Source organism: Oncorhynchus mykiss, chromosome 6 (assembly GCF_013265735.2).
Source record: "Oncorhynchus mykiss isolate Arlee chromosome 6, USDA_OmykA_1.1, whole genome shotgun sequence".
NCBI classification, from domain to species: domain Eukaryota; kingdom Metazoa; phylum Chordata; class Actinopteri; order Salmoniformes; family Salmonidae; genus Oncorhynchus; species Oncorhynchus mykiss.
The window spans coordinates 39081197-39153285 of record NC_048570.1 but is presented as its reverse complement, the minus strand read 5'-3'; the positions used below and the strand labels follow the sequence as shown (position 1 = coordinate 39153285).

At 43.8% G+C, this 72089-nt stretch overlaps 1 protein-coding gene across 1 annotated transcript; it reads left to right on the top strand.

Moving 5' to 3' along the window:
* The first annotated feature begins 46664 nt into the window (after nucleotides 1–46664).
* Nucleotides 46665–63055, top strand: ercc6l2 (excision repair cross-complementation group 6-like 2). Its single transcript, XM_021606433.2, has 20 exons — nucleotides 46665–46972; nucleotides 48130–48454; nucleotides 48550–48658; nucleotides 48786–48902; nucleotides 49060–49253; nucleotides 49392–49553; nucleotides 49757–49964; nucleotides 50246–50386; nucleotides 50618–50734; nucleotides 50827–50946; nucleotides 51100–51171; nucleotides 53316–53461; nucleotides 53689–53784; nucleotides 54695–54794; nucleotides 55598–55750; nucleotides 55872–55949; nucleotides 58299–59385; nucleotides 59604–59758; nucleotides 59915–60087; nucleotides 61744–63055. Exons 1-20 carry the CDS (start codon nucleotides 46939–46941, stop codon nucleotides 62900–62902), a joined length of 4746 nt encoding a protein of 1581 aa, XP_021462108.2. The 5' UTR covers nucleotides 46665–46938; the 3' UTR covers nucleotides 62903–63055.
* Nucleotides 63056–72089: the final 9034 nt, after the last annotated feature.

Sequence of the window (72089 nt, the reverse complement as noted above, 5' to 3'; positions counted from 1 at the left end):
TGTATAAAAGACACCTGTCCACACACTCAATCAAACAGACTCCAACCTCTCCACAATGGCCAAGACCAGAGAGCTCTGCAAGGACATCAGGGATAAAATTGTAGACATGCACAAGGCTGGGATGGGCTACAATAGGCAAGCAGCTTGGTGAGAAGGCAACAACTGTTGGCGCAATTATTAGAAAATGGAAGAAGTTCAAGATGACGGTCAATCACCCTCAGTCTGGGGCTCCATGCTAGATCTCACCTCGTGGGGCATCAATGATCATGAGGAAGGTGAGGGATCAACCCAGAACTACACGGCAGGACCTGGTCAATGACCTGAAGAGAGCTGGGACCACAGTCTCAAAGAAAACCATTAGTAACACACTACACCGTCATGGATTAAAATCCTGCAGCGCACGCAAGGTCCCCCTGCTCAAGCCAGCGCATGTCCAGGCCCGTCTGAAGTTTGCCAATGACCATCTGGATGATCCAGAGGAGGAATGGGAGAAGGTCATGTGGTCTGATGAGAAAAAAATAGAGCTTTTTGGTCTAAACTCCACTCGCCATATTTGGAGGAGGAAGAAGGATGAGTACAACCCCAAGAACACCATCCCAAACGTGAAGCATGGAGGTGGAAACATCATTCTTTGGTGATGCTTTTCTGCAAAAGGGACAAGACGACTGCAACGTATTGAGGGGAGGATGGATGGGGCCATGTATCGCAAGATCTTGGCCAACAACCTCCTTCCCTCAGTAAGAGCATTGAAGATGGGTCGTGGCTGGGTCTTCCAGCATGACAACGACCCGAAACACACAGCCAGGGCAACTAAGGAGTGGCTCCGTAAGAAGCATCTCAAGGTCCTGGAGTGGCCTAGCCAGTCTCCAGACCTAAACCCAATAGAAAATCTTTGGAGGGAGCTGAAAGTCCGTATTGCCCAGCGACGGCCACGAAACCTGAAGGATCTGGAGAAGGTCTGTATGGAGGAGTGGGCCAAAATCCCTGCTGCAGTGTTTGCAAACCTGGTCAAGAACTACAGGAAACATATGATCTCTGTAATTGCAAACAAAGGTTTCTGTACCAAATATTAAGTTCTGCTTTTCTGATGTATCAAATACTTATGTCATGCAATAAAATGCAAATTAATTACTTAGAAATCATACAATGTGATTTTCTGGATTTTTGTTTTAAGTTCCGTCTCTCACAGTTGAAGTGTACCTATGATAAAAATGACAGACTGCTTTATGCAGATATGACAGATATGCTTTGTACATAGGAAAACCTGCAAAATCGGCAGTGTATCAAATACTTGTTCTCCCCAATGTACATACAGTATAGCGCCCTCAAACTCTTTCATTTCCAATTCATCTAGCGCCTTTAGTTTGTTGAGAATACTATGGCACTTCCATATTTTCTTCAAATTGCTATAACCTTTTAAAGGGATGGGGGAGATGATATCTGAGGGAACATAAGAGCAGCAGTATTTAAATTCTGCGCCTGAACACACATGAGGAATATCGCCCTTAGTTCCGAATCAGTCAGATTTTTTAGTTGACGAGTTATGAATGGGGCAAGATGCAACAACTGTGTTGGCTAGCTATCCTGAGTCTATAGCTGGGAGAGATCAGACAGGCACGCCTCTGAGGGGGGAAAAAAAGAGGAGAGAGAACGCAAACAAAGCACACCTTTTTATTGGGAACAAATGCATTCAAGATTCCAATTAAGTAAGAATGTCCGCTCTTTTTCTCTCCGACCCAAAAAAAGAACAAAGAACATGGATGCCTGAGAGTGAAGGCTCATGGTTATAAAGATCATGTGATGTGTTCCATTTATTCAAAAATACCAGAGACAACTCCTACATTATATGAAGCTAGTCTCACAGCAGCATTGCTGGTGAGGGAAAGACAGGCCTACAGTAGTCTAACTGTAGATAGATGTTTTACACATGGGTGGAATTTAGTGTGCATGAAACACAGGCCTCTCTCTGTCTTATATTATCCCAGCCTAACGTTCCGCTGACCTCCTCTGGTGCTCTCCTGGAGATACCATTTGCTCAGCCATGAAGGTATCTCTTTTTCCCCCAACGGCTGCCTATGGCCGGCCTATGGCTGGGAGGCTGGTGAGTTCAGAGTGCCTGCTGGGATGTTTATGTTCCAACTCAAGGTTGTCGTCAATCACACAAAGCTGTTTGACAGTTCACAGCACTGCCCGGACTCTGTTTACCTCTCCCAATTTCCTCCGCCATCATGTGGCTATGTGCACAATCAGAGAGGCTTAGAGCCCACTGGAGTGCTGGAGTACTCCCTTCCACAACAGCAAGTGGAGAAAATTATTCCAATACACTGTAATGTGATACTAAAGGAATAGTACAAGGGCCCCTACTCAATCATAAAAACGCTAACTAGGTTTTTGGGCAAAAGAGAGAATTCACTTCTTTGGGAAAGGGTGTATGTCAGAGTTTATATGAGTTTATTTTTTATGTTTCACAATGTAGAGTCCTGTTGAGTGTATACCTCTAATCATGCGTTCTTGATGTAAAAAAAAAAAATTGGTTGGTTGAAGAGGGCACCTTAGCATGTGCGTTTGGCATTGAGTGTGCATGCTTAAGCTGGTTATGCTGGTGCTGGGGGGGGGGGGGGGGGGGGGGGGTGAAAGAGAAAATTAGCTGTGGGATATATTTCTACTTGCAGGGACGAGGGTTATGTGATGATGGTGGTGATACTGCTTTATCTGTGGTACGTCATTGTTGTTAGGGTCTCTGGTGACTGTTAGCGAGGGATTTAGTTATGGGTTCCCGAGACGAGAGTATTTTTCTTGTTATTAGTATTTTATGAAAACATCACAAAACACACAGACACAAACAACAGCATACAGGCACACACAAACATCAACGACATCACACCTGCCCAAAACCCACCTGCTCACACCCCCGTCTCCAGCGCCCGCATCACTCTCCACCACTTGGCCTCAAACTGCACCATTTTGTTTCTCTCCGCCGCCCACACACTTTCAACATCTAGATAATAAAGCATTTTTTGCCTTTCGATTGTGTGAACAATGGAGGATTCGTTGCTTGATTTCCTGTTTTTAAGTGTACGTTTTTGTCAAGATGATTGACGAGAAAAGTATTGCCCAAACTACCGGGTATCTCACTGCGCCCTCATATGCCATGTCTTTAACTACGCAGACAGACAGATTAAAAGTACATTTACGTTGTAATATTATTTCTGAGAGCCAACTTTCTAACTTTCCTAACTTTGAGTCTTTATAGCATTCCCAGAAGGCATGGATTATTGAGTCATTGTTAGATTTACACTTAAGACATGGCTCTGCCGTAGTGTTGTAGAATTATTTAATTTTGTCACTTGTATAATAAACATGGTAGTTTAGCTATACACTCATTTATACTGGATTAAGCGTTCATTTTTGTTAACTGTAATTTGGTTTGTTATGTTCCAACATTTCCTCCCACCAAGATTATTCTTATTAGCTCTCCTCAGCAGTCCTAGGTTTCTCCCTCTGTGTTGAAGGTCTGGAGTAGACCATGTTGGAGCTGGGAAATATTTAGACAAGGCTGTGGTCTGTTTCTAGGAGCTGGCCTGCAAAGCTGTCATTTTCGGAGGTGAGTTCAGCGCCCAACCTGAACAGGAAACGTGTGCTTCTCTGAATGTATACACACGGCTCTCAACAAATAAGCAAAACAATCCAATATCAAACCTATGGCTCCGTCAAGAGAGGCCGGGCAACAGATTCATTTTTCTCCAAGTTCACTAAAGTAAAGAGGTGGAGAGCCCATTGGTCTTAACGGGGGGGCATGTCGGAGCTAGGAGAGACCCCATGCAGTTTGAATGGTGTAAGTCTTACTGTGAGGCCCTTTGGAAAAGATGACACATAAAGAATTGAAAGAACACATGAGAAACACAACCGGAATCTCATAAGCTGTCCAGGCCTTTGTTCACTGAGACCTCCTTCTCGGAAGACTCTTAACAATGGCGGGAACTGTTACCTTCATGAATGGAATTTAACCCCATAAACCAGGAGCTTCAGCAATCATGAAAAACCACGTTAAACAAGTTGAATTATGCCTGATTTATACATGAGTTTTCCATTCTTCAGCAGCCATGATAAATATATACCATAGACGTATTAGCCATCATTGCATTTCTACTGTACCTATTTCACAGGTTGATGCTCGTCATAAAACGCAAACCATCCAAACAAAGACATTGTTAGCGGTGTATTCGTGACCGTCCCATGCCATGTGTAACAGTTTACAATTCCTGACTTATGCTTCTATTGTGAGGAAACGGTGTTAAGCCGTGTTCATAATACCAGAACCATCCGGAGGTGTTCCTGATGGCAAAACAGGACCAATTAAAGCATCACGTCTGTTTTTTCGGATGTCCATGGTGTCCCTAAATACACACGATGCAACTCTCAAATCGGAACATCCATCTATAGAGGAATGGGTATATGAGAAGAAGACACCCACTGAATCACGTCTCCCCTGGATGTGGACACACAGGTCTTGGCTCTTCTCCGCTGGTTCATATACCGCATTGTAGTCTACATCCGTGTGAGGAGAGCAGCACTGTTACACAGAAGGACAGAAAGACATCTTGTGAGTTTGGTTCATATCAGTTCTGTTTTTGTTTACATCGGTTGTCGCGGAAACGTGGCGTTTTCGGATCAGATGCCTGGAAACGTCCATTTGCACAGCTGCGAGGGACGCTGGATTGCTTTGTGTGTCTCAGGAGGAGCAACTTGGCAGTTGTGAAGAGTCATTCTCACACGCAGTACCGACACGTGCCAAGACCTCTACTCAATATACTTTGACACAGAGAGAAATAGATCAAGGGCTAAATGAACCATATCCCGATGTCAAAGCTAAACCAATGTGACTGTGGCCTGTGTTGACATAGCCCTCAGCTAAGCTGCCATGTTTTTTATCAGCTCTGTTGACTGAGTCTTCATCAATGCTCCCTCACTGTTATCTTCTGCTTGTTTCCCCCACAACACCATGAAGTCATGCAAGCTAAAGTGGCCAATTAGCCAAAACACAGCTCAATCTAGTACCTCTCCAGAGATACCAAGGGAATGCATGGTTCGGTTGTGCATCAGAACAGCTGGGGAAGGCTTATTGTAAAACTTATACCTTACATATTCCAATCACTGTGTGTGTGTGTGTGTGTGTGTGTGTGTGTGTGTGTGTGTGTGTGTGTGTGTGTGTGTGTGTGTGTGTGTGTGTGTGTGTGCGTTTGTGTGTGGATGCAATTTAATGCATACATGTGTATGTGCACCCAGGCAAACAGTATATAACTCTAAAATGTTTACATTTGGAAGTTTGAAGTTGTGATAATGAATGAGGGTGTTACAGTTGTAATATGAGCATGAGCAGAGAGATGTCCTGATGTGCTCCTCGGCCACCAAGCTACAACACATTCCCAATGCACTCATTACAGGCATTTATAGAGCTCCTCGCTAATTCATGACCATTGGTTGAAATTGGCACATTCTGGTAAAAAAAATACCCTCTCATGACAGATTGTTCCTGTGAATACTAATCGTCTGAAACCTCAACTCAAACACCCAACTCAACAGGGCCCCACTGTTTCTCAGAGAGAAGGGGGAGGGTGAGGTTGAGGTTGAGCGGAAGAGAGGGTGAATGACAGAGGGGAGAGAGAGGGTGAATGACAGAGGGGGAGAGAGAGGGTGAATGACAGAGGGGAGAGAGAGGGTGAATGACAGAGGGGAAGAGAAAGGGTGAATGACAGAGGGGGAGAGAGAGGGTGAATGACAGAGGGGGAGATAGAGGGTGAATGACAGAGGGGGAGAGAGAGGGTGAATGACAGAGGGAGAGAGAGGGTGAATGATAGAGGGAGAGAGAGGGTGAATGACAGAGGGGGAGAGAGAGGGTGAATGACAGAGGGAGAGAGAGAGGGTGAATGACAGAGTGAGAGAGGGTGAATGATAGAGGGAGAGAGAGAGGGTGAATGACAGAGGGAGAGAGAGAGGGGAAATGACAGAGGGAGAGAGAGGGTGAATGACAGAGGGGGAGAGAGAGGGTGAATGACAGAGGGAGAGAGAGGGTGAATGACAGAGGGAGAGAGAGGGTGAATGACAGAGGGGGGGGTGAGAGGGTGAATGACAGAGGGGGAGAGAGAGGGTGAATGACAGAGGGGGAGAGAGAGGGCGAATGACAAAGGGGGAGAGAGAGGGTGAATGACAGAGGGAGAGAGAGAGGGTGAATGACAGAGGGGGAGAGAGAGGGTGAATGACAGAGGGGGAGAGAGAGGGTGAATGACAGAGGGGGAGAGAGAGGGTGAATGACAAAGGGGGAGAGAGAGGGTGAATGACAGAGGGAGAGAGAGGGTGAATGACAGAGGGGGAGAGAGAGGGTGAATGATAGAGGGGCAAGAGGGTGAATGACAGAGGGAGAGAGAGAGGGTGAATGACAGAGGGAGAGAGAGAGGGTGAATGACAGAGGGAGAGAGAGAGGGTGAATGACAGAGGGGAGAGAGAGGGTGAATGATAGAGGGAGAGAGAGAGGGTGAATGGCAGAGGGAGAGAGAGAGGGTGAATGACAGAGGGGGAGAGAGAGGGTGAATGATAGAGTGGGAGAGAGAGGGTGAATGACAGAGGGAGAGAGAGAGGGTGAATGATAGAGGGAGAGAGAGAGGTTGAATGACAGAGGGGGAGAGAGAGGGCGAATGACAGAGGGGGAGAGAGAGGGTGAATGACAGAGGGGGAGAGAGAGGGCGAATGACAAAGGGGGAGAGAGAGGGTGAATGACAGAGGGAGAGAGAGGGTGAATGACAGAGGGAGAGAGAGAGGGTGAATGACAGAGGGGGAGAGAGAGGGTGAATGACAGAAGTGGAGAGAGAGGGTGAATGACAGAGGGAGAGAGAGGGTGAATGACAGAGGGAGAGAGAGAGGGTGAATGACAGAGGGGGAGAGAGAGGGTGAATGACAGAGGGGGAGAGAGAGGGTGAATGACAGATGGAGAGAGAGGGGTGAATGACAGAGGGGGAGAGAGAGGGTGAATGATAGAGGGAGAGAGAGGGTGAATGACAGAGGGGGAGAGAGAGGGTGAATGACAGAGGGAGAGAGAGAGGGTGAATGACAGAGGGGGAGAGAGAGGGTGAATGACAGAGGGGGAGAGAGAGGGCGAATGACAAAGGGGGAGAGAGAGGGTGAATGACAGATGGAGAGAGAGAGGGTGAATGACAGAGGGGGAGAGAGAGGGTGAATAACAGAGGGGGAGAGAGAGGGTGAATGACAGAGGGGGAGAGAGAGGGTAAATGATAGAGGGGGAGAGAGAGGGTGAATGACAGAGGGGGAGAGAGAGGGTGAATGACAGAGTGGGAGAGAGAGGGTGAATGATAGAAGGAGAGAGAGGGTGAATGACAGAGGGAGAGAGAGAGAGGGTGAATGACAGAGGGGGAGAGAGAGGGTGAATGACAGAGGGGGAGAGAGAGGGTGAATGACAGAGGGAGAGAGAGAGGGTGAATGACAGAGGGGGAGAGAGAGGGTGAATGATAGAGGGGGAGAGAGAGGGTGAATGATAGAGGGAGAGAGAGAGGGTGAATGATAGAGGGAGAGAGAGAGGTTGAATGACAGAGGGAGAGAGAGGGTGAATGACAGAGGGAGAGAGAGAGGGTGAATGACAGAGGGAGAGAGAGAGGGTGAATGACAGAGGGAGAGAGAGAGGGTGAATGACAGAGGGAGAGAGAGAGGGTGAATGACAGAGGGGGAGAGAGAGGGTGAATGATAGAGGGAGAGAGAGGGTGAATGACAGAGAGGGAGAGAGAGGGTGAATGACAGAGAGAGAGAGAGGGTGAATGATAGAGGGAGAGAGAGGGTGAATGACAGAGGGGGAGAGAGAGGGTGAATGACAGAGGGGGAGAGAGAGGGTGAATGACAGAGGGAGAGAGAGGGTGAATGACAGAGGAAGAGAGATGGTGAAAGAAAAATAATGAGGAAGAAAGATATGCTTTTTTTCAGGCTGAAAAGTTTAACATAAACACAGCTGGGTGTAATATTAGAGCATTTATTGGCTGCATCTTAATTATTGCTTTGACTCAGAGTCAACTGCCAGGGACTGTTGTGTATACACAAATATGCAGTTGACAGATTATCTGAATCAAGCCAGGCTTTTTAGGGAGGTGTTCACTCAAAAATATGGCAATGGTGACAAACGTAAGGGTTGCATTCAAAGGCGGCACTGTGAGGGTGAGTTGGTGAAGTGTTCTGATTACACATCCAGTTGGTGGTGTATGGAGCAAATCTAGCATATACCAACCTTTATCGGCAGGGCCGTCCCTAACCTTTTGGGGGCCCTAAGCAAGATTTGGTTGTGGGCCCCCCTTCTCATAGCAAAACATCTAAGTTTTAAAGTTAGTTTTCTGCAATTTTACACATTTTAGCCATGGGGTGGATTTAGGGTTAGCAGTGTGGTTATGGTTAGGGTCAGGTTTAACACCAGATTTTATGACTTTGTGGCTGTGTCAGCTAGTGACCACTCGGCAGAGCTGCCTCCAGAACAAGATTCATGACAAAAACCACGAACGAGCCACCTGCAATGGGTGCATGCTGGTGGCAGGGAAGTCAGGCGCAGGAGAGTGAACTCAGAAAACCAATATATACAAAAATAATATAAAAGGGTACAAAACCCGTTGCACATTCAGAACATGACTTGCAAAAACACACAGCAACCACCGACAACGACATGAGGGGAAACAGAGGGTTAAATACACAACATGTAACTGATGGGGTTGAAACCAGGTGTGATGGAAGACAAGACAAAACCAATGGAAAATGAAAAATGGATCAGCGATGGCTAGAAGATTGGTGACGTCGACCGCCGAACACCACCCGAACAAGGAGAGGGACCAACTGCGGCGGAAGTTGTGACACCACCAAGTCAGCCAGGCCCTAGTCTCAAGGACGTATGCTGTGTGAAGTGTCAACCAGAAAACATCTAACACAACAAACTAAATCCTGCTCTGCTCTCTCCAACTGCAAGTTCTTGGTAGAAGATTGAAGACATTTGCCAACTACAATGTTACCCCCATCCCCCATTTTCTGTTTTTGTGAATCAATGCTTTAGGCAATGTGTGTTTTTCCAAATGACTTCATCATTGTGGACAAGCTCAACTCATCATTACCCAATGTATTCCTTCCAGATGCTTTAAGAGATACATTCATCTTTTGGGGATGTATTCACGGACTATTCCAGCTCTAGCTGGGTGCCGTGTACGGGACTGCTGCATTACGTACTGAATGTTATAAAACGTATTGTGATGAGAGGGAATTCAGGCATAGACACAGAGCCACTGAAATGTGGATGACGTAAATAGAGTTGCTGAAATGAAGGATTTTTGCACAAATGAGGTTTTTGCCCACCCCTCAACCTTCATTTTGGACCAAGCTTAACATCTACAGCTAGAAAGGGAAAAGCAGAAACCATGTGTCTGATATTTGGAGTGTGTGTGTGTGTGTGTGTGTGTGTGTGTGTGTAAGTAATTGGGCAAAATCAGATTGTATACCATGGCGATAGTCAAAGCTAGCTAAATGTTCTCCCTGAATTTGATTCTAACTTGAACAGTATTTAGTATTCCCTCTCTCTTTCCCCTAAATATGCTCTCTTTCTTCGCTCTCTCTCTCATATATATTCTCTCTCTTTCTTCTCCCTCTCTTTTTCTCTCTCTCTGAGTGCCAGTTGATGTAAATATGTATGACATGATTACATTAAAATAATGAGTGAATAGAACTTGCCATCCCATAAAAAGAAGTGTCTCTGCTTTGCCAGGCCCCACCGCATCCTATGACTAGATATCAAATCATGACACAAAGGAGATGGATTCACTGCTACAGCCCATCTGAACCTGGGAAGTATAGGTCCACACGAGAAAGTGACGTTCTCAACGAAAATCACGGAATCCGGGTACGGAAGCAATCTTTCCCCATAGAAAGCAGTTCAGCCAAGCAGTAGCCACACACATATTTTTTTTTGTACTACAGTATAACTGGATTAAAGCTCCCGTCCAAAATGTATACAGTACCAGTCAAAAGTGTAGACACACCTACTCATTCAAAGGTTTTTCTTTATTTGGACTATTTATACATTGTAGAATAATAATGAAGACATCAAAACTATGAAATAAAACATATGGAATCATGTAGTAAACAAAAAGAAGTGTTCAACACATCAACATGTATTTTATGTTTGAGATGATTCAAATTAGACACCCTTTGACTTAATGACAGATTTGCACACTCTTGGCATTCTCTCAACCAGCTTGACAGTTTTGAAAGAGTTTCCACATATTCTGAGCACTTGTTGGCGCAAACTCAAACCATCTCAATAGGGTTGAGGTCAGGGGACAGCCCTTGCACAGCCTGGAAGTGTGTTGGGTCAAATCAAATCAACGTTTATTTGTCACGTGCGCTGAATACAACAGGTGTAACCCCTTACAGTGAAATGCTTACTTACAGGCTTTAACCAACTGTGCAATTTAAGTAAAAAAAGATATTAGGTGAACAATAGATAAGTAAAGAAATAAAAACAACAGTAAAAAAGACAGTAGCGAGGCTATATACAGTAGCGAGGCTTTATACAGTAGCGAGGCTTTATACAGTAGCGAGGCTTTATACAGTAGCGAGGCTTTATACAGTAGCGAGGCTATATACAGTAGCGAGGCTATATACAGTAGCGAGGCTTTATACAGTAGCGAGGCTTTATACAGTAGCGAGACTATATACAGTAGTGAGGCTTTATACAGTAGCGAGGCTTTATACAGTAGCGAGACTATATACAGTAGTGAGGCTTTATACAGTAGCGAGACTATATACAGTAGTGAGGCTTTATACAGTAGTGAGGCTTTATACAGTAGCGAGACTATATACAGTAGCGAGGCTTTATACAGTAGCGAGACTATATACAGTAGCGAGACTATATACAGTGGCGAGGCTATAGACATGCACCGGTTAGTCGGGCAGATTGAGGTAGTATGTATGTGTAGTATGGTTAAAGTGACTATGCATATATGGCAAACAGAGAGAAGCAGTAGCGTAAAAGAGGGGTTGGCAGGTGGTGGGTGGCGGGATACAATGCAGATACATTGGCTACCCGGACTAAGGGGGCACCGGTTTGTCGAGGAAATTGAGGTAGTATGTACAGTTGAAGTCGGAAGTTTACATACACTTAGGTTGGAGTCATTAAAACTTATTTTACAACCACTCCACAAAATTCTTGTTAACAAACTATAGTTTTGGCAAATCGGTTAGGACATGTACTTTGTGCATGACACAAGTCATTTTTCCAACAATCGTTTACAGACAGCTTATTTCACTGTATCACAATTCCAGTGGGTCAGAAGTTTACATACACTAAGTTGACTGTGCCTTTAAACAGCTTTGAAAACTCCAGAAAATTATGTCATGGCTTTAGAAGCTTCTGATAGGCTAATTGACATCATTTGAGTCAATTGGAGGTGTACCTGTGGATGTATTTCAAGGCCTACCTTCAAACTCAGTGCCTCTTTGCTTGACATCATGGGAAAATCAAAAGAAATCAGCCAAGACCTCCACAAGTCATCCTTGGGAGCAATTTCCAAAAGCCTGAAGGTACTACGTTCATCTGTACAAACAATAGTACACAAGTATAAACACCATGGGACCACGCAGCCGTCATACAGCTCAGGAAGGAGACGCGTTCTGTCTCCTAGAGATGAACCAACTTTGGTGCGAAAAGCGCAAATTAATCCCAGAACAACAGCAAAGGACCTTGTGGAGATGCTGGAGGAAACAGGTACAAAAGTATCTATATCCACAGTAAAACAAATCCTATATAGATATAACCTGAAATGCCACTCAGCAAGGAAGAAGCCACTGCTGTTTGCAGCTGCACATGGGGACAAAGATTGTACTTTTTGTCCTCTGGTCTGATGAAACAAAAATAGAACTGTTTGGCCATAATGACCATCGTTATGTTTGGAGGAAAAAATGGGAGGCTTGCAAGCTGAAGAACACCATCCCCACCGTGAAGCACGGGGGTGGCAGCATCATGTCGTGGGGGTGCTTTGCTGCAGGAGGGACTGCTTTGATTCAGGAGGGACGGGTGCACTTCACAAAATAGATGGCTTCATGAGGAATGAAAATGATGTGGATATATTGAAGCAACATCTCAAGACAGTCTGGAAGTTAAAGGTTGGTGGCAAATGGGTCTTCCAAATGGACAATGACACAAAGCATACTTCCAAAGTGTTGGCCAAATAGCTTAAGGACAACAAAGTCAAGGTATTGGAGTGGCCATCACAAAGCCCTGACCTCAATCCCATAGAAAATGTGTGACCAGAACTGAAAAAGCGTCTGCGAGCAAGGAGGCCTACAAACCTGACTCAGTTACACCAGCTCTGTCAGGAGGAATGGGTCAAAATTCACCCAACTTATTGTGGGAAGCTTGTGTAAGGCTACCCGAAATGTTTGACCCAAGTTAAGCAATTTAAAGGCAATATTACCAAATACTAATTGAGTGTATGTAAACTTCTGACCCACTGGGAATGTGATGAAATAAATAAATGCTGAAATAAATCATTCTCTCTACTATTAATGTAACATTTCACATTCTTAAAATAAAGTGGTGATTCTAACTGACCTAAGACAGGGAATTTTTACTTGGATTAAATGTCAGGAATTGTGAAAAACAGAGTTTAAATGCATTTGGCTAAGGTGTATGTAAAACTTCTGACTTCAACTGTAGATTTGAGGAGGAAAAACAACTTGAAAACGAGGAGTCTGTACAGTGCTGTATTTGAAAAACAAGACAAACATAATTAGCATCTAGAGAACCACGTCTGGGTGTGCTCTGCCTCATATTTTAGACTCTCTCCATCTCTGATTGGGAACCCAGCAGGCTATTGTTTGTAGACAATTGTCTTGTAGAATGGAGAGGAGAAAGTCAGAGTTGATTGTATGTAAAACATTGGTATTGTCCAAAACAGGTCTACAGTGCACTGGAGAACATCTCATTTAGCTTACACACAAGCAGTTGGAATAATGTAGGAACCAAAAAAGTCTAATATATTATATTCAAATATATTCAAAGTAGCCACCCTTTGCCTTGATGTTTTTTCCTAGCCACCGTGCCTCTACATCTGCACTGCTTGCTGTTTGAGGTTTTATGCTGGGTTTCTGTATCGGCAGATGTAAAAAGCGCTTTATAAATACATTTGATTGATTGATGAAAGCTTTGCACACTCTTTCACGCACCATGATGAAACTGTCTCTCATGAGGACCGCCACAAGAAAGGAAGACCAGGAGTTGCGTCTGCTGCAGAGGATACGTTCATTAGAGATACCAGCCTCAGGAATTGCAGCCCAAATAAATGCTTCACAGAGTTCAAGTAACAGATACATCTCAACATCAACCGTTCAGAGGAGACTGCGTGAATCAGACCTTCATGGTTGAATTGCTGCAAAGAAACCACTACTAAAGGACACCATGTAACGGCTTTCTTTAGGTGAAGGAGAGGCGGACCAAAATGCAGCGTGGTTTCTATTCATGGTTCTTTAATTTATAAAGACACTATACATGAATAAACTAACAAAACAATAAACGTAACGAGAAAACCTAAACAGCCAATCTGGTGACAACAAACACTGAGACAGGAACAATCACCCACCAACACACAGTGAAACCCAGGCTACCTAAATATGGTTTCCAATCAGAGACAATGACTAACACCTGCCTCTGATTGAGAACCATATCAGGCCAGACATAGAAATAGACAAACAAGACATCCAACATAGAATGCCCACTCAGATCACACCCTGACCAACCAAAACATAGAAACATACAACGCAAACTATGGTCAGGGTGTGACACACCAATAATAATAAGAGACTTGCTTGGGCCAAGAAACATGAGCAATGGACATTAGACCGGTGGAAATCTGTCCTTTGGTCTGATGAGTCCAAATTTACGATTTTTTTGTTCCAAATGCAGCGTCTTTGTGAGACGCAGAGTATGTGAATGGATGATCTCCACATGTGTGGTTCCCACCGTGAAGCATGGAGGAAGTGGTGTTGGTGTGTGGGGTGCTTTGCTGGTGACACTGTTTGTGATTTATTTAGAATTCAAGACACACTTAACCAACATGGCTACCACAGAATTCTGCAGCGACACGCCGTCCCATCTGGTTTGCACTTAATTAGACTATCATTTGTTTTTCAACAGGACAATGACCCAACACACCTGTATAAGGGCTATTTAACCAAGAAGGAAAGTGATGGAGTGATGCATCAGATGACCTCCACAATCACCTGACCTCAACACAATTGAGATGGTTTGGGATGAGTTGGACAGCAGAGTGGGGCGGCAGGGTAGCCTAGAGTGTTGGACTAGTAACCGGAAGGTTGCGAGTTCAAACCCCCGAGCTGACAAGGTACAAATCTGTCGTTCTGCCCCTGAACAGGCAGTTAACCCACTGTTCCCAGGCCGTCATTGAAAATAAGAATTTGTTCTTAACTGACTTGCCTGGTTAAATAAAGGTAAAATAAAATAAAATAAAAAAGAGTGAAGGAAAAGCAGCCAACAAGTGCTCAGCATATGTGGGAACGCCTTCAAGACTGTTGGAAAAGCATTCCAGGTGAAGCTGGTTGAGAGAATGCTAAGATTGTTCAAAACTGTCATCATGCAAAGTGTAGCTACTTTGAAGATTCTAAAATAGAAAATATATTTGAATTTGTTTCAACACTTTTTGGGTTCCTACATGATTCCCATATGTGTAATTTCAGAATTTTGATGTCTTCACTATCATTCTACAATGTAGAAAATATTAAAAATAAATGAAAACCCTTGAATGAGTAGGTGTGTCCAAACTTTTGACTGGCACTGTATTTTATGCCATTTGTGATAAACCGTGCTGCTGCACTGTGGCTTTTACAGTAAGAGATGATGAAAGGAAAGATTGTCAGAAGGGTTTAAGGCCTGTGGTTTGGAGACAGTAAAATGTCACACATATACAGGGCATAGTTAAATGCCGCAGAGACATGCACTAACCGTCCGACGGGGAGCCCAAAAGCCAAAAAATTCCTTCAGGGAAATGCTCCTTCTCTGTGTTTTATGGGAAATGCCTTAATTCATGGAGACAATCCAAACCATCATTATATTTAAAAGATTATCATAAACATTCTTGGACTGTGGATAGTTCCGGTAAGGCTCCCTACTTATAGACTGGTGTGTAAACGTGGGATCTGACCGCACACATGCTACTGCCTCCTACCTACCTACCTGTATGTCTCCTCTCTGGCAGAGCTGAGTTGGGCTGGGCTGGGCTGAGCTGGGCTGGGCTGGGCTGAGCGTCTAGATGGGAATGCACCTTGGGTGAAAACCTCACCACTCTATATAAACTCTCTTTAAGATATGTGGTCCATGTAACAGGAATATGAGCCCAGATGCCTGAAATTCAGCTCAGACTCACCATGCAAATGCAATTCCTTTCATCTGAATCTGACTGGAAGATGTGTAAATAGTCAGTTGTGAGCTAAAAACAAATACTGTTTCTGATAGCAAATAGTTTAAGTTAGGGTTGCAAAATTTCAGTATCTTTCCCAAAATGCCCTTGTTTTCCGGAAATCCCGCTTGGATAATTTCTGGAATCAGGATGGAATCAGCAGGAAATCTGGGAATCCTCCAACTGGGAAATTCTGGAAAACCTGTGAATTTTGCCAAAAGGTTATCTACAGCTGAACGGATCTGAACAGCACCTACTAATAGTGCCTAGAACAATGTCGTCCACTCAGCTCCTGACCAGTTACTGTGTGTACTCAACACCTTTCATCTGGTGACAGATCAGATGGGGCCCTGGAGCTATTCAGCAGCCCAGTCCAGTCTGGACACAGAGACACAGCCCCCAACACGGATGACCCCCTTTAAACTCCCATGTCACATGTCACCTCTGCACCCCCCCCCCCCCCCCCCCCCTCCATGCCCACTCTCTGTACTACCCCTCTCACCTCTGGACCTCCTCTCCTCATGACATGACCGACCAGCGCATTCCACTCCCGACCCACCATTTATTAAACACGGGATTGGATTATGATTGAGAAATAAACAGCAGCAACACCTGCAGAGCTACAGTATAGAACGCCTCCTTTGTCTGTCTGAAGGGCAGAGTGGAGTGGATAAGGCAAGATGAATGGTGACTGTGTGTATGTGTGTGTGTGTGTGTGTGTGTGTGTGTGTGTGTGTGTGTGTGTGTGTGTCCGCATGCACATGTGTGTTTGTGTGCCCATGTGTGCCTGTGCGTGTGTGTGTATGCATGTGTGTGTGTGTGTGTGTGTGTGTGTGTGTGTGTGTGTGTGTGTGTGAGAGTAATGAAACTAATTATTTCTATCTGTCAGACAGGACATCCTGCTAAGAGCTTGGGTCTTATGGGGCGGAAGGCGGTGACGGACAGAACACATGCTGTGTTTCCGAGGAATAAATCTTAGCTAAGTAAACACTTTGTGCCTTCATGCATTCACTCAGCAGATGCCATCATCCCGACCTCATTTCAAATCATATGATTGGAAGTTTGGATTTAGATTTAAGATGTGTGGATGTAGCCACGTTTTTTTAGGTGTAGAGGTGTAGCCTCGTAATCACCAGACTGATTACCGCTGCTGAATCCATTTAGCGAAACAGAATATAGGCTTGCAAGACTTCCGGATGGTTGTACGAGGTTAGCAGTAGAGGTAGGACAGACTTTGAGTTGTTCGAAGGTGCCAGGCCTTGACATGTCCCATAATGGGTTAGGACATGGAAACTGCACCACAATACTGTGTGGACCTGTACAGCACATGTAGAGTATACCACTTGTGACTCACAGGCAAATAGATTTGAAACAGCAAAAATGCACTTGTTCGGTGATGCTTTGACTAATCTCAATCAAACAGTAGCCTAAGTTAACATACTAAAAGTAGTCAAATAGCAGTTTGTTGGTCTTAGTTTGCCTGGTGTGGTCTGATTCTCTGGTCTAGAGTGGGAAAGACTCCAGTCCTGCTCTCAGACAGATGACTGATTAACCCCAATCACGTTTTTTAACCCTAATCACTATTTTTTTTAACAAGAAGGCAGGTTCACTGTGTGTAGGGTATACCACTGTGAATTCATGTATAACCTCTGTTCAGAACGGACCAGACTCAGTCTCTTGGCCTTTTGGTCACAGAGAGCGAGACCCAGCCAACATCTACACACTGATACACACAATGATACACACACACACACACTCTCATTCAATGGCCAAAAAATGTCTCTGAGCCCCCAGCGAGTGTTAATTTTAAATGAGCATGAGTCATTTTCAGGGGTCTGCTGAAGGTTTTGCGTGTTTGATGTGTGTGTGTGTGTGTGTGTGTGTGTGTGTGTGTGTGTGTGTGTGTGCATGCGTGCACGTGAGAACATGTGTCTGTGTGTTACAACAGTGAAGAAAAATAGCTGTGCTGGAGAAGAGTCACTAACGGGGAGCTTGCGCAAACACAGGCCCAGGCACAGTTTCCTCCACAGTCCACACACAGAGGCCATTCTGTCTAACGGCTGTCTCTGTTGAGTGCATTATGACAGTAATCTGCAACATACTACAACCATATCCACTCTATACACTATACACAGATCTGCAAACTACATTGCCACCAAATATTCAGTGACAGTCTAATCTGCATTCTTATTAAGATGTGACTGTCTGGAACATTTGGTGCAAAACCTGAACATCTGCTAAAGGATTTGGTGTACTGTGGTATCTGGTATACTGTGGTATTATGGTAGACTGTGGTATCTGGTATACTGTGGTACTATGGTAGACTGTGGTACTATGGTAGACTGTGGTATCTGGTATACTGTGCTACTATGGTAGACTGTGGTATCTGGTATACTGTGGTACTATGGTAGACTGTGGTATCTGGTATACTGTGGTACTATGGTGTACTGTGGTACTATGGTCGACTGTGGTATCTGGTATACTGTGGTACTATGGTATACTGTGGTACTATGGTATACTGTGGTACTATGGTATACTGTGGTTTCTGGTATACTGTGGTACTATGGTATACTGTGGTACTATGGTCGACTGTGGTATCTGGTAGACTGTGGTACTATGGTCAACTGTGGTACTATGGTATACTGTGGTTTCTGGTATACTGTGGTACTATGGTCGACTGTGGTATCTGGTATACTGTGGTACTATGGTACAATGTGGTACTATGGTATACTGTGGTATCTGGTATACTGTGGTACTATGGTATACTGTGGTATCTGGTATACTGTGGTACTATGGTATACTGTGGTACTATGGTATACTGTGGTATCTGGTATACTGTGGTACTATGGTATACTGTGGTACTATGGTATACTATGGCATCCGGTATACTGTGGTACTATGGTATACAACGGTACTCTGGTATATTGTGGAATACTGACTCTGGGACTGAACACCTCCCTCTGCAACTGGATCCTGGACTTTCTGACGGGCCGACCCCAGGGGGTGAGGGTAGGCAACATCACCTCCACCACGTTGACATTGGTAGGGCGGTAGTGGAGCATGTAGACCGCTTGAAGTTCCTCGGTGTCCAAATCAGGAGGTTGAAAAAGTTTGGCATGAGCCCTCAAATCCTAAAAAGGTTCGACAGCTGTACCATTGAGAGTATATTGACCGGCTGCATCACTGCTTGGTATGGCAATACCGCCCCCCTCGATCTCATGGCGCTACAGAGGGTTGTGCGGACGGCCCAATACATTACCGGGGCCGAGCTCCCTGCCATCCAGGACCTCTATATCAGGAAGTGTGAAAAGAAGGCCAGTGAAATCGTCAAATAATCAGACTATTTTCTCTCTTGCCACATGGCAAGAGGTACCAGGTGCAAGTCTGTCATCAACAGGCTCTTGAACAGCTTCTATCCCCAAGCAATACGACTGGTAAATAGCTAACAAAATAGCTACACATCCGAGTTGACCTTGTATCTTTATTGACCTCTCTGTGCACACTCACAGGGCCCTACACACACTGTCACTCCAAGACACAAACACTCACTCTGTCATCTGCTAACTCACACATAACATGCACATACGTTTCTACGGACTCCACACTCCCGCACACCCATTCACATGCAAGCTTCTGCTACTCTGTTGATCTTAAATCCTGTTGCCTAGTCCCCTTAACCACTATACATGTATACATACCTAACTCTATCACTCTAGTATCCCTGCACATGTAAATATGGTATTGTAACTGACTTTTAAAGTATTCCCTCTATCTAGTATAGTTACTTTATTGTGTATTTCATATTTCTCATTCTTATTTCTTGTGTTTTTTTCTAGTTTTTTTTTCTAGTAATACATTGTTATTGATTATTGCGTTGTTGGGTTTTAAATTAGCAAGAAAGGCATTTCACTGTACTTGTGCATGTGACGTTAAAACTGGAAACACATGAGAAGTTGGGATGTGACTTAGACAAAAACTTGATGGTAACTTTGCAATCACTTAACTCTACTTGAGTTGGTCATGGAAGGGCGGCCTGCCATACTGTTTATGAAACATATATTGTCTACAAAACTGCAGGCTTTAGAGACTAAAACGAAGACTGATCAAACGTTGATTGCTGTTACTGGTATGCTACACACACAGGCACGGAAACATGTTTACCGTTCTCTCCCTCTTTCTCCTCTCTCTCTCTCACACACACACACACACACACACACACACACACACACACACACACACACACACACACACACACACACACACACACACACACACTTTTTAGAAGTGTCTCGTGTGTATGTGCGTGCGTGTGATGAAGAAAAGGCTCCATTCTCTCAGGTTGACGGGCCAGTGAAAAGCATTACGTTGCTTGGTGGGAAGCTGATATATTTGCAAAATACACTGTAATCTCTTAACGGCAGGGCAAAACATGCCAGTGTTTGCTTGCTTATTCCACATAAAAGACCAACTCGCTGACCCGCATTCATACTCAAGCAAAGGCAAACATTCCCTTATTGTGCAGGCTCCTCTCTTTCTCCCTCCCACTTCTCCCTCCCCCCCCTCCCTCTCTGGGCCCAGGAAGGGCACACACACACTCACCCCAAAAAAGCCTGGAGGTATTCAGACCACACACAGAGCAGAACTGTCTCTCTCTCTCTCTTTTATTTCTCTCTTTCTTTTTTCACTTTCTGTCCCTCTCTCTCTCTCTCTCTCTCTCTCTCTCTCTCTCTCTCTCTCTCTCTCTCTCTCTCTCTCTCTCTATCTCTCTCTCTTTTCTCTTTCACTCTCTCTCTATATCTCTCTTTCTCTCTCTCCCTACTCTTTTTCTCTCTCTCTATTTCTCTCTTTTTCTCTCTATTTCTCTCTTTTCTCTTTCTCTCTTTTTTCTCTTTCTCTCTCTCTTTTTCCTCTCACTCTATTTCTCGCCCTCTCTCTCAATTTGTTTCTCTCTATATATATATTTCTCTCTCTCTCTCTCCACTTTCTTTCTCTCTTTTTTCTCTCTCCCTCTCCCTCTTTTTTTCCTCTCTCTATTTCTCTCTCTGTTCAGTCTCCCTCTCTCTCCCTCTTTTTTCATCTCGCTCTATTTCTCTCTCTCTCCTGCTTTTCTCTCTATCTTTTTCTTTCTCTTTTTTCCATCTCTCTCTCCCTCTCTATTTCTCTCTTTTTCTCCCCCTATTTCTCTCTCTTTTTATTTCTCTCTTTTTCTCCCCCTATTTCTCTATTTCCCTCTCTCTTTTCTCTCACTCTCAATTTCTATCTTTTTCTCCCCCTATTTCTCTCTCTCTCTATTTCTCTCTCTCCCTCTATCTCTTTCCCTTTTCTCTCTCGCTCTCTATTTCTCCCTTTTCTCCCTCCCTCTCTCTCTGTTTTTCTCCCTCTCACTATTTCTCTCTCTCTCTCTCTCCCACCCCTCTCTCTCTCAATTTTCTCGCCAAGTCCAGCTCTCAAGTCCTGAACGGAGCCGAGGAGAGGCGAGGCGCTGTTTTGCGCTCTCAATCTCTGCCTAACAGTGTGTCTCCTCTCTCTTTCTCTCTGTTTGTTTGAACATGCCGAAGTGAAATCTTCAGGGCCCGTCACTAACTATAATATTTGTGCCCATGTGACCACCCACCCAGGACCATGTTGTTCTTTTTTTTTAATCCACGCCTCCAATGTTCTCATGCCCTGAGAGAAGCCATAGTACAAGATCGTCCTGCTGCAACGGTCGTACATAGAGAGAAGAAGATGTTTTTACATTGGTGGGCCAGGCAGTACATGACTGAGCAAACAGGATGAAAGAGACGAGTCAGGGAGGAAGGCAATGGCTTGTTAAGGTGATTCCCTCTAGTGGCTATATGGGATAAGTCAAGATAATTGAGAGCACTCTATAAGGATTCCAGTTATCCGAGTACGCTGGGAAAGACAACCAGAGAACTACAGTTCACTGGTTCACTATCTATTCCAATCTGAAGAATTGAAGGTTGATATATTCTACAATGACATTGACAAAGTGGGTTATCACCCTATAGTCAAATTGATGATGTATTTTACCAAAAAATGGTCACAGGTTGTGTATATCATTAGGACACTGTTGGATAAGAGCATAAGGACACTGTTGGATAATCCCATGTTGATTGATACATTTTGTCAAATCGTCTGAAAGGAGTGTGATTGAAAGACACTGGTTTGGCTGACATGACAGGAGACAGCTGATGTAATGGATAAGGGTGTCGTGTTGGGCTGACATGACAGGAGACAGCTGATGTAATGGATATGTGGTGTCGTGTTGGGCTGACATGACAGGAGACAGCTGATGTAATGGATAAGGGGTGTCGTGTTGGGCTGACATGACAGGAGACAGCTGATGTAATGGATAAGGGGTGTCGTGTTGGGCTGACATGACAGGAGACATCTGATGTAATGGATAAGGGGTGTCGTGTTGGGCTGACATGACAGGAGACAGCTGATGTAATGGATAAGGGGTGTCGTGTTGGGCTGACATGACAGGAGACAGCTGATGTAATGGATAAGGGGTGTCGTGTTGGGCTGACATGACAGGAGACAGCTGATGTAATGGATAAGGGGTGTCGTGTTGGGCTGACATGACAGGAGACAGCTGATGTAATGGATAAGTGGTGTCGTGTTGGGTTGACATGACAGGAGACAGCTGATGTAATGGATAAGGGGTGTCGTGTTGGGCTGACATGACAGGAGACAGCTGATGTAATGGATAAGTGGTGTCGTGTTGGGCTGACATGACAGGAGACAGCTGATGTAATGGATAAGGGGTGTCGTGTTGGGCTGACATGACAGGAGACAGCTGATGTAATGGATAAGTGGTGTCGTGTTGGGTTGACATGACAGGAGACAGCTGATGTAATGGATAAGTGGTGTCGTGTTGGGTTGACATGACAGGAGACAGCTGATGTAATGGATAAGGGGTGTCGTGTTGGGCTGACATGACAGGAGACAGCTGATGTAATGGATAAGTGGTGTCGTGTTGGGTTGACATGACAGGAGACAGCTGATGTAATGGATAAGGGGTGTCGTGTTGGGCTGACATGACACGAGACAGCTGATGTAATGGATAAGGGGTGTCGTGTTGGGTTGACATGACAGGAGACAGCTGATGTAATGGATAAGGGGTGTCGTGTTGGGCTGATATGACAGGAGACAGCTGATGTAATGGATAAGGGGTGTCGTGTTGGGTTGACATGACAGGAGACAGCTGATGTAATGGATAAGGGGTGTCGTGTTGGGCTGACATGACAGGAGACAGCTGATGTAATGGATAAGGGGTGTCATGTTGGGTTGATCTACCTGTAAGAAGGCGATTTGCAGTCTATAGACCACATGTAGACAGACAGAGAGAGAGAAAGAGGGGAGCAGAGAGGGAGACAGAAGAAGAGAGGGACAGAGAGAAGGAGACAACCACATCAGGGGCCATTTCATGTGCACCTGCTCAGATTGGGGAAGTTCCCTGTTATGGAGGGAGAAAGAGAGAGAGAGAGAGAGAAAGAGAGGGAGGAACTCTGCTTCTCTTGAAAAGTTTTGCGGGTCATTGGGTGATCTGGGGAGTGTGACTTGAGGACATTGAGTGTGTGTTACTTTGAAGTAGTGAGTTCAGATGTGAAGCCATCCCGTCCACACTACATTTAATGAATAGGTACAGTACCATCTATTTGGAAGTCCCGGCGGCGTAAATCATATTTCAGGAAGTGGGAGATTTTTGTCCTGATTATAACTGTAAGAATACTGCTTGCAAATGGAGGATTAAATGCTGAAAATAAACAAATATTAGGTTTCACCACCCTAAATATTAATTCCAACAGGTCTATAGACTACTACAAGTCATGCTCCTGGAATAGTTTACATTCAAAGTGTTCAAAGGGTGCTATTATGCTTCTCTGTGTGTAACTAACACTAATAAACATATCTCCCCATCCATAATTCCTCTTTCTTTGGCTAGACACAGGTTTTCATAAACGGGGCTACAGTATATCTGTCAACACTGGGCCCCAAGACCACAGTCCATCTTTGCACAACGTTTATTTGCTCTGAGCTCGGAGATCCTTGCCCCAGAAAGAATCCCTGAACCTCTCTATTTCTTCCCTTCTCTCTCTCTCTCTCTCTCTCTCTCTCTCTCTCTCTCTCTCTCTCTCTCTCTCTCTCTCTCTCTCTCTCTTCTCATCCCTTTCTTGCTTCCTCTGCTCTTCCTTTTCTCAATTTTTCTCCAACACTAAGTCTCAGGCTGAACTAACTAATTACTTCCTGACCCAGTACACAGTCCCTGGGGTAACCTTTTACCACTGGCCGGACACAGTCATAGGATTAGTGGAACACGTTCCCACCCAAAGCAATGTTCGATTGTGGAGTGGCACCCATATTGGGTGCTCCATTTTGAATGCTCCTTGAATGCAATTGGGTCTCCTGCGCTATTCTCTTTTATTTTTATTTTATGGTTATAAACGACCAGATGACCAGAGTCGCTAACATCACATTGCGTTCACAAACAGCATTCAAACACGTTCCCGCATCGCCACATTTCACTCATGAGAGCTCTTACCCCCAAACACAGACACTCCTCTGTGAGTCACAGTAAAGGTTTCCAGCTCGGAGTGTTGCAGTGGCGGTGCAGTAGACTACAGCTATGAAGAAGTAAAGCAACATGTGCTGAATGGTCCATTGCCCGGGCTTGGATTGGACCAGCTAGCCCCTCTGGACCACGTATGGAGAATATGTGTGTGCTTGCATGCATGGACGCATGGCCTAGCCCACAGCATGACTACTCCCTACCAGAGAACCATCTCATAAAACACACACACACACACACTCACATAAGCTTACATGCACACGCACACCACCAATACACCCATATACACCCCCCCCCCCCCCCCTAGACAAACAGGATTTATGCTGTTGATTGAGAAACATAAATGACAAATATTCTTCTCCAAAACGTCCTCTGTAAGAAGTGAATGATCCCAGGCAGTCGGCATGTTGTTTTCCCTTTTCCCCTGATTGTGCAGCAGAGAGGCAGAGGGGAACATAATTGCATGCTTAAACGCCTGAGAAACGGACGTCCAGTTTTGCTGAGCTGGTGCTTTTGGGTGGCCTCATTGTTGGGACGTGCAGTCATGCAGCTCTTTGCTCCCCTATTGCTGCTCATATTGGGCTTTGGGAGGGATTGGGGGGGGGGGGGGGGGGGGGGACTGCCTAGCAGCCAGATATAATTAATTCCAACACCAAGCACTGTGCCTATCCATGCCTGATGGGTTGAGAGGATGGGGGGGGGGGGGGGGGGGGATTGTCCAGGATAGCAATGAGAAGAGAAGAGCGGAGAAGAGAAGAGAGAGGGAGAGAGGGACATTCTTCTGCATTTGTTTACTGCGGTCTTATACTTTTGTTGTTGGCTATTGAATCAGCTTTCATGAGATCCATGGAGCCTATGATAGAGAGAGACTTGATTAGGGGGGAATACTCACATGCACACACACCCACTTACCAGTGGAGGCTCCTCAGAGGCGAAAAGGGTAGGACCATCTTCCTCAGTGAGTTTCAGAAGAACATATAAAAAGTTATCCTTCTGAGATAAAACTATGCTAAATGTAATCACGTCACCAAACAATTGATTTTAAAACACGCTATTTTGCACCTTGCAGGGTAGCACGACGGTGTAGCCAGAGGACGGCTAGCTTCCGTCCTCCTCTTCGTACATTGACTTCAAAAGAAATCTAGGAGGCTCATGGTTCTGACATCTATCCATAGACTTATACAGTAATTATGACAACTTCCGGAGGACATCCTCCAGTCTTTCAGAGCTCTTGCAGCATGAACTGACATGTTGTCCACCCTATCAAAGGATCAGAGAATGAAACTAGCACTGAAAGCATAAGCTACAGCTAGCTAGCACTGCAGTGCATAAAATGTGGTAAGTAGTTGACTCAAAGAGAGAGAAAAACAACAGTTGAACAGTGTTGAACAAATTAATTTCTTCCAAAATGAAGGAGAAGCAAGAGAGAAATAGAGAGAGTGATATTTTTTTTCACTTTCAGTTTCACTTACTTAGCTAGCGAATGCAGCTAGCTAGTTTAGCCTACTGAAAACACCCTGCTCAAACAGGTCATCACTGCCCTTGATTGTAAGCAATGTTGTGCTGCTATATTTATTGACTTGGCCAAAGCTTTGATACGGTAGACCATTCCATTCTTGTGGGCCAGCTAAGGAGTATTGGTGTCTCTGAGGGGTCTTGGCCTGGTATGCTAACTACCTATCTCAAAGAGGGCTGTTTAAAGTCAGAACATCTGCTGTCTCAGCCACTGCCTGTCACCAAGGGAGCACCCCAGGGCTCAATCCTAGGCCCCACGCTCTTCTCAATTTACATCAAGAACATAGCTCAGGCAGTAGGAAGCTCTCTCATCCATTCAGATACAGTATTCTACACAGCTGGCCCCTCCCTGGATTTTGTGCTAAACGCTCTACAACAAAGCTTTCTTAGTGTCCAACAAGCTTTCTCTGCCCTTAACCTTGTTCTGAACACCTCCAAAACAATGGTCATGTGGTTTGGTAAGAAGAATGCCCCTTTCCCCACAGGTGTGATTACTTCCTCTGATGGTTTAGAGCTTGAGGTAGTCACCTCATACAAGTACTTGGGAGTATGGCTAGATGATACACTGTCCTTCTCTCCGCACATATCAAAGCTGCAGGCAAAGGATAAAAGTAGACTTGGTTTCCTCTATTGTAATCACTCCTCTTTCACCCCAGCTGACAAACTAACCCTGATTCAGAAGACCATCCTACCCATGCTAGATTACGGAGATGTAATTTGTAGATCGACAGGTAAGGGTGCTCTCGAGCGGCTAGATGTTCTTTACCACTCGGCCATCAGATTTGCCACCAATGATCCTTATAGGACACATCACTGCACTCTATACTCCTCTGTAAACTGGTCATCTCTGTATAAACGTCGCAAGACCCACTTGTTGATGCTTATTTATAAAACCCTCTTAGGCCTCACTAACCCCTATCTGAGATACCTACTGCAGCCCTCCATATACAACACCCATTCTACCACAGTCAGATTCGGTTAAAGGTCCCCAATGCACACATATCCCTGTGTCGCTCCTCTTTTCAGTTCACTGCAGCTAGCGACTGGAACAAGCTGCAACAAACACTCAAACTGGACAGTTTTTTCTCGATCTCTTCATTCAAAGACTCAATCATGGACACGCTTACTGACAGTTGTGGCTGCTTCGCGTGATGTATTGTTGTCTCTACCTTCTTGCCCTTTGTGCTGTTGTCTGTGCCCAATAATGTTTGTACCATGTTTTGTGCTGCTACCATGTTGTGTTGCTGCCATGCTGTGTTGTCATGTGTTGCTGCCATGCTATGTTGTTGTCTTAGGTCTCTCTTCATGTAGTGTTGTGGTGTCTCTCTTGTCGTGATGTGTGTTTTGTCCTATATTTTTTACTTTAACTTTATTTTTTATCCAAGCCCCCGTACCCGCAGGAGGCCTTTTGTCTTCTGGTAGGCCATCACTGTAAATAAGAATTTGTTCTTAACTGACTTGCCTAGTTAAATAAAGGCTACATTTAAAAAACAGAGGGATACTGTGTTAGCTAGCTGGTTATGACTATCCAACATAACACTGGAACTCTTCCAAGTCATGGTAAGCTTTTGGTAATACTCATTTATTGCCACATGGGCCCGCCGGTGTAACTGCTTACTGACTGTACACTAACGTTACTGCATGATTGTAGCAGGTTTACTAATGCGTTAGCTATGCTGACTATGATGTTACTTTAGCTAATGTGGTAATAACGATGTAGGCTGTGTGCAGCGGTTTGGCTTGGAAAGGTTTTTTCGCATGGTCACATACAGCTGATGTGTTGTGCATTGTCCACAAGTGAAAGGACAAGGTGAGAGGATAAGAGCGCATTGAAGGAATACAACGTGGCTGCTATGAAAGTGAATTGTGTTTACGTGCAATCAGGGCTGTATTAATTCTGCTGATTCTGTTGAAAAACGTTTCTTAAATGGAAGAAAACGGAACAAAACAGAGATAACCATACTTGTATTTGTCCAATAGAAACTCTTGTTTGCAACTGTTGGACTAATGATTACACTCTATATCAGCAGGCAAGAGTGTGCAAGGCGGTATTGAATCTCACTGTCTGTCCATGTGTTACTGTCTGTCGCCTCAAAATTCCAGATCACTGGCAATCTACCAAGGACAAGTCGTCCCACCAAGAGCTGACCGAAAGATGCTCATAGAAATCTCTAAGAACTCCAGGGTAACATCAAGGGATCTACATGCCTCTCTTGCCTCAATACATTTCGAAGTGCATGAGTCAACTGTCAGAAAGAGAGTGCACAGACTTGACCTACATGGGAGGTCAGGAAGGAAGAAGCTTCTGCTCTAAAAAATGATATATCAAGACACAACTGACGTTTGCCAGACAAAACCTAGGTAAAGACCAAAACTACTGGAACAATGTCCCCTGGACAGATGCGTCAAAGGTGGAGTTGTTTGGCCGTAATGCTAGATGCCATTTTTGGTAAAAACGAAACACTGCCTTGAGCGGCGGGTAGCCTAGTGGTTAGAACGTTGGGCCAATAACCAAAAGATTTCTAGATCGAATCCCCGAGCTGACAAGGTGAAAATCTGTCATTCTGCCCCTGAACAAGGCAGTTAACCCACTGTTCATAGGCCATCATTGTAAATAAGAATATGTTCTTAACTGACTGGCCTAGTTGAAAAACATTTTAAAATACCAACTGTGAAGCATGGAGGTGGTGGCAATATGGTTTGGGGCTGATTTGTGGCCTCAGGGCCACAAAGTCAACCATTCAAAGTCAACCATTGAGTCAACCATTCATTCCATATTCCCCCCAAAAAAGACTACTTTCCATAGGGTATACTTACCTTTTCACATGACTGGATACAACAGTCAGAGCTCTAAGACTTTTGGAGAGTGTTTACTAGAAGATGTTCAGAGAGTTCCTTTCAAGTGTGCACTCCTGGTTGGTTGACTGCCGACGAAAGAGAGAGTAAGGGAGACGGCGAGGGTGAGCGAGTGAGAGAGCGAGGGAGAGAGGGTGAGATAGTGAGAGAGGGGGGGTGAGAGAGAGAGAGGGTGAGAGAGAAGGGTGAGAGAGGGAGAGAGAGAGCGAGTGAGTGAGAGAGAGAGACGCCGAGAGAGAGAGAAAGACTGGATTGGGTTCAAGCATCTTGGAAGAGATTCAAGTATTGTACAACTTAATTTAGAAGCATGGCAGCACCCTTTTTGTCTCCAGCTTCACTGAATGAAAGCTATTTACAGTAGCAATCATTTACACCCAGCATCATTGAATGATACTGAATATAAAGATATTCAAGACAAGATTATAGCTGCCCTCCTGAGTGCCACTAGAGATTCTGGGTTCAAGTCCAGGCTCTGTTGCAGCCGGCCGCAACCGGGAGACCCATGGGTCGGCCCACAATTGGCCCTTCGTTGTCCGGGTTAGGGTAGGGTTTGGCCGGCAGGAATGTCCTTGTCCCATCACGCCTTAGTGACTCCTGTGGCAGGCCGGGCGCAATGCACGCTGACATGGTCGCCAGGTGGCCGGCAGGGATGTCCTTATCCCATCCCCCAAATAGTGACTCCTGTGTCGTGCCGTGCGCAATGCACGCTGACATGGTCGCCAGGTGCACGGTGTTTCCTCCGACACATTGGTGCGGCTGGCTTCCGGGTTGAGTGGGCACTGTGTCAAGAAGCAGTGCGGCTTGGTTGTGTTGTGTTTCGGAGGACGCACGGCTCTGGACCTTCGCCTCTACTGAGTCCGTACAGGAGCTGCAGCGATGAGACAAGACTGTAACTACCAATTGGATACCACGGAATTAGGGAGTTTATCATCAATTACAATATCATAACAGAAAGTTGTCACACAAGTTGTTTCACACAAAGCTACACCAGCTCTTTACTAGATATGCCAACCCAGATCTATGAAATCCTTTTTACACATTATTATGGTTCAGTTGTTAAAAATCTATGGTTGCCTAACGAAATTAGAAGATGAAGTCAGAGAGAGAGAGAGAGAGAGAGAGAGAGAGAGAGAGAGAGAGAGAAGACTGCTATGGTTCAAGCGTCTTGATTCAAATGCATGTGTGACTTGTTTATATTAGACTTGATTGCAAGGTGGAAAGAAGAGCAGCAGGGGGATGGAGGACGGAGAACAGATAGTTACACACGCTGTCCATGAGGTTATGTGAATTCAATGTGTGTAAACCAACATTCAACAAGCAGACACATCCTCACACCATGAATTACTTACACATCTAATGAAGGGGGAAATAGTAGAGAGGAGAGGTGGGAAAAAATGAAATATCATCCTCATTTTCCATTTCTGCAATCAATGGTTATGAAAGTGTCATTTTTGGCAGGGCTGTAATTGGTTTTGGCCTGCATTGGGCCCCAGTGGCTCATGGGAGGAAAACATATGGAGCGTTTCCTAAACCCCTGAGAAGAGGAGGACAAATCCCCCATTCAGGTCTTAGATTCTCCAGCGTCTAATTATGACCTATAACAGACGTCCAGACAACGTCCGCTCCCGCCTCCAACATGATGTCGAATCCAGTCCCGTTGCTGATGTTATTACAACCCTTGGACTTCGAAGAATGTTATTTAGGAACCCTTTCATTTTGAATTTTACTTTCATTTAGTTTGTGACACTGACATAAAGTTGCTTGAATGCTTGGGTTGATGTCACAAATGAGGTGCCATCGATTTGCGTTGTAGTCATTGCAACACCAGTGCTGTTGAACATCAGTGACCACAAAGATTTAGGCAGTTGGAAGGAGCTAGACAACTGGAGCATGGTGACTTGTGGGCCTAAGTGTAAACATCTTTCTTCACCTGAAACATGGTCTGGAATTATGTTCGTAAGAGTTTTCCCTCTTCCCACTTAATAAAAACATATAACAGTTCAAAAGTCATCTCCCGGGTTTGAAAATTGCATTTGAAAATCTCCTTAGAAAGATGAGCAGTCAGATATGTCAAGAAAAATAAGTCATGAGAAAGAGACAAAGTTACTTCATAAACACACCAGAGGCCAGAGAGCGGGTGGGTGAGAGAATATACAAGTAATAACAAGAAATGTCTCTCATTGGGGTCTGATCTGATAACCCAGAATGAATTAACTGTTGTCTATCTGTTTCTAGGCAGAGCAGTCCAGTAAATATTGCAGATTTGTGGAACACTGTCGGTTGGATTGCAACTCTAAGGCATAGCAGGACTTTATGTGTTTGTAATGTCTGTTATTGTAAGCCTGTGATGTTACAATTTCCCTCTGGGAATCAATGGCAATTTGTTTAAAATGGATTGCTATTACATTCCACTCAATTTAGTTCAATTCAATGCATTGAAGTCCAGTCTATATCTTGTTATACAGAGCAACACTGTGTAATAGTGTCTAGTATCCTCTATCCACGACTTCACTTTCTCTAAACGAAGCAGCGCAGTGCAGCGTCCCCCGGATGAGGCCAGGCCCGTCCGCCATGGTACACTGCCATACAAAAATGGAACTTTTTGTTCCTGTTTTCTCAACACAGGGAATTTATAGGGCAGCTGCCGCAGATGTTCCCATAAAGAGGAAAGCCCAAACACTGATGTCAAATGGTTTACATACTGCGCTAGATCTCACACACTTGTTCTCTTGCTGAACCTCGCAAGGCCGTTCCATGGCCTCTTTTACAATAATAGATGACGGCTGTCCGGGACACATGGCTGGAATAGATAGATCTGTTGTTTGAGATACTGTAGGTCTTGATGACAGCCTGTTTGACAGATCACTGTGGTGGGGTTATTGAGTGACTGCTGGGAGAGAATATGCTATATTTTTGGATACCAAGGCAATGTTTTCATGTTTGTCCATTTGTAGTACTGATACTTATTTCCTTTTACTGCAAAACTGCAGTAAACAGTCTATCTGTCTCCCTCTCCATTCCTGCTCAACTCTGGCTGTGCTGCCTGGACACTAGAGAGCCAAGGAGTGCACACACACACACACACACACACACACACACACACACGCAAGCACGCATCACGCATCACGCACACCCACACACACTCCACCGAAGAGACCCTACAAACAAACATTACCCAATAGATAGAAAGCCTGCACACTCAACCCAACTACCCAAAACATTAATCTCTTTCTCTTTCTCTTTCTCATTTCATTTCAATTCAACTCAATTCAACTCAATTCAACTCAATTCAATTCAACTCAATTCAACTCAATTCAATTCAACTCAATTCAATTTTCTTTATTGGCATGACGTAGCAATGTCCATATTGCCTTGAATAAGGGTTTCAAATTTGGGGAAATGACACTCTCTAATTGTTTTATATTTTTTACATTTTGTCAGGAAATGCAGCTCCGTCTCAGGTTCTGCTGTGGTGCAGTGGCTGCACAGCCTTTCCTCTACAGGGAGCCAGGGTTTCCTGTGTCTACCCTTCTCAATGGCAAGGCTGTGCTCACTGAACCTGTATTTTGTCAAGGTTTATCTAAGGTTTTCATCAGTAGCCATGATCAAATAGTTAGACACAGTGTACTGTCGATTTAGGACCAGATAGCACAAAGAAATGTTGCTTTGTCCTTGTTTTTGTGTTTCCCAATAAGCAATGTAGTTTTGTTTTGACTGTGTTGTAATTTGTTTTATTCTGATTGATTGAATGTTCTGCTCCTGAGGCTTCAGTGTGTTAGTAGAACAGTTTTATGAACTCAGCCCCAGGACCAGCTGGATGAGGGGACTCTTGTCTTTGCTCAGCTCTTCGCATTGCAGGGCTTGGTAATGACACGAGACAGGGTCACTGTATTTTAGATGTTTACAAAACTTAATTGCTATTTTTTTTGTTTTTACTATTAGTGGATATTGGTCTAATTCTGCCCTGCATGCATTGTTTGTAGTTTTCCTCTGGACATGTAGTAAACTCTTACAGAACTCTGCATGCAGGGTTTCAATTGGGTGTTTGTCCCATTTGATGAAAACTTGTTTTGCAGGTGAACCCCACACCTCGCTACCATAAAGTGCAATTGGTTCAATGACACATTCAATTAGTTTTAGCTAAATTTTAATAGGTATTCAATTTGAATTTGTTTTTTAATGGCATAGAATGCCCTGCGTGCTTTCTCTCCCAGTTCTTTCACTGCGTCATTAAGGTGTCCAGTTGAGATTATTTATTAAACCTACTTAATTGTAGTGTGTGCAGTATTCTATATACTGTATGTTGTACCAATTGAAAACTTTGGTCTAAATCCCTGAGATCTGGACCTTCTCTGGAAAATCATTATTTTAGTATTCTGGGGATTTTTGGGGACTGCTCTAGCTGTAGGCTCTGCTGTAGGCCATGTGCTGTGGGTGACAGTAGGAATAGGCCATGTGCTGTGGGTGACAGTAGGAATAGGCCATGTGCTGTGGGTGACAGTAGGAATAGGCCATGTGCTGTGGGTGACAGTAGGAATAGGTCATGTGCTGTGGGTGACAGTAGGAATAGGCCATGTGCTGTGGGTGACAGTAGGAATAGGTCATGTGCTGTGGGTGACAGTAGGAATAGGTCATGTGCTGTGGGTGACAGTAGGAATAGGTCATGTGCTGTGGGTGACAGTAGGAATAGGTCATGTGCTGTGGGTGACAGTAGGAATAGGTCATGTGCTGTGGGTGACAGTAGGAATAGGTCATGTGCTGTGGGTGACAGTAGGAATAGGTCATGTGCTGTGGGTGACAGTAGGAATAGGTCATGTGCTGTGGGTGACAGTAGGAATAGGTCATGTGCGAAAAGTAGGCATTTAACCTCTGAATAGTGGAGACTAACGCCAGGGGCAGAGGATTTTTCTAGAATAGTGGCCAATTCGTTGGTGTAAAAATTGAGCAGTACAGAGCTCAGATTGCAACCCTGGCGAAGGCCCCGCCCCTGGTTAAATAATGATGTTATTTTCTTGCCAATTTTGATGCTGCACGTATTGCCAGTATACATTGATTTAATTATGTCATATGTTTTACCCCCTACACCACGTTCAATAACTTTGTAGAACAGTCCTGTATGCCAAATAGAATGACATGCTTTTTGGAAGTCGAGGGTGTAAATATGATTGGTCGTGTGATGTTTTGGTATAAATCCAATTTGGCTTTTACTCAAGACATTGCGCTTATTAAGGAAGTTTAGAACTCTTACATTTGTATAATTCTACAGAAATCCTTCCCCAGGTTACTGTTCACACAAATGCCTCTGTAATTGTTAGGGTCAAATTTGAAGATTGGGGTTATGAGTCCAGATGTCAGGGAAATAACCTACACTCAGGATCTACACTTTGGCATTTAGGATGCCATCAGGTCTGCATGCTTTTTTAAATTTGAGGGCCTGAGGTTTCTTATAGAGCTCCTGGTCAGTAATTGGGGAGTCCAATGGATTTTGATTATCTTTTATAGCTTTTTCTAACCCATTCAACTTCTCATGAATTTGGCATTGTTCTGCGTTTGTGTCAATTTGAACGGTGTTGTAGAGTGTTTTAAAATGGGTTGTCCATATGTCACCATTTTGTATTGCTAATTCCTCTTGTTTAGATGTTTTTGTTTATTTCAAATTTTGCCAGAAGTTGTTTGTGTTTTTGGACTCCTCAATTAGTGTCAGCTGCTTGCTGTTGTACTGTGCTTGTATTATTAGGTCTCTGTTCTTTTGGTTGGATAGTGTTCTAAGTTTTTTCCTTATAGTTTTACCAGCTGCATCAAACCAGTTGTCATCTGTGATCTTTTTTGTTTAGTGTTTTAAAATAAATGTCAATTGTGATTCTTTTGCCATTTGCCTGAATATATAGTTGATGTCTTTTTACTGATAGATTGATGCCTTCTTTACTGTGAGTGAATGTGGTATCCAGAAAGTTATCTAAGAGTGTTTTGGTTACTGGTCTCTCTCTCTCTCTCTCTCTCTCTCTCTCTCTCTCTCTCTCTCTCTCCCTCTTTCCCTCCCTCTCTCTCTCTCTCTCTCTCTCTCTCTCTCTCTCTCTCCTCTCTCTCTCTCTCTCTCTCTCTCTCTCTCTCTCTCTCTCTCTCTCTCTCTCTCTCTCTCTCTCTCTCTCTCTCTCTCTCTCTCTCTCTCTCTCTCTCTCTCTCTCTCTCTCTCTCTCTCTCTCTCTCTCTCTCTCTCTCTCTCTCTCTCTCTCTCTCTCTCTCTCTCTCTCTCTCTCTCTCTCTCTCTCTCTCTCTCTCTCTCTCTCTCTCTCTCTCTCTCTCTCGATGCAGCTCTTCCTACCCTTGTCTGTATGTCCTGGAGAGGCCATGGCATCCGCCAGTCAGGACCTGAGCCACGTCAAAGGGCTGCAACACAACAACATACTCAATGGGTCTGTGTCTGCATGGGTGTGTGCAGATGTCACCGTTTGATGTATTAGGCAAGATTATACTTAACTTGTACCTTACCTTAAATTTAAAAAGCATGCATCCATGGTGCAGCATGTAGCCTAGAACTCCATACTGTATGTCAAGATCATCACCCCCTTTCAATCAATGGATGGACTCAATGGACTCAAAGATGGTGGACTGTTTATTCTCCTCCTTTTACTATCGGTAGTTTACCAAAGTTACAGGATTATTAACAGAAACTCTATGGAAACCTATTGTAACTTTGGTAATTTATACTTTAAAAAATAATAATCATATATAATATACATTTTTAGGTTTAAGAGAAAATAGCCTAATTAATGAAAAAGTCAACAAAGAGTGAAAAAGATTAGTGTGTCACCAAATGCACAATATGATGCATTTTGCATCAACGTGATGATGTGAACTGTGATAAACCAAGAGCTGAGACGCTTTGTCTTTACTTTTAACATAAATTAAACTCTTACCAACTTCTACTGCCCTCCAAGAGTTACTGCCCTCCAGAGACGGAGGCGGATAGGCTAAAGTCGCGTTCACGTGCTAGTCAGAACTGGGAAACTCTGAAATGTATGTTGAAAGTATCTCAGCCCTTGGTTCACATTGAAAAGGGTTTTGCAGATAAAGGAAAGAATGAGGCTTTTACTCAGCTAACAACAAAACATTCCCACATCTTTAGAGAACGTTCCCTTAATAGTCTCATTAGGTCATTAACTAAAGTTTTCATAGGAATGTTCTCATGCAAGGAATTTTTCCAAGAGACCCTTCCCTTACTGTCAAGTAGAACTTACAACGTGGTTACCATCTCAGAACTTTTTAAAATGTTTATTTCACCTTTATTTAACCAGGTAGGCAAGTTGAGAACAAGTTCTCATTTACAATTGCGACCTGGCCAAGATAAAGCAAAGCAGTTCGACACATACAACAACACAGAGTTACACATGGAGTAAAACAAACATGCAGTCAATAATACAGTAGAAAAACAAGTCTATATATGATGTGAGCAAATGAGGTGAGAAGGGAGGTAAAGGCAAAAAAAAGGCCATGGTGGCGAAGTAAATACAATATAGCAAGTAAAACACTGGAATGGTAGATTTGCAGTGGAAGAATGTGCAAAGTAGAAATAAAAATAATGGGGTGCAAAGGAGCAAAATAAATAAATACAGTAGGGGAAGAGGTAGTTGTTTGGGCTAAATTATAGATGGGCTATGTACAGGTGCAGTAATCTGTGAGCTGCTCTGACAGCTGGTGCTTAAAGCTAGTGAGGGAGATAAGCGTTTCCAGTTTCAGAGATTTTTGTAGTACGTTCCAGTCATTGGCAACAGAGAACTGGAAGGAGAGGCGGCCAAAGGAAGAATTGGTTTTGGGGGTGACCAGAGAGATATACCTGCTGGAGCGCGTGCTACAGGTGGGTGCTGCTATGGTGACCAGCGAGCTGAGATAAGGGGGGACTTTACCTAGCAGGGTCTTGTAGATGACCTGGAGCCAGTGGGTTTGGCGACGAGTATGAAGCGAGGGCCAGCCAAAGAGAGCGTACAGGTCGCAGTGGTGGGTAGTATATGGGGCTTTGATGACAAAACGGATAGCACTGTGATAGACTGCATCCAATTTATTGAGTAGGGTATTGGAGGCTATTTTGTAAATGACATCGCCGAAGTCGAGGATCGGTAGGATGGTCAGTTTTACTTACGAGGGTGTTTGGCAGCATGAGTGAAGGATGCTTTGTTGCGAAATAGGAAGCCAATTCTAGATCTAACTTTGGATTGGAGATGTTTGATGTGAGTCTGGAAGGAGAGTTTACAGTCTAACCAGACACCTAGGTATTTGTAGTTGTCCACATATTCTAAGTCAAAACCGTCCAGAGTAGTGATGCTGGATGGGCGGGCAGGTGCAGGCAGCGATCAGTTGAAGAGCATGCATTTAGTTTTACTTGTATTTAAGAGCAGTTGGAGGCCACACAAGGAGAGTTGTATGGCATTGAAGCGCATCTGGAGGGTTGTTAACACAGTGTCCAAAGAAGGGCCAGAAGTATACAGAATGGTGTCGTCTGCGTAGAGGTGGATCAGAGACTCACCAGCAGCAAAAGCGACATCATTGATGTATACAGAGAAGAGAGTCGGCCCAAGAATTGAACCCTGTGGCACCCCTATAGAGAGTGCCAGAGGTCCGGACAACAGGCCCTCCAATTTGACACACTGAACTCTATCAGAGAAGTAGTTGGTGAACCAGGCGAGGCAATCATTTGAGAAACCAAGGCTGTCGAGTCTGCCGATGAGGATGCGATGATTGACAGAGTCGAAAGCCTTGGCCAGGTCAATGAATACGGCTGCACAGTATTGTTTCTCATCGATGACGGTTAAGATATCGTTTAGGACTTACAGTAAGATATGAATTTTCTGGACACATTTCAAGGGAATGTTGCAAGGACATTCATGTGTCCAAAGAAAAAGTCATTACACGTCCCTATCAAGGCCCTGATTGGTGAACCACTTCATAGCTCTTTGTCTGTTGGCAAGGTGAAGAACATTCACACACAGTGCTTTTAACATACATGATAGCGTTTTTTATTCAAATGGAATTTGAACTCATGGTATTAGTATTATGATCTTCCTGCCTTCCTTCCACCATGTCCATGTCAGGTATTGGTCAATCTGACTCTTCTCATCATTGATTTGATTCACTTATTTCAGCAATTGAAGGGCTTTCTGTATAGTTGGCTAATGTTGGTGGGTCATGTTAACCGTTTCTTTTTTATGATACTGCTGAATCACTCAGATCAACAAAATTGTTTTTCTTGAGATGTACTTTTAACAGAGCTGTGATTTTCCTCAAAGTGCATTCCCCCTATTGCTTACACCTATCAAGTTATTTCACCTACATACAGTAAGTGCCTAAGGAGGAGAGGTTAGGGTTTCTTCTTAAAATGAGTTTCTCAATGACACGTTTGTTTAAATGGTATATGTGGTGTAGATTTAAAAAACACGATAGAGATGCTCAGCTATACAGAACTAATAAAAACTGATAATTGATGAGGTAGTGGAAATGTGGTCAAAATTCGTGCTTGAGGGGAAATCCTACCGATTCCCATCTTTCATCAAACTAATTTTAATTAAATCAGATAGGTATGTTGTAACTGTTGCCAAATAATGGCATTAACATATTTTGCTTAGTATTTGAGAGTAGGGTGATTGCCTTAGTGGGTCCCGAACCCAGGTCACCAGCACCAATTAAAAAATGTCCTAACCACTGTCCTGTCCAGAAGAAACCCTACCCCCTCTTCTGTAAGCACTAGTGTAGATCTGAAACAACTTGATAGGTGTAAGGCTGTGAGCAATAGGGTAAAAGCACTTTGAGGTAAATCTCAGCTCTGTTAAAATTAAAAGTACATCTCAAGAAAAACTTTTATTGATCATAGTGATTCAGGAGTATCATTAAAACAGGTTAACATGCCCAACCAACTTCAGACAACTATACTGAAAGCTCTTAAATTGCTGAAATAAGGAGGCCTCATTCAAAACAATGATGAGAATAGTCAGATTAACTGATACATGACAGGGACATGGTGGCATAGCAGGAATATCATAGTGCTGTGAAATGAGGTTGTGAGGTCAAATCCCAGGTGAGGATATGTTGAATTATAATTACTGTGTAAATGAACAGACACAATGTAATCAAATATTTAAGTTGAAAACATTTGAAGTATCCCTAACCTTGCCAACAAACAAAGAGCTTCTTTTTTTGGGACCATCAGGTGATGTCCTGACAACTGATACACAGAAATGTTCTTGAAGTGTGTCTAGAACATTAATATCTTATGTTCCTTGAACATGGAAACCATGCGAAGGAGAGAGAGAGAGAGATAACCATATTTCTCCAAAAGAGAGGGATGCTATGCTACCTAGCTGTCTATGGCTATCCAACACTGGAACTCTTCCAAGTCATGTTAAGCTTTTGGCTTTATTCATTTATTGCCACATGGGGACAGCCAGTGTAACTGCTAAACTGCTTGCTGTACACTGTACTGCATGATTGTAGCGGGTTTACTAAAGCGTTAGTTCTAGTAGCTGTTGACTATGTCGTTAGCTAATATGGTGACAATGACGTAGGCTGTGTGTAGCGGTTAGCGGTTATGGTATGAAGGTTTCGCTTGGAAAGGTTTTTTCGCCTAGTCACAGACAGCTGTTGTGTTGTGCAATGAAATCCACAAGCAAAGGGAAAAGGTGAGAGGAGGAGAGCGCGTAGTTGCAAGAAGGAATTATACAACGAGCAAACTGACCACACTGTTTGTATGTGGCTGCTATGAAAGTGAACTGTGTTTACAGGTGAACGGGTGTATTCATTCCGCTGATTCTGTTGAAAAACGTTTCTTAAATGCAAGCAAACAGAATGAAACCAGGATAAACATACCTGAATTTGTTCAATATAAACTCCTGTTAGCAACTCTTTGGACTAATGATTACAACCTAGATCAGCTAGAATACCGCAAGAGTGTGCAAGGCAGTATTGAATGTGTCACTGTCTGTCACCTTGATTACTCAAATGTTTCTCTCAACCGGTGCACCTACGTTGTAAACTTTCCTTCATAGGCTAAGTTGTAGTAACCTCTTGATAGGTATAGGGAAAATTCTAGTATCATGTAGTAGCCAAAGCCTATCGCTGTTACATTGAGCTGTGTGACTTGAATATGAATGACAGTCATCCAATATGCTGTAATATAAATAATACCATGCTCATGAAAAAAAATTGGCATCTCTGATCTTAAACTGTACTGTGTTCTGTGTATGTTTGGTGGACGCTGATGAAATATTCTCCTAACCCACAGAAAACTGGAGACATGAATGTCCTTGCAACGTCCCATGAAAGGTTAATATGGGATAATCTGAGAACATGGCAACCACGTTCTGGGTATGTTCTGTTTGCCATTAAGGGAATGTTCCCCTAACTCTAATGCCAAAACATGTAAAAAGGTTCTCAGAAGGTTTTTGCTAACATAGATAGAATATTCCACTAACTAACGGAAAACTGGACACTCAAACATTAGGGGAACATTAACTTTCTCTCTCCCTTGTTAGCTGGGTACACACGCATTACACACACACACACACACACACATAACACACACCCACACACATACATACAGACATTTTTATTTATTTATCTAGTCAAGTCAGTTAAGAACAAATTCTTATTTACAATGACGGCCTACCAGAAGGCAAAAGGCCTCCTTGCGGGAGATGGGATTAAAAATGTAAAATAAAATAAAAATATAGGACAAAACACACATCACGACAAGAGAGATACCATAACACTACATAAAGAGAGCTCTAAGACAACAACATAGCATGGCAACAACACAGGAAAACACAGCATGGTAGCAACACAACATGACAACAACATGGTAGCAACACAACATGGCAGCAGCACAACGTGGTAGAAGCACAAAACATGGTACAAACAATTATTGGGCACAGACAACAGCACAAAGGGCAAAAAGGTAGAGACAACAATACATCACAGCCACAACTGTCAGTAAGAGTGTCCGTGATTGAGTCTTTGAATGAAGAGATGTAGATCAACCTCATGATGGGTATAAAACGGTTCAGTTTGAGTGTTTTTTTCAGCTCTTTTCAGTCGCTAGCTGCACCAAACTGAACAGAGGAGGGATGTGTGTGCTTTGGGGACCTTGAACAGAACGTGACTGGCAGAACAGGTGTTGTATGTGGAGGATGAAGGCTGCAGTAGGCATCTCAGATAGAGGGGAGTGAGGCCTAAAAGTGCATTATAAATAAGCATCAACCAGCGGGTCTTGCGATGTGTATACAGAGATGACTCATCATATACGCTGCTGCTACTTTAAATTATATACAGTATCTTGATATCTACCTCAACTACCTCATATCCCTCCACATAAATATGATACTGGTACTCCCTGTATGTTAATTACTGTGTATATTATTCCTCTTGTGTTTTTATTTTCTTATTTTTAACTCTACATCATTGTGAAAGAGGTCGTAAATTTGTGATTTGTCATGTGCCGAATACAACAATTTAAAAAAATATTTTTTATTAACAACAAATCAATACAGAAAGTACATTTGGGAACACAATAATATATTAATAATATACAAAGGACAATTGGGCTAGGGGGTACAATATCACATTACACAAGGACATACATACACTTATTTATTCTAACAGATTTTGTTAGTAGAGTATTTAATTGTCTTCAAAGACAGTTCAATTTCTTTTTGTAAGGTAAGAAAATGTATTTTTTTTGTTTGTAAATTTACATTTCTGAATATGAAATTTGGCCAAAAGAATAATGAAATTAATTACATAAAACATTTTCTGCTTATTTCTATCATAGGTAAAGAATCCAAGCTGTATATCTCTCCACAATAGTGTAAGATCTTCGTAAATGTGTTCAATTATAAATCTACTGATGTCTTGCCACAGTTTCCTTACATGAATACAATGCCAAAAAAGATGCAACACTGTTTCTGGGTGGTCATTACAAAAGGAGCAATTTGAGTTGATGTTTTCCTTAAACGTCTTCATATAGTGGTTGGCAGGATAATATTTATGAATAATTTTAAAGGAAGCTTCCTTAATTTTGTTAACAAGTAGGTATGTGTGTGGCAACATCCAAACTTTTTTCCAACAGATATTATCAATAAATCCGTTCCAATAAGGCTTGACATAAGGTCATGCAACATCCTGATTTAACAAGGTTTGTATCGCTCGGTTGTTGAATGGACCAAAAGAGAAACAAATCTTTCCTACTGATGAGTCAACAGGGTTAATGGAAGGTTGGCTCTGAGGGTCAGGTCTTGACACGTTCCTGAATAATAAAGCAACACCTGAAGGAATGGCATCTAAAACAATTGCGAAATCTTTAGGTGTTACTGGGACCTTGTAAAGTGATAAGAATTCCTTAGAACTGAGTGAAATACCCTCTGCATTAACCAGTTGGCTCACCAATAGGATATTATTTCGGAACCAATATTTCCAAAACAAATAAGTATTTTTAAACAATATATCCCAATTTTTCCATATATAATATCTGTGTGGAGATAAATTATGCTTAGAAATTAAGGACAACCTGCCGATGAAAAGCAGAAACTGTCACTGGAACTTTGTCCATATTATATTTGCAAATCAACATGAAGTTAAGGACACCAAAAGTAGAGAAGACATGATGAGGAATAAAATTCCACATAGAAGTGGGTCTTCTTAGGAGTTGTTTTATCCAATTGATCTTAAAAGTGTTGTTTAAGGTAGTAAAGTCCAGAAAATTCAGCCCACCATTCTCATAAGTGTTCATTACAACAGTTTTCCTAATGTAATGGGTACAGTTTCTCCACAGAAAGTTGAAAAGCATCTGGTCTATCTCCTTGCATATTTTACTGTCAAGATATAAAGATAGAGCACCATATGTTAGTCTAGAGATACCTTCAGCCTTGGTTATCAGGACTCTTCCTTTTAAAGACAAGTCCCTCTGTAGCCATTGATTTAGCTTCTTCTGTTGTTTTTTTTAAATAAAAGGGTTACAATTTAGTAAGCCTCTAGACTTCTGATCCGTTGTAATGGTTATGCCTAAATATGTAATATCTTCTTTTACTGGAATACCATAATATGCAGGTGTCACCCAATCTTTGACAGCCATGAGTTCACATTTATTATTGTTAAGATATAGACCAGACACTTTGGAAAAGGTTTGTATCACATTGATCGATATAGGAATGTGGTTACCATCTTTCAGAAAAAGTGTAGTATCATCAGCCAGCTGGCTTATAATAATTTCTTTACCAGCTATGGAAATACCCTGTACAGGACTATTACAGTGCCTTGCGAAAGTATTCGGCCCCCTTGAACTTTGCGACCTTTTGCCACATTTCAGGCTTCAAACATAAAGATATAAAACTGTATTTTTTTGTGAAGAATCAACAACAAGTGGGACACAATCATGAAGTGGAACGACATTTATTGGATATTTCAAACTTTTTTAACAAATCAAAAACTGAAAAATTGGGCGTGCAAAATTATTCAGCCCCTTTACTTTCAGTGCAGCAAACTCTCTCCAGAAGTTCAGTGAGGATCTCTGAATGATCCAATGTTGACCTAAATGACTAATGATGATAAATACAATCCACCTGTGTGTAATCAAGTCTCCGTATAAATGCACCTGCACTGTGATAGTCTCAGAGGTCCGTTAAAAGCGCAGAGAGCATCATGAAGAACAAGGAACACACCAGGCAGGTCCGAGATACTGTTGTGAAGAAGTTTAAAGCCGGATTTGGATACAAAAAGATTTCCCAAGCTTTAAACATCCCAAGGAGCACTGTGCCAGTGATAATATTGAAATGGAAGGAGTATCAGACCACTGCAAATCTACCAAGAACTGGCCATCCCTCTAAACTTTCAGCTCATACAAGGAGAAGACTGATCAGAGATGCAGCCAAGAGGCCCATGATCACTCTGGATGAACTGCAGAGATCTACAGCTGAGGTGGGAGACTCTGTCCATAGGACAACAATCAGTCGTATATTGCACAAATCTGGCCTTTATGGAAGAGTGGCAAGAAGAAAGCCATTTCTTAAAGATATCCATAAAAAGTGTCGTTTAAAGTTTGCCACAAGCCACCTGGGAGACACACCAAACATGTGGAAGAAGGTGCTCTGGTCAGATGAAACCAAAATTGAACTTTTTGGCAACAATGCAAAACGTTATGTTTGGCGTAAAAGCAACACAGCTGAACACACCATCCCCACTGTCAAACATGGTGGTGGCAGCATCATGGTTTGGGCCTGCTTTTCTTCAGCAGGGACAGGGAAGATGGTTAAAATTGATGGGAAGATGGATGGAGCCAAATACAGGACCATTCTGGAAGAAAACCTGATGGAGTCTGCAAAAGACCTGAGACTGGGACGGAGATTTGTCTTCCAACAAGACAATGATCCAAAACATAAAGCAAAATCTACAATGGAATGGTTCAAAAATAAACATATCCAGGTGTTAGAATGGCCAAGTCAAATTCCAGACCTGAATCCAATCGAGAATCTGTGGAAAGAACTGAAAACTGCTGTTCACAAATGCTCTCCATCCAACCTCACTGAGCTCGAGCTGTTTTGCAAGGAGGAATGGGAAAAGATTTCAGTCTCTCGATGTGCAAAACTGATAGAGACATACCCCAAGCGACTTACAGCTGTAATTGCAGCAAAAGGTGGCGCTACAAAGTATTAACTTAAGGGGGCTGAATAATTTTGCACGCCCAATTTTTCAGTTTTAGATTTGTTAAAAAAGTTTGAAATATCCAATAAATGTCGTTCCACTTCACGATTGTGTCCCACTTGTTGTTGATTCTTCACAAAAAAATACAGTTTTATATCTTTATGTTTGAAGCCTGAAATGTGGCAAAAGGTCGCAAAGTTCAAGGGGGCCGAATACTTTCGCAAGGCACTGTATTTAAAGAATTAGTAAGAAGTTGGGTGATTAATAAAAACAGGTACGGAGAGATAGGACAACCTTGCCTAATTCCTCTCTTTAGCGCTACATATTCGTCGCCAGACCCACTGGCTCCAGGTCATCTATAAGTCTATGCTAGGTAAAGCTCTGCGTTATCTCAGTTCACTGGTCATGATAACAACACCCACCCGTAGCACACGTTCCAGCAGGTATATCTCACTGATCATCCCCAAAGCCAACACCTAATTTGGCCGCCTTTCCGTACAGTTCTCTGCTGCCAGTGACTGGAATGAATTGCAAAAATCGCTGAAGTTGGAGACTTATTTCCCTCACCAACTTTAAACATCAACTATCTGAGCAGCTAACCGGTCACTGCAGCTGTACATAGTCCATCTGTAAATAGCCCACCCAATCTACCTACCTCATCCCCATACTGTTTTTATTTGATTTACTTTTCTGCTCTTTTGCACACCAGTATCTCTACTTGCACATCATCATCTGCACACTTATCACTCCAGTGCTAAATTGTAATTATTCGCTCCTATGGCCTATTTATTGCCTAGCTCCTCATGCCTTTTGCACACACCGTATATAGACTTTCTTTTTTCTACTGTGTCATTGACTTGTTTGTGTTATTGGCTTGTTTATTGTTTACTCCATGTGTAACTCTGTGTTGTTGTCTGTGTCACACTCCTTTGCTTGATCTTGGCCAGGTCGCAGTTGCAAATGCGAACTTGTTCTCAACTAGCCTACCTGGTTAAATAAAGGTTAAATAAAAAAATACAAAATAACTCAAATCTAGGTGAGGTGCCATATTTCAATTTGACGGAGCTGTTACCATTTGTTTGATTTGATTTGTATAGTCTTAATAGTCTTACAGAAAAAAATCCCCAAAGCCAAGTGAGGTCTGAGTAGTCAAGTATGTCTAATACTAGTTTGATATTGTTAGAAATATGTCTGTTCCTCATGAAGCCAGACTGTGTTTCATCAATGATTGCATCCAGGACTTCTTTAATTATTTTTTCTAGTAGTAAGGCTAATACCTTATAGTCATAATTAAGAAGACAAATTGGACGCCAGTTATCGATGAGCAGCACTTCTTTTTTAGGCTTAGGTATCAGTGTTATTAACCCCTGACTCATTGTAGGAGGGAGAACATTGTTTTTAATACTCTCTAAAAAGACTTCAAATAGGAAGGGAGCTACTTGTTCAGAAAATAATTAGTAAACTTCTGATGTAATTCCATCAACACCTGGTGATTTATTGTTCTTTAGATGTTTGATAGACTCTATAATCTCTTCAACTTTGATGGGTTCATCACACTGTTTAGATTATATATCACTGAAAGAGTGAACATTATTCAGTGAGCCAAAAAACATATCTGTGGATTCCTGACAGTACGTAGAGCTATACAATACAATTTCCTGTAAAAATTGTTACAGTATTTAGCGATTACTTTTTGGTCATCTGTAATAACACCATCAATGTTTAACTTATGGATAGTGTTATTTGTACAGTGATATTTCACAAGTCTAAAGAAATAGGATGAATTCTGTTCTCCCTCCTCAATCTATTTTTTCCTAGATCTAATAAAGGCTCCTTCTGCTTTTAATCTATATATATTATCCAGTTTATTTTGTAACTCAATTAGTTCCATCTTCTCCTCCCCCGAGAGGGCGGCTGGGGACCTCTGAGAAAGGGAAGTTATCTTAATGATCACCTTTTCCTCCTCAGCTCTTCTGGTCTTAGCAAGATTACTACCATGTTTTCTAAGGTATTTGGACAGCTCAAATTTAAAGAGCTCCCAGTTCTTGCAATAAGATTTTTCTTCACAAGCCCTTTCCCAAAAGTGTGAAAGCAGATCTTTAACCTCAAACTTAACTATATCATTATTTAATAATGAGCTTTTTAGCTTCCAGTAGGATGCTCTACCGATGTTAGCATCAGGGGTAAATATTTTGATATCAATGTAAAATGGCCCTACGGTCTGTGAGGGGAATAGTATAAATATTTGTAGTAACACACTCACTATCAATACACTTGGATATAAGCAAAAAATCTCCGAATACGACGTTTGATTTGGTTGCGTCAGCGTTCCCTTCCGCTGGGCCTAAATTGTACAACAGGTAGCACTTTCTATTAATATTAACATATTGAAGCAATTATAAATGTTCACTTTTAGATATTTCGGGGAAAATAAAGAACACGTTTAATTATATTTTGGTTTTATTATTAGTTTCGTTTGAATTGACAATTTGTGTTTTGGCAGCCAGGGTGATTGTTGAAAGTGCGACGCCGAATGCTTAAACTAGATAAACAGCAGAACGCTTGCTAGCTAGCGACGCTGACAAGTACGGGCAAGATATGTCTCAAAGATCTAGCTAGCTAGCTATACATATTACTGCCCCGTCAAAATACTAAATAAATTAGTTATCGAGTGTAAATTTAGCTAACTAACTAAACGCTATTTTACTGTCTGAGCAATGTCTTTGCCAGACAGTGAAGAGACTTGTCTTACTAGTTAACGTGAGCTTGTCTGCTTATGCTTTAGCTAGTTACAGCTTGCCACAATGCTTTTGGATGATGGCTTCAACTTCCACAGCTGACATAAAAGGTTTGTTACGCAGACGCTTAATGGGAGATAATTAGCTCGTTGAGCTTTAAAAGTTTGTTTCTCAAAACAGTCACATAGCTAGCTAGTAGCATAAGTTAACTGTTAAGCTCACATTGTCTTGAGTTGGATGTTAACAGAATGTGTAATTTACGGTGGTGATTTTAGCATGGAACGTTAAGTTAAATCTTGGTGAGGCAAATTCCCCTAAATGTTTTTAGATGGATTCCAGCAAAGCCACTACACAGCAGATACATGGTGACAACTTTCAGAAACTTTTAGGTCTACATAAAGCTGTCCCAACAGCAGAGTTTTCTTTTCAGCACCACGGAGTGAATCCCTTAGCGATGCTACATTTCTCTTCATATGACAAGGATTGAAAAGGATTTGCCAGTAGATTGTCAACGTGATTCATGATGACTGCTTGTCTTGCTTGCTAGCTAAGATTTTGAAGGTATGATGTTGACATGTGCAGTCCAATCAAATAGCATGATTTGACATAATTTTATCTGTGGCCAATGATCTTGAGCCTTCTTGGATGGGCACTTCTAATGTAACTCTATGGCAGCACCCAAGGATGTCCAACTCTCCCCGTAGAGTTTGCGGCGACGTAGTGTCCCCATGAGTGACAGAACATTGAGCCATTCATGGTGTAACTAGAGAACATTACCAACCTCTACGCTCTGTATTTTCTGCTGCCTGCCCCACCACCACAGAAAGCGCTGAGCTAGGCTGAAACACCTCTATTTTGGAGCTGCCTTACTCAACTGTATGCGGCTCAATATTATATCTATTTTTTTTTAACATTGTTTGCAAACTGATATGTGACATGTATTAATGCCAGAATCACATGCAAAACAGGCAACACAAAATATATATATTTTTTTAGCTTAACGGGTGGGGCTCAAAACCTGCCCTGAATGATGGGTCACCACTGGTAATTTAGCCTATTAAAAACAAAAACTGTTTCAAGTGAGCATTCAGCAGGTCTGATGCCGAAAATAAAGTACATTCTTGCCGACTTCACCCATTCTTTTCATTTATAGTAGTTAAATTACATGTAGTTCACTACTCCCCAACACTGCTTGCTGTCTAGGTATTTATATAGCTAACCTGACATAACTAACCAAGCCATGATTTTCCCTCCCTCCCATAAACAGTGTGGCATGAGGGCGACAGATGCCTCGCTCCCAGCCTCAGAGATGGCACCCTACTACGAGAGGGGACAATCCAGAAACTCCCTTCCACTTCTCATGGTGAGGACATGGCATTGGTGAAGTTCACAGAGCAACATGATGAAGATGAAGAAGAGGAGGCAGTCTTTCCAGTCTGTAAACTCCAGAGACCAGACGCAAACCAGTCGTCCACCAGTGTAGTGTCTGCCCAGGAGAAGCCTCTATTCCTCTGCAGCCAGACACCCCCCGGGCCATCAGAGCCCTTGGTGTTGTCACAGAGTGGTGTGGCAGTCCCATACACCATCAACAGGTACGTGAGCTGTTAACTAGGAAGCTGGGATTTTGCTGGGCTTCCCAGGTTGTTTTTGCTGTACGAATGGGGCCTTAATCAGATGCCGTCAACAGGTACCTGAGGTACTACCAGAAGGAAGGGATCCAGTTCATCTATGACAACTATGCCCAGTCGAGAGGATGTATCCTGGGAGATGACATGGGTCTGGGCAAGACCATTCAGGTAAAAACTAGACTGTCTCTGCAGAAACCTGATTGTTGACGGTATGTAGCTAGAGTATTAGCACTATTGGAGTTATCATGTGAAGAAAGACCTGCTGTTCATGACTGATGTGTGTGTCTGTCAACAGGTCATTGGTTTCCTGGCTGCTGTGCTGGGTAAAACAGGGACATGGGAAGACATTGAGAACAACAGGCCTCAGTTTCTTCTTACTCAGATCCCCACACAGCGAAGCAAACCCCGAAAGGTAGATATTGAGCTATAGATTTCCCACAAGGGTAGCACTCTTTGTGGCTGAAAACTGACTGATAGTTACAAAAATGTTAAAAACCCACATGTGCATGCCCATGCTCTCTGTTAGGGTCCTGTGTAGGTGTTGTTATATTATCCATGGTTGTGCCCAGGTGTTCTTGATTGTGGCCCCTCTGTCGGTGCTGTACAACTGGAAAGAGGAGCTGGAGACGTGGGGTCACTTCCTGACCGTTGTAGTCCACGGTCTGAGGAAAGAGGAGGAGCTGGCTCGCATCCGGAGGGGACGCTCTGAGATCGCCCTCACCACCTACGAGACCCTACGCCTCTATCTGGAGCAGTTTAACAGGTAACGTTAGCTAAGATAATTAGGTGTGTTGGCGTGTGTAGCCTGAAACCACAGTAGACCCGTTTCCTAATCCTACTGTGAAACTCCACCTATAAGCCTGCCACGCATTTTGACTGTGTGGCCGGTCTTCAATTCCAGCATTGACTGGTCTGCTGTGATAGTGGACGAGGCCCACAAGATCAAGAACCCCAACTCCCAGATCACTGGGGCAATGAAGGATCTGAGGTGTCCGGTCAGAGTTGGCCTCACTGGCACAATCCTGCAGAACAACCTGGACGAGCTCTGGTGTGTCATGGACTGGTGGGTCTACACTGGCAATATAACTACTACTACTGTTTCTATCACTGCTGCTACAGTACGACTGATTACCCTTTATTAGACACGTATTAGTGCAATGATGTAGAGTCAAGAGGTTACCCCAAAAAACCTCCCAATACCCAGTGCCACCATTCACCAAACCACTCTTTCTCTTGGGATTGACCTTCTTCCTTTGTGTACTTCAGGGCCATCCCTCGTTGCCTTGGCAGCCTGGGTAACTTCAAGAATATGTTTTCGGACCCCATCGAACTGGGGCAGAAGCACAGCGTAACTAAGCGGGCCCTAGCGACGGGCAGGAGGGCGGTCCGGGCCCTGGCTGCGAAGCTCTCCCATTGGTTTCTCCGGAGGACCAAGGCTCTTATTAGAGAGCAGCTGCCCAAAAAAGACGACAGGGTGAGTGGAGACTTCCACACAGGGTTCATGTTCATGAATTAGGGTTGTGCAATTCTGGTAACTTTTCCAGAAATCCTAGTTGGGAGTATTCCTGCTTATTCTCTCCTGATTTCAGGAATTTTCCAACAAGGATTCATGGAAAAGCTGGGAATTTTGGGAAAGTTACCGGAATTTTACAACCCTAATTGAATGAATTCTCTGGCCTTTAATGTGAATATCCCTGGTCTAGCAGGTGGTTTCAAACATCTCACTAAGTGAATGGCTCCTCCATCTATGGCCAGGTGGTGTACTGTTCGCTGACGTCGTTCCAGCAGACTGTGTACCAGGCGGTACTGGACACGGAGGACGTCACCCTGCTCTTGCGCTCCTCAGAGAAGTGTGACTGTCACAGTGGACACTCCCGCAGGAAGTGCTGCTACAAGGTCAGCTTATGACAGGAACAGTTGTGTTATAACCTCTATTTGACCCGCTATGAAGAAATCTGTTATTAACCGTTTTGCACTCTTTAGTTCAGTGAAGGTTTGAATCATTGTTTGGTCTTTATAGGTCACCTAGACTAAGCAATGGTCACAATGTTGTCAGTAATGTTGACTTTATTGTGATAGGCCTTCCCTGGGAGGTGATGTAAATGTTTGTTTTCTTGTAAACTACAGGTGAATGCTCGGGGTGTGCGTGTGACAGACCTGTACTTCAGTTACTTGGCCATTCTCAGGAAGGTGGCCAACCACGTGGCTTTGCTGCAATCCAAGTGGAACACCAGCAAAAAGCAGGTACGCTCTCACAAGTGAAGTCCTGGTTATTATTTTACTGAACGTGACAAGTTCTGTTTGGTTTAACATCTGGACATACTGTGCTCTCTCAGGAGCAGTATGTGAATGAGATCTGTGAGAAGGTGTTCCAGAAGTTTCCTGACTTCACAGAGAAATGCAAGCAGGCAGCATTTGAGGCCATGTCAGACCCCATGTACAGCGGAAAGATGAAGGTAGGTTGGTCACGAGGACAAAAGTCATGTCACGTGAATGGCAAAGGTAGTTAGGTAGGCTCATATGTTTACATATAGTATCAGGTTTTTAAGAGAAGTATGTCTCATCTGGATCCTTGGTTGATATCCCTCCTCCTCTACACCCTGTCATAGGTTCTCCAGAGGTTGTTGAAACATTACACGCAGAGAAAAGACAAAGTGCTATTATTCTCCCTCTCCACTAAGGTAAAACGTTTTAATTGTGTTTGGTAGCCACAGGGATTCTGTCATTTGTGTCGAACTGTTTGTATGTGTGTGTCTCTCTGTGTTTGTGTGTATGTACTGTAGATGTCATGTGTGAGAGTCGGGGGATCTGTAAGTGTGTTGTGTAGGAGAATGGCTGTGGTAGATAATGGTGAGATCATGTACTTTGTCTTTAGATGGTGTCAGAGCTCTAGTTCAGACACAACCAAAGCATTGATTGCTGTCTTCCTTACTTTGTCCATAGACTGCTTACACGATGAGGAAACTATCCCTTTAAGCGTACAGTGCAATCAAAGTATTCAGACCCAATGACTTTTTCCACATTTTATTACGTTTTAGCCTTATTCTAAAATTAAGTAGTTTTTTCCTTCATAAATATACACGCATTAACCAATAACGACAAAGCAAAAACAGGTTTAGATATTTTTTTGCAAATGTATTAAAAATAAGAAACTGATATATATTTTCAATGATGTAGAAAATAGTAAAAATAAATGAACTTTTGAATTGCCTTTTACTTTGTTGAAGCACCTTTGGCAGCGATTATAGCCTCGATTCTTCTTGGGTATGGCGCTATAAGCTTGGCACACCTGTATTTGGGGAGTTTCTCCCATTTCGTCTCTGCAGATCCTCTCAAGCTCTGTCAGGTTGGATGGGAAGCGTCGCTGCATAGCTATTTTCAGGTCTGTCCCGAGATGTTTGATCGGGTTCAAGTCCTGGCTCTGTCTGGACCACTCAAGGACATTCAGAAACGTGTCCCAAAGCCGCTCCCGCGTTGTTTTGGCTGTGCTTAGGGTTTTTGTCCTGTTGGAAGGTGAACCTTCGCCCCAGTCTGAGGTCATGAGCGCTCTGGAGCAGGTTTTCATCAAGGATCTCTGTACTTCGATTCGTTCATCTTTGCCTTGATCCTTTCTAGTCTCCCAGTCCCTGCCACTGGAAAACATTTCCACAGCATGATACCACACCACTATGCTTCTCTGTAGGGATGGTGCCAGGTTTCATCCAGATGTGATGCTTGGTATTCAGGCCAAAAAGCTTAATCTTGGTTTCATCAGACCAGAGAATCTTGTTTCTTATGGTCGGAGAGTCCTTTAGGTGCCTTTTGGCAAACTCCAATCAGGCTGTCATGAGCCACTCTACCATAAAGTCCTGATTGGTGGAGTGCTGCAGAGATTGTTTTCGTTCTGGAAGGTTCTCCCATCTCCACAGAAGAACTCTGGAGCACTATCAGTGACCATCGGGTTCTTGGTCACCTCCTCCCCCCGATTGCTCAGTTTGGCTGTTCGGCCAGCTTTAGGAAGAGTCTTGGTGGTTCTAAACTTATTAAATTTAACAATGATGGAGGCCACTGTGTTCTTGGGGGCCTTCAATGCAGCAGAAATGTTTTGGTACCCTTCCCCAGATCTGACAATTCTTTCGACCTCATGGCTTGGTTTTTGCTCTGACATGCACTGTCAATTGTGGTACCTTTATATAGACAGGTGTTTGTGCCTTTCCAAATCATGTCCAATCAATGAATTTACCACAGGTGGTAATCAAGTTGTAGAAACATCTCAAGGATGATCAATGGAAAAAGGATGCACCTGAGCTCAATTTCGAGTGTCATAGCAAAGGGTCTGAATACTTATGTAAATATGGTATTTCTGTTTTTTATTTTGAATACATAATACATTTTGCAAACATTTCTAAAAGCCGTTTTCGGTTTGTCATTATGGGATATTGTGTGTAGATTGATGAGGAACATGTTTATTTAATCTATCCTAGAATAAGGCTGTACTGTAACAAACTTTGGAAAAGGGAAGGGGTCTGAATACTTTCCCAATGCCCTTTATACTTGTGGTCATTTATGAACATTTGAACATCTTGGCCATGTTCTATTATAATCTCCACCCGGCATAGCCTGGTTCCTCTCTAGGTTTCTTCCTAGGTTTTGGCCTTTCTAGGGAGTTTTTCCTAGTCACCGTGCTTCTACACCTGCATTGCTTGCTGTTTGGGGTTTTAGGCTGGGTTTCTGTACAGCACTTTGAGATATCAGCTGATGTACGAAGGGCTATAAATAAATACATTTGATTTGGTAACACGCCACCAAAAGGAAGTGTTCTCAATATACTGTGTTAACCCTTCAGTTGCTGGACGTGCTGGAGAGCTACTGCATGGCAGATGGGCTGGAGTATAGCAGATTGGATGGCAACACCAAGCCCAGAGAGAGGCTGAAGATCGTCAAAGAGTTCAACAGCTGCCCTGACATTAACCTCTGCCTTGTCTCCACCATGTCAGTGCCACTCCCACCACCCCTCATAGCTCTGCTTTAACAGAGCACAGCAATATGATTGTGTTGGATGTGTGTCCCCCAAATGGCACCCTATTCCCTACATAGTGCACGGCCCTGCTCAAAAGTAGTGCACTATATAGGGAATAGCGTGCCAGTTGAGACACAACAATGTTTGAAATGAATGGACCACTGACTGTAGGTTCGCTTGTCTGTTTTTTCCCCCCCAGGGCAGGGGGTCTGGGCCTGAACTTTGTGGGGGCCAACATTGTGGTCCTGTTTGATCCCACCTGGAACCCTGCCAATGACCTGCAGGCAATTGACAGGTATGCTGCAATATCCATACATGCCATGTACTTACATAGAAGTACATAGTCATAGAACCTTACAGGGTTCTTTCCAATTTGTTGTATCAAATCAAACTTTGTCACATGCGCCGAATACAAATGTAGACCTTACCATGAAATGCTTACTTACAAGCGCTTAATCAACATCGCAGTTCAAGAAGAGTTAAGAAAATATTTACCAAATAAACTAAAGTAAAAAAGTGTAATTAACAATAACGAGGCTATATACAAGGGGTACAGGTTAGTTGCGGTAATTTGTACATGTAGGTAGGGGTGAAGGGATAAAACATCAAGTAGCAGCAGTGTACAAAATAAATGGAGGGGGTCCTAGACTTGGCCATCCGGTACAGCTTGCGGTGTTGTAGCAGAGAAAAGAGTCTATTACTTGGGTGACTAGAGTCTCTGACAATTTTATGGGCTTTCCTCTGACACCGCCTATTACTGGATGGCAGGAAGCTTGGACCCAGTGATGTACTGGGCCGTACGCACTACCCTCTGGTGCGCCTTACGGTCAGATGCCGAGCAGTTACCATACCTGGTGATGATGCAACCAGATGCTCTCGATGGTACAGCTGTAGAACGTTTTGAGGATCTGGGGACCCATGCCAAATCTTTTCAGTCTCATATTCTATGTCTGTATACACAATGCCACTGTTAACAACAGTGATCTCTGTGCTGGTATGGGGGTGTGGGACCCATAGGTCACCCTTTATGGCTTATTGACCTGAATGGGGACCCCTCTTCTATTCCTTTTTATTTCCATGATGTGACCTCTCCTCAGGGCGTATCGTATAGGCCAGTGCAGGGACGTGACAGTATGTTACCTCTCCTCAGGGCGTATCGTATAGGCCAGTGTAAGGACTTGACAGTGTGTGTGACCTCTCCTCAGGGCGTATCGTATAGGCCAGTGCAGGGACGTGAAAGTGTTCAGACTCATCTCTCTGGGAACAGTGGAGGAGGTCATCTACCTGCGCCAGGTCTACAAACAGGTACAGTCATCCTAAGACTTTCATCACAGTATGCTGTCTGCACATATAATTATTGTGTTTTGAGGATTTCTAAATTGCTTTCATGGAGGATTGGCTTGAATTGTGAGGATAACCACACAATGTATTTTCATCATGAGCAAAAACTATTCATTTTCTACCCAAAGTTGCAAAGAAAATGTTGCGATCCATTTATTAAACACGAGACCAGAAAAATGGATAAACGGGTGTGGCGGTAGCAGGAATAGCGATATCTTGTGGGCAAAGCTGGTACTTTCACACTAATTTATGGGGGAAAATGCAAGCTACTTCAATGGCTAATTTCTCTGAACAAGGGGAAAACACATCACCAAATTCACTGAGAATATATTACATAGTATGAATAAACAATACTCCAATACGCAACTTCATACTACTTGTCAAACTGATATTATATAATGGATGTTGGTGTGAGCTTTGGGAGTTCTGTAGGTGACTTTTGACCATTTTATTTGGATTCCTCCCGTAGTCGGTTTTAAGAGGTTTGGTCCAAATCGGATGTTGGATACTATATTTATTGAATATTAGATTAATCCTATACATTGAAATGGCCAGTTAGGGTGCAATCAATTAGCTTAGTTTCTCAGATCAAATTATATTTCAACAAAAATACTGTTGCAGGAATGCTTATCCGATATGTTCTTAACTACAGAAACCAATTCAAAACAATGGCTTGCTGAAATGGAACGACCCATTTGATATTGGTATTTAGATGGGGAAACCAACCATCTAATGTTCTCCCTCCATCCCTGTCTGTGACTCTGCAGCAGTTGCAGTCTTCTGTGATGGGTAAGGAGAGTGCCCGGCGGTACTTTGATGCAGTGCAGGGGTCCGACGACCAGAAGGGGGAGCTGTTTGGGATACAGAACCTCTTCAGGCTGCAGACCCAGGGGACCTGCCTCACCAGGAGAATACTGGAGGTCAGAAGTCAAACAGCCTGTGTGGACAACCCTGGTACTGTGTGTTACATGTTTGTGTGTATTTCTATTTCTGTTTATGTACATGTATGCTCAAGTGTGTGTGTGCGTGTGTTCCTCTCAGCGGGAGGGACGAGTGGAGGTAGGAGTAATGACGTCCAGCACCCACACAGGGGAAGAGGAGGAGAGGAAGAGCGAGAGCGTGAGTAACTGCCTTTCTCAGGGACCCGTGACGGGCGCGTCTTTCCCATCTCTCACTCCCTCTCCTTTCCCAGGCGGCCCTCTCATCCCTCCATTCCCTCTCATCCCTTCATTCCCACGTGAAAGAGACAATTCCTCACACGTGCGTCTTCCTGTCTCTCCTTCACCGGCCCCTTCTTACTCTTCTCTCTCTCCCCCTTTTCCCCCATCCCCCCCCCCCCCCCCCATCTCGCTTTCGCATTCTCTCTGTGATAGTGTCCCAACAGATGGACATAATTATCCCTCTGTAATGCCAGGACCAGACCACACTGAAGGCCGTCTGTTCTGTTGTGTGGTATTTATTTACCCAGTAGTTTGGCTTCTATCTACTGTGACAGTTCCCAGCTAAGACCCAACACAACTGTCCCTTTTTAGTAGGCTGGGTATGTACCGGGGGATGTTCAGACTTTAATAGCCATAGACAATACACCAGGGTGTATTCACACACACACACACACACAACGGAGGAGTCATCTGGTTGGCAAAAACCATAAGATTAGTATCGCTGTAGGTGGTCCCACTCATAAAGGCCCTCGCATAACTCCCATGCACGCTATAAAAGCTACAATGTATCCTATTGTTTCATATTCATGACTCATGGCATGTCACATTTATGTATGGCTGATTTATTGTTACAAGCATCTTTGCATTACCTAGCACTGCTAAATTCTTTATGAATGACCAATCCTGTTCTGTAGCCTGGTGATGCCATCAGCCCCAGGTCACAACCAAATACAACATACAGAAGACTCCATAGCTTTGTCGATCTCATTAGTGCTGCTTTCCTACCAGACCTAACGCAGTGGTAAATCTTAGCACTGACGGTAGAGCTATACGTCTTTTTGTTTGTCCTACATTTTTTTGCTATTTTCACAGCGGGAATTGTGAGCGTAATAGCTGGCTCACTGGCCAGTCGCCGTGTTTCATGGCTCAATATATCACGATCTTTGCGCGGTCATCAACTCCAATTCGTGCTGGGGCCACGGAACATTCTCGTTCTAGTCAATTGTGGATTAATACTACAGTTTATGAAAGAGCATAGACTACAGTAGCCTAACGAGTCATAACAACGAAAAAAACAGCCATGTTTTCTCTATGTTTGGAGTGTTGACAGTCAACATTGTTGTGATTGGCTAATACGAGTATAGGCCTACATGTCTTTAAGCATCGCACTTCTCAAAAAATACTAGGCTCCTGTAAATTGTATTGAATGCATGAGGCACGTTCTCAATAAACAAGATCTAACCTATGCCTACCGTTGATATGGCGTTATAGAACTGAAGAATTTGAATATGTTATGAGGAAGCACGTCTTTGGTGACCGGACAAGAGGCGCTCTTTGGAAACGGAGATGAATACAAGCCGAAATGGGGCTAAAAGCCTCACTAGTAGACCATTTTTAAGTACCTTTTTATGAATAAGCTAATGCGTGGCCAGGATAAGAAAGACACCAGACGCATTGCTGTCGAACCAGCTTTCGTTATAGTAGGGTAATGGTAGCCTGCTGAGTTAAAAAAAATGTTTTTAAAAATTCAACGGAAAACAAGCCATTGTTACAGGAAATTAACTTGTTTCTAAATACGAGGGTCACCGGCAACATCTCATCTCCCGTTCCACGATGGGCATATGAACATGTAGCCTACGTGAAGGGGGTTTTACGCACATAACAAATGATAACAGGAGCTAGCTAAAATAATGTACAACACATAGATAAAAAATGGGCTGTCCACTCACCGTTTTGCTGCTCCTAAACTTGATCTTTAAATAAAGGTTTGGTGATGAAGATTTATTTTGGAGCGGTCTCCCGAGCCAAACCCTTTATCAATGGTCTTGACTACTTAGCGAATGCTTTGGTCAGGACAACAACAAAAAAGCAGCCTTCATTGAGATGAGGCGAGGCTATGCTTGATTTTATTTTATCAAATTCAACAAAAAAACATGACTTTTTTTATATTTCTAAATATGAGGTGTATGGACAAAAAAAAATTGCCTCTCTCTTGTTCCATGTGCATATGGGAACTGTGCATCACTGCTGGGTAGGTTGCTCTTCCGCTGTTCAAATCCATGCCTTAACCAACCGCGTTACCTCTAAGACCAGCCTTCAGTTGGTTTAAATATCCCCACCAGCGCTGCCTGAAATTGGCACGTTGGCCAATGTTTTTAATGACAAACCTCCGATATTGCCATCCCTCCCACCTTAGCAAAAGCGAGCTCATAATAAGACCTGTAAATTACCAATCTTGGGCCAAGGGTTTAAAAATAGTTTATATATATATTTTTTTAAATATGAAGACTCTGACCTTGTGTTGCAGGAGGCTGGGGAGGTTTCCGCAAGGGACCACTGTGAACTGGGCAATGGAGGGGCGATTGGCAGTGTAGGGCCCTCGAGGATCCCCAGGGCAACAACCAGGGGGGTGCTGGACTTCAGCAGTGGCAGTGAGGAGGAGGGGGAACAGGGGGGCAGGAGTAAGGTGGAGAAGGCGAACACTACCCTTCCTGGCCGACTCAGTCTCCTTCAGCATGGCTTCTCCAGGTTGCTCCAGAGGTCAGGGGTCAGGGCTGGATCAGGGTCAGAATCAGGGGAGCATAGCCAGAGTGAGGGGGGAAGGAGTGATTCTGAGGAGGACAGTGATGAAGACACTTCTGCTATGGCACCAAAGGGCCTCAGCACCGCAGGGAGTGGAGGCCCCCAGACCCCTACATTGGCCCCCAAGGGTGGGAACCACTTGGATGCAGCTCCTCTGAAGAACGACTGGGACGTCTCCAGTGGCTCTGAGAGAGAGGAAGAAAGGAATGGAGGGAGATGGGATGGACAGAGGGGGCGAGACCATGATCCTGTTACACTGTCAGGAGAGAGTGATGACATGGGGAGAAAAATACCAAATCTGAAACAAGGAATAAGGAGGAAGAGGAGGGTGGAGGAGGACAGTGATGATGATTCACCCCCCTCCAGTGGAAGCAAACGATCTAACACTAAAACTCCAGTTTCCAGAATGCACCAGGTGGTGTTTGACTCTGAGTCTGAGGACATAGACATTGAGGAGCTAATCAGACCTTGTGCACAAACTCATGTGCTTAAGAGACCCCCAGCACACCTGAGGAGGAGGGAGATGGGGAGAGATGGTGGTAGTAAGAGAGAGACCAGCAACAGACCAGTAGACCAGAGTAGAAGAACCAGACAAGCAGAGGACATTGAGACTTTTACCTCCTCAGACGAAAACCACACTCCAGTCGAAAGAGTCCGATCTGTTACAGCCCCACAGAACCACAATCATGGCCCAGGCCCACAGACAGACCAACACGGAGCGAGGGCGTTTACAGGTCTGAAAAACCCAAAAGTGAACCAGACTGTCCCTTCTGCCAAAGGACCGCCCTGTGGAACGATTGACAATGTGTTAGGTAAGGTCAAAATGGGATAAAAAAAATAAAAAAAAACTACTGTCGTATCATGTGTGTCAGCAAACATCAGGGGCTTGTATTCACAAAGCATCTCAGAGGAGAGCAGGACTGCTACTCTGAGATGTTTCTGGGATACAGGCCCAATTCTATACCAAGAGTTAGAGTAGAATTTGCCTGTAAGTACAGACTTATATCTCCTATTTGTGTGTGTGTTGTAGGTGGTGTACGGGAGGTGGTTTACACCCACTCTAACCAACATATGGTGGGCGGGAGCAAGGCCGAGGAGCGAATCAGCAGAGCCGCTCTCAGAGACGTGTTTGAGCGCAGGAGGTTCTCCCAGCTTCCAGCCAATGAACTCCGGGACACACAGAAGGTACACACTCACTACCTGGTGAAGCCCAAACCACCCAACGAGTCGATAGTCTAGTGTCCTATTCCAAATCAACTCCCTAACCCCTTTTCCTTGTCCCTTCCTTGTCAGTGTGATTAGAATAAATTGATCAAATCTGTGCGTGTGCGTATTTTACAGACCCAGCCTGAACACACTCCACCATTCCATACTTCCCATAATGATGTTGGTTGGGTGGGAGCAGTGCACAGACCCAGTGTGGACCACCCAGTCACACACACCATCAGGAGCGTCCACCACCCCACCCAACACACCACCGTCATTATCGGAGAGACCCCCGGAACCATCCGAAGGTGAGTTATTCCTGGTAGGGCAGGGCAGAGAGCCAAATCTAACCACCGTTATGGTGTGCAGCGCCCTTAACTGGTAGAAAGGGGTTCTCCTTCGTGTGTGTGTGTGTGTGAGACCACCTCTTAGGTAACCCTCTCAACCATTTCCCAGAACCTTGCCAAAGATTAGCCAGTTGTGTTCAGGCTCTACAGTACTGCCTTTCCCCTCCAATACCACAGTTATCCTGAGACTCCCAGAATATGGTTAGTTCCTGTTTTAATAGCTGTGACAGAATATGGTTAGTTCCTGTTTTAATGGCTGTGACAGAATATGGTTAGTTCCTGTTTTAATTGCTGTGACAGAATATGGTTAGTTCCTGTTTTAATGGCTGTGACAGAATATGGTTTGTCCATGTTGTTTTTGGGGACAGTTGCGCCTGTCTTAGAAAAAGGACCCTATATCATTCCATGATGATCAGAAATGTATCCTAAATATACACAACATAACCAAACATATGTGGACCTGCTCGTTGAACATCTCATTCCAAAATCATGGGCATTAATATGGAGTTGGTCCCCCTTTGCTGCTATAACAGCCTCCACTCTTCTGGGAAGGCTTTCCACTAGATTTTGGAACATTGCTGCAGGGACTTGCTTCCATTCAGCCACAAGAGCATTAGTGAGGTCGGGAACTGATGTTGGGCCTCGCTGTTTGCGCTCCAATTCATCCCAAATGTGTTCGATGGGGTTGAGGTCAGGGCTCTGTGCAGGCCAATTAAGTTCTTCCACACTGACCTCGACAAACCATTTCTGTATGGATCTCGCTTTGTGCACTGGGGCATTCTCATGCTGAAACAGGAAAGGGCCTTCCACAAAGTTGGAAGCACAGAATATAATGTCATTGTATGCTGTAGCGTTAAGATTTCCCTTCACTGGAACTAAGGAGCCTAGCCTGAACCATGAAAAACAGCCCCAGACCATTAATCCTCCTCCGCCAAACTTTACAGATGACAGTATGCATTACAGCAGATAGCTTTCTCCTGGCATCCGCCAAACCCAGATTAGTCCGTCGGACTGCCAGATGGTGAAGCATGATGCATCACTCCAGAGAACGTGTTTCCACTGCTCCAGAGTCCAATGGCGGCGAGCTTTACACCACTCCAGCCGACACATGGCATTGCGCCTGGTGATCTTAGGCTTGTGTGTGGCTGCTCAGCCATGGAAACCCATTACATGAAGCTCCCGATGAACAGTTTTCTATGAGCTTGTGTGGCCTACCACTTCGCGGCTGAGCCGTTGTTGTTCCTAGACGTTTCCACTTCACAATAGCAGCTCTAGCAGAGCAGAAATTTGATGAACTGACTTGTTGGAAAGGTGGCATCCTATGACAGTGCTACGTTGAACGTCACTGAGCTCATCAGTAAGGCCATTCTACTGCCAATGTTTGTCTATGGAGATTGCATGGCTGTGTGCTCGATTTTACACACCTGTCAGCAACGGGTGTGGCTGAAATAGCGAAATCCATTCATTTGAAAGAGTGTCCACATACCTTTGTATATATATCCACGAAGCATCAAGCTCACTTACTTTCAAGCCAACATTTTCCTATTTTCTAATATGTTATCACGCAACTTTTCTACGCTCTCTGAGCCGAATCCTGTGTGTGTGTTCCCCATGTAGGCAGCAGCTGGAGGAGATGGCGTGTGTACTTGGACCTGTTTCATTGAGACAGTTTGCTGAGGAGGTTCTGAGGAGTACCTCTGCCCAGAGACTGGCTCAGCTACGACAGTACTACACTGACCAGGGCCCTGAGGTGGCTTCCACCATCAGGGAGAACTTCGCTGAACCACACACAGCAAAGCCCAAAGTTGACAGGACAACCCCTTCCTCCTCCTCTACAACCAAACACAGACCCAACTCCAAAAGGAACCAGAGAGTTGCTCTAGAACCCCAAGCAGAACCTAGAACCCGACATAGGTCCGTTCCAGAACCCCAGAGGGATGTTCCCTCTTCTGAGGAGCAGAGGGTCCGGAACGCCAGAGGAGGGAAGAAGAAGAGTGGTAATAGTGGAATGTCCAGAGCTGCTCAGTGCTCCAGCTCAGACCTGGACAATAGTAGGAGTAGTCCTCTGGGACCAGGGGCCTCTAGAGCTCAACCCGTTTCCTCCTCCTCCTCTTCTTCAGCTCTCAGCCATCCCCAGGCTAAGCCCACAGCCAGCCCTCCGAGAGGGAGGAGCAGCCTGCTGTCCTCCCCCAGGAAGAGTGAGGTTGTGGGGAGGCAGCGGTACAGAGCTCAGCCTTCCTCTCCCCCCAGCCAGCAGGTCCTCCTCACAGAGCTGCTAGGAGACACCTCCATCCTGGACGACCTGCTGCGACCCAGAAGCAAGGCCTCCTCAGAGCCTCAGACGGGCTTCCCAAAAACCCCTACTTCACAGGCTGTCTTTACACCCACTTCTCACTCTGCCACACCTGCCTCCTGTCACCCTACAACGCCTCCCAAACCGCCCAGCACACCCCACCCTCGGCCCCTGACAAAATCCGTCCCAGGCCCTTCTTCTAGTACTACTCGTCCCTCTCGATCCATCACCACACCCCTCACACACCCCATTACACCACTTTTCTCTCCAGCCCCTGAGAGGTCAAAGAACAGCCACAGAGACTTCTGGGACATTTTGGAGGAGGGTAACGAGGAGAGGATCAACAAACTGACGGACCTGTCGGAGGTAGAGAGGGTGTGTGAGAGTGCTAGCGTCAGGGCCAGAGGAGGAACAGGGGGAGGAGAGGAGAAAGGGAACACGTCACTTTGGAAGAGGAACGACAAGTTCCTGTGGAAGAAGTGATTCTGGGGGAGACATGACGACATGTATTTTGCGTTCGACTTTTATTATTCTTATGCTTTTTTTTAAACGAAAAATGTAATCGTTTTGGTTACTGTAACCTATCCTGAAATTATAGATCGATAAGTACGTGTGTGTGTGTGTGTGTGTGTGTGTCAACCGTGTAGACAAACCATGTGTGTGCGTGCTCATGTATGAAAATGTACATTGTAATTCAGAACATTAATGCCATGTGCCATTGACTTGGGCCAGACATGGTCTGACTGTGTCAGTGGTGGTAACCCATGTTTCCTGCTCAACTAATTAGTGACCACCAGCCTGAGAATCTCATGTCTGACCACCTACATGGCAGGACCCTTGGTGGTCCTAATACAAATCTCCCTAACCCCCCCCCCCCCCCCCCCCCCTCACTCACACTTTGTCTCTTTGTCTGTGTTTCTGTCTTCCGCAAGGCTTTGACTAGTTTTCTTATATACTCTTTCTCAATAGACGGTGTGTATGGGAAGTGGGCCAGGGGCTGTCTGGGGGCAGGGCCTGTGGTGGGTGCATGTCGGGGCGCTCCTTCCCGCATCAGTAGTCTGCAAAATGACAGGCTGTGGTTGGGCTCAGCTCTGCTTCTAATGGCCTCAGAGTGGAGGCCGCTGCTGCACCATTAGAGCAAAAAAATAAATCTGTGGGTCGTGGCCCACCATCTGTGGGTCCTGGCCCACCATTTTGGGGACCACTGCTGTATACCATCTCTGATAGTTACTGTATAGAGGTGTGTGTGTGTGTGTGTGTGTGAGAGAGAGAGAGAGAAAGCCACGCAGCTGTTTGACCTCTCAGCTGAGGTAAGCAGAGCCCCTAAGGGTGCAGCTCTGTTAATGTGTTTTGTTTAGCTGAAATGAGAAAGTGCTGATAGCTATCAATAAACAACAAGACTAATACGTGCCTCAACAGAACACTCAGCTCCGCTGCCAAAGCCGTGTGTGTAGTAGCCCTTCTGGGTGGTAGAAGGTGCACACAGACAGGCCACACATCTGCCACGCCTGTTCAAATCCGAGACTGAGGAGAATAAAAAAGCCCTTTCTATATCTCTTTCCTCCTCAAACTCACGCCACGAACAGATTCCCATCTACCTCCCCCTCCGCTCTTTGCTCAGTCTGGTTCAAGTGCAATGACAGTCAGGCTTAAAAGGTTTTAGAAATGCACTAAATGATTGTAAAGAATTGGACACCTCTACAGTACATCATGCCCCAATGATTCCCAATGTTGTCCTGTCTAAAAGCTATCTAAAAGGATTCCAGCTCTTCAGTGACGTGAGAAACGCAAACCGAGTGCTGTTCTGTCAATAAATATAAACAGGTGGAACATGTTTAGCAAGAGGCACTGAGGACTAAAAGACACAAGTACAAGAGTCAAAGAGTTTGTGTTCACTGGATTATGGGTCCACTTGTGTCTACCATCTTTTCACTCTGTTTTGCTGTATTTTGTTCCCTATTTTGGGCATCACTTTTGACCAAAAAATGGACTGCTGGCTTTTTCTAACTTCCCTATTAGGTTCTTTTCTCTGTGTGTCAGGACGGTGAGAGGACTTTCTCGATTCCCTGTCACAATTACCTAAGTGTCTGTCCATCCATCTGGCTGGCTGGGTTTACTTGCAGACGTCAGGGAGAGACAGACAGAGCGTGTGGTGTGATTGGTGGAAGAAAGGCCAATGGAGGCCTTTCCTCTCAGGTTTCTACAGAGATGGAAACACTTGAGTAAATGGGGGATGCAAAGTATATTGAAAGCAGGTGCTTCCACACAGGTTTAGTTCCTGAGTTAATTAAGCAATTAATATCCCATCATGCTTAGGGTCATGTATAGATACAGTGCCTTGCGAAAGTATTCGGCCCCCTTGAACTTTGCGACCGTTTGCCACATTTCAGGCTTCAAACTTAAAGATATAAAACTGTATTTTTTTGTGAAGAATCAACAACAAGTGGGACACAATCATGAAGTGGAACGACATTTATTGGATATTTCAAACTTTTTTAACAAATCAAAAACTGAAAAATTGGGCGTGCAAAATTATTCAGCCCCTTTACTTTCAGTGCAGCAAACTTTCTCCAGAAGTTCAGTGAGGATCTCTGAATGATCCAATGTTGACCTAAATGACTAATGATGATAAATAAAATCCACCTGTGTGTAATCAAGTCTCCGTATAAATGCACCTGCACTGTGATAGTCTCAGAGGTCCGTTAAAAGCGCAGAGAGCATCATGAAGAACAAGGAACACACCAGGCAGGTCTGAGATACTGTTGTGAAGAAGTTTAAAGCCAGATTTGGATACAAAAAGATTTCCCAAGCTTTAAACATCCCAAGGAGCACTGTGCAAGTGATAATATTGAAATGGAAGGAGTATCAGACCACTGCAAATCTACCAAGACCTGGCCGTCCCTCTAAACTTTCAGCTCATACAAGGAGAAGACTGATCAGAGATGCAGCCAAGAGGCCCATGATCACTCTGGATGAACTGCAGAGATCTACAGCTGAGGTGGGAGACTCTGTCCATAGGACAACAATCAGTCGTATATTGCACAAATCTGGCCTTTATGGAAGAGTGGCAAGAAGAAAGCCATTTCTTAAAGATATCCATAAAACGTGTCGTTTAAAGTTTGCCACAAGCCACCTGGGAGACACACCAAACATGTGGAAGAAGGTGCTCTGTTCAGATGAAACCAAAATTGAACTTTTTGGCAACAATGCAAAATGTTATGTTTGGCGTAAAAGCAACACAGCTCATCACACTGAACACACCATCCCCACTGTCAAACATGGTGGTGGCAGCATCATGGTTTGGGCCTGCTTTTCTTCAGCAGGGACAGGGAAGATGGTTAAAATTGATGGGAAGATGGATGGAGCCAAATACAGGACCATTCTGGAAGAAAACCTGATGGAGTCTGCAAAAGACCTGAGACTGGGACGGAGATTTGTCTTCCAACAAGACAATGATCCAAAACATAAAGCAAAATCTACAATGGAATGGTTCAAAAATAAACATATCCAGGTGTTAGAATGGCCAAGTCAAAGTCCAGACCTGAATCCAATCGAGAATCTGTGGAAAGAACTGAAAACTGCTGTTCACAAATGCTCTCCATCCAACCTCACTGAGCTCGAGCTGTTTTGCAAGGAGGAATGGGAAAAAATGTCAGTCTCTCGATGTGCAAAACTGATAGAGACATACCCCAAGCGACTTACAGCTGTAATCGCAGCAAAAGGTGGCGCTACAAAGTATTAACTTAAGGGGGCTGAATAATTTTGCACGCCCAATTTTTCAGTTTTTGATTTGTTAAAAAAGTTTGAAATATCCAATAAATGTCGTTCCACTTCATGATTGTGTCCCACTTGTTGTTGATTCTTCACAAAAAAATACAGTTTTATATCTTTGTTTGAAGCCTGAAATGTGGCAAAAGGTCGCAAAGTTCAAGGGGGCCGAATACTTTCGCAAGGCACTGTATGCCCAGTTGCCCATTATTTTGGCTAACATGGCTAGAAGAAGAGATCTGTGACTTTGAACATGGGGTCTCAAAGGAGAATAGGGGGTTTAACGGGTGTGTGTGTCAGTCACCAGATCTCAACCCAAATTCTGGAGGGGTGCCGGAGACAGCGTTTTCCAACACCATCAACAAAACACCAAATGATGGAATTTCTTTTGAAAGAATGGTGTCGCATTCTCCAATAGAGTTCCAGACGCTTGTAGAATCTATGCCAAGGTGCATTGAAGCAGTTCTGGCACCTCGTGGTGGCCCAACGCCCTATTAAGACACTAGGTTGGTGTTTGTTTTATTTTGGCAGTTACCTGTCCGTCTGCAGTATTGGAGCTCGCAGCTCTTCATGAGGAACTAAGAATTTGAGAAAAGACGACGATGGTAATCTTGGCAGAATGTGGTATTTCTGCCCCTCTGTAGCATTGCTTTCATTGAATGGATTTTGCATGTGGATGTATAAGTCATTTAAATAATGCATCAGCTGCCATTAGCCCCCCCAAAAAAACAATATATATTCCTAAAACCATCTATTCATTGTCTGTCCATCCAACCATTACTCCCTTCTCATTATTGTCGTGTTCATTCAACGATTTCAGTTATTTTCCCTTATCCCCTCACCCACTTACATTTCCCTCCTTATGCCTCCCTTTCTCAGTCCTCTATATCTTTTTGCTTGCCGTAGTGTTTACCATCTTATCCTTTCCCTTTTTGGTTGAAAATGTTACTTAAAATCATGTGTGTCTGTAAGTGGCTATTCTATATTATAGTGTTACTGTGTATGTACTACGTTTAGTACTACAAAACTCAGGGGAAAAAAGAAATGTCCCTTTTTCAGGACCCTGTCTTCCGAAGATAATTCATAAAAATCCAAAAAACTTCACAGATCTTCATTGTAAATTGTTTAAACATGCTTGTTCAATGAACCATAAACAATTAATGAACATGCATCTGTGGAACGATCATTAAGACACTAACAGCTTATAGACGGAAGGAAATTAAGGTCACAGTTATGAAAACTTAAGCCACTAAAGAGGCCTTTCTACTGACTCTGAAAAACACCTAAAGAAAGATGACCAGGGTCCCTGCTCATCTGTGTGAATGTGTCTTAGGCATGCTGCAAGGAGGCATGAGGACTGCAGATGTGGCCAGGGCAATAAATTGCAATGTCCGTACTGTGAGATTCCTAAGACAGCGCTACAGGGAGACAGGACGGACAGCTGATCGTCCTCGCAGTGGCAGACCACGTAAAAACACCTGCACAGGATCGGTACATCCGAACATCACACCTGCGGGACAGGTACAGGATGGCAACAACAACTGCCGAGTTACACCAGGAACACACAATCCAACCATCAGTGCTCAGACTGTCCGCAATAGGCTGAGAGAGGCTGGACTGAGGGCTTGTAGGCCTGTTGTAAGGCAGGTCCTCACCAGACATCACCGGCAACAACGTCGCCTATGGGCACAAACCCACCGTCACTGGACCAGACAGGACTGGCAAAAGGTGCTCTTCACTGACGAGTCGCTGTTTTGTCTCACCCGGGGTGTTGGTCGGATTCGTGTTTATCGTTGAAGGAATGAGTGTTACACCGAGGCCTGTACTCTGGAGCGGGATCGATTTGGAGGTAGTGGGTCCGTCATGGTCTGGGGCGGTGCGTCACAGCATCATCGGACTGAGCTTGTTGTCATTGCAGGCAATCTCAACGCTGTGCGTTACAGGGAATACATCCTCCTCCCTCATGTGGTACCCTTCCTGCAGGTTCATCCTGACATGACCCTCCAGCATGACAATGCCACCAGCCATACTGCTCGTTCTGTGTGTGATTTCCTGCAAGACAGGAATGTCAGTGTTCTGCCATGGCCAGCGAGGAGCACGGATCTGCAGTACTTAATGCAGCTGGTGTCCACACCAGATACTGACTGTTACTTTTGATTTTGACCCCCCCTTTTGTTAAGGGACACATTATTCCATAGTCACATGCCTGTGGAACTTGTTCAGTTTGTCTGTTGTTAAATCTTATGTTCATACAAATATTTACACATGTTAAGTTTGCTGAAAATAAATGCAGTTGACAGTGAGAGGACGTTTCATTTTTTGCTGAGTTTATGTTCAGTACACAGGTATTCATCGGCATACAGTAAATAAGAGGCCATGTAGTGAGTGTATATACGTCTCATTAAGGCCTATGGGGCAATTTAAAAAAATGTTTCCTTCATTTAACTAGGCAAGTCAGTTAAGAGCATATTCTTATTTAAAATGATGGCCTAGAAACAGTGGGTTAACTGTTAAGGGGCAGAACAACAGATTTTTACCTTGTCAGCTTGGGGATTCGATCTAGCAACCTTTCAGCTACTGGCCCAACGCTCCAACCACTAGGCTACCTGCTGCCCCAAGATAGGTGACTCAGCAAGCAAACAACTCCATCACGTTGGGGGAATATCCCACAGTTGTTACGGTAACGCTCCGAGGAGGTCTCTGAATGAAAAATGAAAAAAAAAAACATTCCCCTCATTTCATTAGGAAATTACACACAATTGGTCAACCATTCCTGTCTTGGTTTCCTAGGAGACCTGTTAGCTGTAACTGAGTCTAATTTACTAGCTCCTGGGCCCTTCCTCTCCTTATTGTTCTACATCATAAAAGAGGTAGACTGGATACACACACACAGGAATAATCCTCCTGTTTAGTCTCTGGTTCCTAAAAAAGAGTAAGTCCCCTGCCCGAATATTAAGGATCCACTGGTGAGACAACTAAAATGAACTCCGATCTCCTTGAAACCTCATTCTCCACACCTAGATGGAATGACTGAAATAGTAAATGTGTGGTTCTATGATAGATTTGTAAAATAAGGTCAGAGTCATCATGTTTCTCTGGACAAGAGATGCATCTACACACTGAACCCCCTCATGTCAAACTGTAAAAGGTGAGACCGATAGCGAGGGAGGTCTCCTTTCAAACAGAACAAATGCAATGGAAAATTGTGCGTTTCCGTAGAGTAAATATTTGGAGTAGGGAGATCTAATCGTAGAGAAGAAAGGCATTTCTGGGCCGTGTCTAGCACTGCCAAAGGGGCCTGCTTCATCTGATCCATTGTTTAGTGAACAGGGGCCTCGGTAAGCAAGCGGCTCGCTGGCCCCTCTCCTCTCCCCCCAGCTGTAGCCTCTCCTGTGTTTATTTTTGCAGGGCTACAAAAGCAAAGCCCCGCCATATGTGAGTGGAGTAAAGTGCGCTCTGTTCTCTCTTGTGTGCGCACTCACGTTCTCTCCCTTTTTGTCTTTCCATCTCTCTTCCTGTAATTTGGGGTCCTCTCTCTCTCTGCCTCTGTCTTTCCCTCTCCCCGCCCGCTTGCTGACAGTTCACCTTCTCCTTGACAGCATCCTGTTTAGGAGGAGATGAAGGGTAGGAATTATACTCTGAGTTTCAAAGATCTGCGTCGAGGAGAGAAGTGATATTACTTCGGGGAGAAATAATTAGGCCTTGAAACGCGGTGAAAATCGTTGATGTTCACAAGAACTAAAGTTGAGGGACAAGGTGGTAATTATGTCACAGAAATACATATGTCAGAGAATGTATATATTAGAATGTTTATTCTGGTGTGTCAAACGGACAAGCTCGACACATTCCTCTGATTGAGAAACCAGCCATATGAAAGCTACAGTACAAAAATATATATATTTGTCATGGGCCTGCCTGTGTGTTGAGGTGAGTGGTCCGGCCTGGTTCCAAACCATGCGTGTTGGGTGGGCCGTGGTGGCTGTCGGGCTTGTTTTGGATGCTCCTCTGACCCTTTCCTCTGTTTACTGAAACAACAAGCACTCAGTGTTCAGAGTGGAGGGCCGTCACGAAGGACACATCTTCAAAGACTGCTAGGCTTTTAGTTCTGTTCTCTTGCCCACCCACACAGGACCACTATATTACATTTTTGTTCCTCCACTCCTTGTGTAAATCACTGAATGGACAATGTTAGGTGAGAGCTAGTTTCCATGGGGCTTTCTCCAAGCCACCCAGATCAATGATGTGCGAGGAAGGAGGGAGAGAGAGATTGATATAATTTGCTGTCGACTTTTACAGGACGATTAAAGGCCCAGTGCATTAGTTTGGTGGAAAAATATATTTTAAATATTATTTTAAATGTTCAAATATATACTGTATATATTGTTTTGATCTATTGGGGGGGGGGGGGGGGCTGCAGCACCCTCAGCACCCCTACTTCCCCGTGGCTATGTCTATCTCTCTGTCTGTGTCTCATTCTCTCTCATGTCACTCACCTGTTTTTGAGCTTCCTATCAAACATTCTGTTTTAGAAGCTGAACTCTTCCAATGTGACAAGGGTTCAATTGACTCATCACCATATCATTTGATCCATGAAAGGGCTTTGAAATAGAACATTGAAAGGGGTTATTTAACATGTTCAAGGTCCCCCCACATAATTACCTAGTAAATCAGGTGTGGAAAGTCCCATCTGTGAAGACAAATGTTTTTTATTTCAGCTGAAAGTGATATTCATCGTTCAAACTGTCGGTTGGAAGCAGAACGCACAACAGCCTGAGTAACTACTAGCCTATATCAAAGAGATTTATCAGTGGAAAGTCCCTGAGATTTTTTAAATTTGCTATAGCCAAGGAGTCATGCTGAGACCACGATCTATTTTGCTGGGAAGCCCTGCATGAAAACATCAATAAACAACAATTACTCTATATATACACTACCGTTCAAAAGTTGAGTCACTTAGAAATGTCCTTGTTTTTTAACGAAAAGCACATTTTTTTTTGTCCATTAAAATAACATCAAATTGATCAGAAATACAGTGTAGACATTGTTAATGTTGTAAATGATTATTGTAGCAGGAAACGGCATATTTTTTAAATGAAATATCTACAAAGGCGTACAGAGGCCCATTATCAGCAACCATCAGTCCTGTGTTCCAATGGCACATTGTGTTACCTAATCTAAGTTTATAATTTTAAAAGGTTAATTGATCATTAGAAAACCCTTTTGCAATTATGTTAGCATAGCTGAAAACTGTTGTGCTGATTTAAAGAAGCAATAAAACGGGCCTTCTTTAGACTAGTTGAGCATCTGGAGCATCAGCATTTGTGGGTTTGATTACAAGCTCAAAATGTCCAGAAACAAAGCACTTTCTTCTGAAACTCGTCAGTCTATTCTTGTTCTGAGAAATGAAGGCTATTCCATGTGAGAAATTGCCAAGAAACTGAAGATCTCGTACAACGCTGTGTACTACTCCCGTCACAGAACAGTGGAAACTGGCTCTAACCAGAATAGAAAGAGGAGTGGGAGGCCCCGGTACACAACTGAGCAAGAAGACAAGTACATTAGTGTCCAGTGTGATAAACAGACGCCACGCAAGTCCTCAACTGGCAGCTTCATTAAATAGAACCAGCAAAACACCTGTCACAACGTCAACAGTGAAGAGGCGACTCCGGGATGCTGGCCTTCTATGCTTTCATCACATTCCCAGTGGGACAGAAGTTTACATACACTCAATTTGTATTTGGTAGCATTACCTTTACATTGTTTAACTTGGGTCAAACATTTCGGGTAGCCTTCCACAAGCTTCCCACAATACGTTGGGTGAATTTTGGCCCATTCCTCCTGACAGAGCTGGTGTAACGGAGTCAGGTTTGGAAGCCTCCTTGCTCGCACATGTTTTTTCAGT

What these genes read in the sequence shown, in the direction of transcription:
- ercc6l2 (XM_021606433.2), top strand. Translation starts at nt 46,939, where the DNA reads ATGATGGCTTCAACTTCCACAGCTGACATAAAAG. An exon ending in TATCTGGAGCAGTTTAACAG is followed by an intron (nt 49,254 to 49,391) that starts GTAACGTTAGCT and finishes CTTCAATTCCAG; the next exon opens with CATTGACTGGTCTGCTGTGA. An exon ending in TGTACAGCGGAAAGATGAAG is followed by an intron (nt 50,947 to 51,099) that starts GTAGGTTGGTCA and finishes ACCCTGTCATAG; the next exon opens with GTTCTCCAGAGGTTGTTGAA.